This window comes from Musa acuminata, chromosome BXJ2-1 (genome assembly GCF_036884655.1).
Source record: "Musa acuminata AAA Group cultivar baxijiao chromosome BXJ2-1, Cavendish_Baxijiao_AAA, whole genome shotgun sequence".
NCBI lineage: Eukaryota > Viridiplantae > Streptophyta > Magnoliopsida > Zingiberales > Musaceae > Musa > Musa acuminata.
The window spans coordinates 9919644-9991732 of NC_088338.1; the positions used below are offsets into that span (position 1 = coordinate 9919644).

Below are 72089 nucleotides of genomic sequence, written 5' to 3' on the forward strand. Positions count from 1 at the left end.
ACTTTTCTCATTGCTTTGATACCATGATAGAAAGAATAGAAGATAAGAACAATTATTGAAGAAGCTTTAGCTTTATTGAAGAAATGAAAATGAAAGGATTTCCCTCAACAGAATAGAGGATTTTCCTCAACAGAATAGAGAGATTTCCTCATATAGTTGGGAAAATCTTATCTTCTATCATGCCCCCACAAGATGGTGCTCCTGATAAGGATACCAATCTTGGATCGATGCAAAGAATGATTTACAAGCGAGAGACTTCGTGAGTAGGGCAAGAGCAGATCGCTGCTACTGTTGCGATTGCTGTTGCTGTGAGGGCACAGGCGTTCCCTTCATTTTCCTTAAATCCACCCTTCATTCTCCTTAAGTCCACCGACTGTTGGCAGATCAGCGAAGACAGCGAAGGCTACCGCAATGAGGAAGATGAGGATTGGTCGTGGAGCCTCTTAGGAATGTGCCTGCAGCGGCGTTAGTCTTTTCTCAATGACGTTGGTCGTTGGCCAAAGGCAAGAGCGAAACTTGAAGAAGCTTTATTGAAGAAGTGAAGAAGCTTTATTTAAGAAATGAAAAATGCTTCAATACATTAACATGTTCCCTCTAAATTCAACCGCCAACCCCATGGCAGCCAAGGGGTGTTACTGCCGTCTTGGGTAAGGCCAACCTCTGCGGTCAATCCTTCGAGTCCTGTTCTCGACGCTTCTATTATCTATGCCATAGAGGACTGATGCAGATCTGTTGTCCTCTATGTCATGCCTTTGTTGCTTCATTTTGTTGAAGAGTGCCCCAATTAGTAGACTGTCATATGCTGCTTGGTGACGGATCCCTATGGGTTCAAAGTTCAATAACCTTGATAGTCCCACCAAACCAATCTCTCCCTGAGGAAGTCCTCCACAAAATCGAGATATATATTTGAGATCATAAATCTGGCCAAAGATGGTCCTCACCAAATCAGAGAAGTCGTTCAATGTGTTGGGCAGTGGGGCTCGGGTGATCATCTTTATCACAAATGCCACGTCGTAGAGTCCATGAAACATAACATACTTGGAGCTGTAGGGTTGGCAGAAGAGTTTCATGCATACCAGATATGTGCACCGCTGCGCGTCGATACCGTGTCATCGATTTGTAGGGCATCTATGACCCCGATAGGTGCGGGTGCTAGTGGTGGTTGAGATATCGGTCGTGGTTGCGATGACAAGATAGTCTGTTGACTTAGTTAGGATAAGAGCGGAGCGATTGCCTGCATTATGCTTGTGAGCTCCTACACTTGGTTCATGATGTTCAATAATGCCATTGCAGGGACAACCAAGTGCCTCATATTCATCCTCGAAGGTGAGAGTTCTAAGTCATTGAATAGAGGCCAGTAATACCCTAGTGTCTAAGTGGAGGTGGTTGCATCCAATTGGGGAAAGGAGGGTAGCTGCCCATTTGTGTAAAGGTGCTATAGATTGGGGGTAGAGTTTCTTCACTGGAGCACTCAATCTTTGCACTATTAAAGTAGCTTCCCATTTGTGTAAAGGGTTCATGGGCAGATATTCCTACTATATTCAAGGTCCTCCTTCTAGTGCCAAATTGTTAAGGATTCAAGGATTCAAAGATATATGAACTCCCTAGGTAATACAATCTTTCATATACACAGTTTTAAGTTTCTCGATTTTTGTTCATCAATCTTCGCACGACAATGAACACATCTTTTGAGAAATTAGGGATTTTGTTTTTAATATTCTTTCACTACGCATGTGATATTGCCCCTAGATTTTCCAAAACATAGGCAGGAATTCCTACGATATTCAATGCCCTCCTTCTAGTGCCAAATTATTGAGGGGATGCATCATCGACGGTCGAGTCAGCCCAGCTTGGTCTTGTCCTAAAGGCGTAGAGACATCCGAGGAACCCTTGTGGTAGTCCTAGCGCGACTAAGGTGGTCTTCGCATAACCTTGACCTATCCGAGGTGGTCTTGAGGTCAGGCCGAGGTGGGCTTTCTGGTGGGTTATTGCGCAAAGGTTAGCGTCAGGAGGAATTTTCTAACCTGACTCCTCCAACGCATAAGTTAGTTCCGAAAATTACATAGGGTGTGAGAGGTTTTTGGAAAAAGGTCCGACTCCTGGGCCGACACTAGGGGTCGGCTTTTATACCTGACCAACTAAGGAGATCCTCCATAATAGCCCCAACGTCTCCCTTGTTTTGTTTGTAGGGGTGATATGTTCAAACGACCTCCTATGAACTATTGTCCATGGGGGCCGATAGAGAGATAAACAGGCCCGAACAACCTCCATGAATTGTTGGCCACGGAAGTCGACAGGGCCAGTCCAAATGACCTCTCGTGGATTATTATGTATAGAAATCGACAAACCATAACCACCCACCACGTTATTTCCTAGTGGGTGATTCGACTTTTTTCTTCAATGTTAGCGCTTTTAGAATGATTAGTTGGTGGATGGTGATTGGTTACCAAAATATTTTCTATCAAACTTTATTAACTTAGAAGATGGGAATGCTCATGAATTTCATCTTAATTATTGCATTAGTATTGGAAGGAAAAAATTATTTCTTATACTGTGGTTTATTCATGATAAAAGCAATATTACATAGATATCAATGTAGCAAAGGTTATATTATGAGGTTGTCTAATATTAGAACTTAATTGTGAATGAAATATGTCTGATAGCAGCGATCAAATGGTCAAATGATTAACCCATGTGATAAATCATAAGAGGTGTGCAATCATTTTGATACAAAATTAGAAGAAAACATCCTATTCCATAGCACAATATTCATCTCTAATACCATAATTATTGTTGTCCATTTTAGAAAACAATTAAATGAGACATTTTTTTTTTAATTTCAATTGGATGCATTTTATGGAATGAGGAGACAACGCTTTGGTTGCCCATATAAGAGTGTCAAACTCATGAGATGTGTGAGGGAATTGAGGCTTGTTGACATTAACTACCTGCATTAGGTTTGTTGGATGCATGAGATGCTTCAAAGTTGAGGCATTACAACTTGAACCACTCGTATAGGATTGTCAAACATATGAGAGGGTGTTAGATGCACAAGGATGTGAGAGCGAGCTAACTTCAACCACCCATGTAGCATGTGTGGACGCATTGGACATGAAAGTGTTAATCGGTGTCGAATGCATAAGAGGCATGTTAGTGTTGAGGCATATTGACTTTAAGAATCTGCTAGTAGCTATCGGACATGTGAAATATTTGAGGGTGTCATGATGTGTGGACTTGGACCACTTGTAAAGGAAGTGTTAAACATATAAGACATACAAGAGTATCTTGGAATGCCAAGGTGAACCACCTCTACAAAGGTTTCAAACACATAAGACTTATGAGGGTATCATTGCATGTGGACTTGAACTGCTTGCGTATGGGGTTGTTTGATGCATAAGACAAGTAAGGGTGTCGTGATAGGTGACATAAGCTAACTATGTAGTGGGTGTCAAATGCAAGAGATATATGAGGGCATTATGGTGTGTAGAGTTAATAGCTTACATGAGAGATCTCAGACAAATGAGATGCACAAGGGCATTTAGGTGTGTTAACTCTAACTGCTCATGTATAGCCATCAAATGTTCAAGGAAGTTAGATGCACTAGATCTAGTAGCGCATTAGAGTGTGTTGACTTACATAGTCTATATAGGGTGTATCAATTACATGAGATACATGAGAGATTGGGGTGTGTAACTTGAACCACACATATAGGTGGTGTTGGACACAAGGGGCCTAGGTGTTAGTCATGGGTGCCCTGCAAGTCATTCACGTGAGTGATGACATATGGATCTATACAATAGGAATCAGATCATGATAGGATTACAATAATGAGACTAATTCACCTTTAAACATAGACCCTAAATAATCTCGGTCATAGGTTACTCGAGAAGGACATTGAGATAACCGGACAAACTGGTGCGTTGTATACTTGTCCATATGATGGAGTCAGCTGGTCTCATAGCTACTTGTGCGGGGACATTAAAGATACAATACAAGTGCTCATTGGAGAATGAGTTCACTAATTGATCTGCTCACGGAATACTGGATGGTTGATGATACCTTCTTAACAAACAGTAATTCCGTAGTCCCAATAGTTTATATTGTCCTTAGACTTGAGACATCAAGGATGTCCTGTATGAGTATTCCATTCTTTGATACCAGACTTATAGATTTGAAATTTTCAAATCTAGTACAATTTGTTATTGAGAGTGGCAGCCAACCTTATGAGGGTTATTGAGTATCGATAGAGGATCATCCACTCTCGGTATCATGAGAGAAATATTCTATTTTCTTGCTCAAACAAATACTTGGCCAAGGTGATTCGGATTGAGAGAGAAAGAGTTTTCCGGGAAAATCCGATTAGAGCAAGACTCGATAAGAAACCGTATGGGCATGATAGTACCATGCTCGATATATGGTCTTTGGAATAGTAGATGGTTGAGAGACTATATGTACATGGTAACTAAGGATAGATAGATCCATAGGATTGGATTCTCCTATATCATATAGGGACTACGACGTAGTGGCATAGTACGTCCGCAATCGATGAGTCGAGTGAATTATTATGGAGATAATAATTCAATGAGCCAGAATGAGTTCTGACAATTATGACTCACGACCAGCTCGATATTGGGCCTATATGGTCACACGCATATGGTAGGTGTTGCGATATGTAATGGTTCGGATATAAGATATCGGCTTGAGCTCCTATCTTATTGGATATCCAATAAGCTCATGAATTATTAGATCCTATGGATGAAATCCAATAAGAGTCAATAAGAGATTATTAGATAGAGATCTACTAATCTACGAGGCTTAGATAGTTAGATGGAGATCTAATACTCAATAGAGTTGGATCCATTAGAGTTAAGTAGACAAGGAACTAATGGTTCATAGGCTAGGGCTTTTTTGATTGCCTCTCCTATTGTCCTCCCCTTCTCCTCCTCAGATAACAGGTTTGGAGTTTTAAGGAGCATCGTCGCAACCATGTTGTGTGGATCACTACTAGAGAGAATGACACTTGACCTCCTTCACCCTCTTCTAGAGATTTGCAAGGATTCAAGGATATACGATCTCCCTAGGTAATATAATCTTTCATATACACAATTTTAAGTTTCTTAATTTTTGTGCACCAATCTTCGCACGATGATGAACACATATTTTGAGAAATTAGGGATTTTATTTTTAATATTCTTCTACTGCGCATGTGATATCGCCCCTAGATTTTCCAACACATAGGCGGGCATTCCTACGATATTCAATGCCCTCCTTCTAGTGCCAAATTATTGAGGGGACGCATCATGGACGGTCGAGTCAGCCCAGCTTGGTCTTGTCCCAAAGGTGTATAGACGTCCGAGGAACCCTTGTGGTAGTCCTAGTGCGACTAAGGTGGTCTTCGCATAACCTTGACCTATCTGAGGTGGTCTTGAGGTCAAGCCGAGGTGGGCTTTTTGGTGGGTTATTACGCAAAGGTTAGCGTCGGGAGGAATTTTCTAACCCAACTCCTCCAATTCACAAGTTAATTCTGAAAATTACATAGGGTGTGAGAGGTTTTTGGAAAGAGGTCTGAGTCTTAGGCCGACACCAGGGTTCGGCTTTTATACTTGACCAACTAAGGAGATCCTCCATAATAGCCCGAACGTCTCCCTTGTTTTGTCTGTAGAGGTGATATGTTTGAACGACCTCCTATGAACTATTGTCCATGGGGGCCGATAGAGGGATAAACAGGCCCGAACAACCTTCATGAACTATTGGCCACAGAAGTCGATAGGGCCAGTCCAAATGACCTCCCGTGGATTATTATCCATAGAAAACAAACCATAACCACCCATCACGTTATTTCCTAGTGGGTGATTCGACTTTTTTCTTCAATGTTAGCGCTTTTAGAATGATTAGCTGGTGGACGGGGATTGGTTACCAAAATATTTTCTATCAGACTTTATTAACTTAGAGGATGGGAATACTCATGAATTTCAACTTAATTATTGCATTAGTATTAGAAGGAAAAAAAAATTTATATTATACTATGGTTTATTCATGATAAAAGCAGTATTACGTAGATATCATTGTAGCAAAGGCTATATTATGAGGTTGTCTAATTAGAACTTAATTGTGAATGAAATATGTCTGATAGCAGCGATCAAATGGTCAAATGATTAACTCACGTGATAAATCATAAGAGGTGTGCAATCATTTTGATACAAAATTAGAAGTAAACGTCCTATTCCATAGCACAATATTAATCTCTAATACCTTAATTATTTTTGTCTATTTTAGAAAACAATTAAATGAGACATATATATATTTTTAAATCTCTAATGGATGCATTTTATGGAATGAGGAGACAACGCTTTGGTTGCCCATATAAGAGTGTCAAACTCATGAGATGTGTGAGAGAATTGAGGCTTGTTGACATTAACTGCCTACGTTCCAACATGTTGGATGCATGAGATGCTTCAAAGTTGAGGCATTCCAACTTGAACCACTCGTATAGGATTGTCAAACATATGAGGGTGTTAGATGCACAGGAGTGTGAGAGCGAGCTAACTTCAATCACCCATGTAGCATGTGTATAGACGCATTAGACATATGAAGGTGTTAATGGGTGTCAAATGCATAAGAGGCATGTTGTTGTTGAGGCATACTGACTTTAAGTATCTACTAGTAGCTATCGAATATATGAAATATTTGAGGGTGTATTGATGTGTGACTTGGACCACTTGCAAAGAAGGTGTTAAACATATAAGACATACACAAGTATCTTAGAATGCCAAGGTTAATTGTTTCAACATAGGTTTCAAACGCATAAGATGTATGAGGGTATCATTGCATGTAGACTTGAACTGCTTGTGTACGGGGTTGTTAGATACATAAGACAAGTAAGGGTATCGTGACAAGTGACACAAGCCACCTATGTAGTAGGTGTCAAATGCAAGAGATACACGAGGGCATTATGGTGTGTGGAGTTGATTAATTACATTAGGGGTGTCAGACAAATGAGATGCACAAGAACATTTAGGTGTGTTGAATCTAACTGTTCATGTAGGGCCATCAAATGTTCAAAGGAGTTAGATGCACTAGATCTAGTAGTGCATTAGGGTGTGTCGACTTAAATATTGTATATAGAGTGTCTCAATCACATGAGATGCATGAGAGATTGGGGTGTGCAACTTGAACCACACATGTAGGTGGTGTTGGACACGAGAGGCGTAAGGCATCAAGCATGTGGACCTAAATTGGCTACAAAGATGGTGTTAGACGCATGAGATACACGAGGTCATCAGAGTATGCTGAATTGTTAGTATAGGGGCTAGAGACACATAAGACATGAGAGGCTATCATGATGTCTGAACTCAAATCATCAACATAGGGGGTGTTGAATGCATAAGACACAAGAGGGCATTGTGTAGCATAGACTTGAATATCCTGCATAGTGGGTTTTAAACACATAAGAGACATAAGGGCCTTAGGAGCATGGCTTCTTGAATAACCTAAGGGGGTGTCAAATGCGTTAGATGTGTGAGGGAGTCATGAATGCCAACTTAAAGTGCCCATATGGGGGTCTTGGATACATAAGATACATAAGGCCATCGGGGCTTGCTAATATTTGATCACTCACATAAGGGTGTCGTAAACATGAGATGCACAAGAGTATCAAGGCATGCCATTTGAATTGCCCATATAAAGGGGTGTTAGTCACATAAGATGCACAAGGGTACTAAGGCATGCATTGAACTATTTATGTAGGAAGTGTTAGATATATTAGAAGCATGAGGGCATTAGAATGTGTTGACTTGAACTACCCACGTAGGGTGCAAATGCAAGAGATGTATGAGCATGCGAGAGCATGCCAACATTGCTAACATAGGGATTGTTGAATACATGAGACATACAAAGGCATTAGGGCTTATTGTCATAAACTACTTATTTAGGGGGTGTGAGACAAATGAGATGTAGAGGGGTGTTGTAGCATGTTGACTTGAACATCCTCTTTAGGGGGTGTCGAATACATAAGACATATGAAGGCATTTGGATGCACCGACTTGAATCACTTGTATAGAAGCATTAGACATATGAGAAATGCAAGAGCTTTGGGCATGCTGACTTCGACCACCTGCATAAAGGTGGTGTTAGATGCATGAGACACTCGGGGCTTTTGAGGTATTCCCAATTGAACTAAATGCATAGGGGTATTGGATGTATAAAACATGTGAGTGTGTGATGGCAGAGTGACTTGAACTACCTACATAGAGGTGTCAATCACATAAGACATGTGAGGGTATCGATGCATGCTTATTTGAATCACTCACATATGAGGTTGAGAGTATCACGGCTACCGACTTAAACTGTTCATATAGGAGATGCCAGACGAATTAAATGCACAAGGACATCTACATTTACCAACTTTGAGCACCCAAATAAGAGTATTAGATGTAAGATACTTGTGAGGGCATTTGAGTATACTCACTTGAATTTCTCATATAGAAGTGTCGATCATATCAAACATGCGAGGGCACCGATGTGCCTACTTGAATCACTCGTATGGGGTTTATTAAATAAATTAGACATATGAGGGTATTATGGCCATTGAATTGAACCACTCATATATGGTGTATCAGATGGATTAGTTATGTGAGGGTATCTAGGCTTGCCAACTTGAACCACCAAAGTAGGATTGTAAGATATAAGACACACACAAGGGCATCTAGGCATACCCACTTGAATATCTCTCATATGAGGTGTCAAACATATGAGATGTGTGAGGATATAAGACACACACATAGTGGTACTGGGATGCACAAGACGTATGAAGGCATTGGAGTGTGTCTACTTAACCACGTGCATAGTAGGTGTCAAAAGCAGAAGACATGCAAAAGTGTTGGATGTATAGACTTGAACAACCCACATAAAGGGTGTTGATGTATTTGAGTGTGCCAACTTGAATGACCCATGTAAAGGTGTTGAATGCATGAGGCACATGAGGGCAACGAGGCTTGTTGACTTAAACCGCTCTCATTGACGGCGTTGAATACATGAGACACATGAATGTCAAGGTGTGATGATTTGAATTGCTCGCATAGAGGTTGTCAAATATCTAAGGGTGTTAACTATATAACACATGAGGAAATCAAGGCGTGTTGACTTAAATTGCCTATATAAATAGTGTTTAGATATATGATTTGGGACTTGACCTGAACCACTTGTGTTGGTGGTGTCAAACACATGAATCATGCATCGACATTGTAATATGTCGACATAGACCCGCCACAAAAACAATGTTGGATGCATAAGGGTATCACAGCTTGATGACGTAAATCACCTATATAGAGGGTGTCAAATGCATAAATCATGCACGGGCATCAAGGCTTCCTAACTTAAACTGCTCTCGCAAAAGGTATTAGATGCATGAGACACATAGACATGTGATCGCATCACAACTTGTCAGCCATTGTAGAGCTTGTGAGATGCATGAGACACGTATGGGCATTACAACATGCTAATCAAACTACCTACATAGGGGATACTAGATGCATGAGACATTAGGCGTTAGAGCATGCTGACTTGAATCGCTCACATAGGAATGTCAGATACATGAAACATATAATGGCATCTGGGTATGTTATCTTGAGTCACTGCCATAGTGGGTGTCACATGCATGTGATGCTTATAGGATCAGAGCGTGTTGACTCGAATAACATGCATAGGGAGTGTTGAATGTATGAGAGGTATGAGAGCATCATAAGTATACTAATTTGAATAACCCATTTTGGTTTTGTTGATCATATGAGACACACGAGGATAGTGAAATTTGACGAATTGAATGACTCGCATCGGGTATATTGGATGTGATACATAAGGCGCATGAGGGTATTTAAGCTTGTTGACTTGAACTATCCATCTAAAAGTTATCGAAAACATAAAACACATAAGGTTCTAACGTCATGAAATTGCCTAACTAGATAGTTTTGGAATTATAAAATACATAAGGTATTATGGCTTACCTACTTAAACCACTTACGGTGTTGAACGAATGAGAAAATTGGAGCTAATTGATTTGAATTGCCAATAAATAGGGTTTCTGACTCATGAGACATGAATCAATTCAATGGATGTCAAATAAAAATAAAGAAGGGCACTCCTACACCCAGTTAAAATATGAAAATAGGGGCTCTTAAGTAAAAAAACAAAGAGACAATCAATGGCTTTTTATAAATAATTAAATTGGTAGGTGTAAAAACAGAAACAACTGACTACATGCAATTTGGGTAAAAACAACATTTCACTATCGAAGCAAAATCTAAAAGGAATCAACCAACCATGCAAATTCAAATTTATGTAACATGTTAAAGAAATTGGTCAATGCAATTTTAGATTCAAGTGAATTTTTGATATCAATTATGATATCTTTCTTATTCCAAGTGATGATACTTAGGCATGAATTGGAAGTATGATTAGAATGGGGTTGCATCTACCAAGTCAGCCAATAGATTTATATATAAGCTTGAAAGGTTTGACATCTTCCTACTATGCTAAGGGTGAAGGTCTTTTGTCGAAAGTTAATCGCAGCGTTGCTCCTAATCTTAGATAGATCGACCAATATGGGTATTGAAAATACTAGCAACTGCTTTTTGTGTTTGAAGAAAAAAAAAGGAATTATTAATCATATTTTCCCACATGGCATGTTTTTCAAAATTATATGGAATATATGTGAACAAAGAATTAGAAGTATTTCCCTAATTGGTTAAAGGGGCAGGCAATTGCACGAGGAAGGGAAGGATTTGAAGCAATGGGTTAATATGATGTGGTCTAGTGAGAGACAAAGTTGCGGCCTTTGTCCTCGATCATCAAGGAAACCAAAACACGGAACGAATGGAAGGGAAATGGATGTCAAATACATGTGGAATAGGAAAGCCCTAATTAAACCATTGTGGGAGGCACAACTTAATATTGATCGGTCTAGAATTAATGACGATGATGAGGGAGGGGCTGGATGAGCAGTAAAATTAATCCATTGTGGTAGGTGAGGAATAAAATGAGGGATAAGCTGAGAAAGTTGGTGAATCACACATATTTTTGGTAGAGAAGGGAAGGGAATTAATGAAGTAGCAAGGTTAATATGGAACGTAGAACCAATTGCTAGGCAAACAATCTTTGGTGATGAAAGGGAGCTACCAATGTAGGCAATACAAAATGAATAGAAAAAGTAATAATTATAACATCGTCTTAATACAATGAATAATGTTAGAAATCTGTGTTATGCGTCGGGAAATCGTCTATATAAACACCAATGAGGGTGACCCCAAAGTACATACACTACTGCTAGTGAAGAGAGAGCGCGAAAGCGAAAGAGAAAGCGAAGGAGAAAGAGAAAGAGAGAGTGGTGCAGCTTGCCATGGCCATCAACGTGGGGAAGGCAAACCTTGTGGAGCACTTGGAGCTCATCCTCAGTCTCCGTGGCTCCTACCCGATAGTGGCAATCGATACGGAGTTCCCGGGGTTCATTCGCGACACCCCTCGCAATGCCACCGAAGAAGAAAGATACAATGACGTGAAGCACAACGTGGATAACATGCACCTGATCCAGCTGGGCGTCGCCTTGTTCGACGAAGGCGGCAACACCCCATGGCCGGGGTGCTGTTGGCAGTTCAATTTTTCGGATTTCGATCCCGATGTGGATGCTTCCTCTCCCGACTCCATCGAGTTGTTGACACAGAGCGGGCACGACTTCCAGCAATACCGACGACACGGCATCGACGCGCGGCGGTGCGCCTATCTGGTATGCGTGAAGCTCTTCTGCCAACCCTACAGCTCCAAGTATGTTACGTTTCACGGACTCTACGACGTGGCTTTTGTGATAAAGATGATCACCCGAGCCCCACTGCCCAACACCTTGAACGAGTTCTCTGATTTGGTGAGGACCATCTTCGGCCAGATTTATGATCTCAAATATATATCTCGATTTTGTGGAGGACTGCGTCGGGGAGAGATTGGTTTGGTGGGACTATCAAGGTTATTGAACTTTGAACCCGTAGGGATCCGTCACCAAGCAGCATATGACAGTCTACTAATTGGGGCACTCTTCAACGAAATGAAGCAACGAAGGAATAACGTAGAGGACGACAGATCTGCATCGGTCCTCTATGGTATAGAGAATAGATGCGTCGAGAACAGGAGGACTCGAAGGATTGACCGCAGAGGTTGGCCTTACGCAAGACGGCAGCAAAACCGCTTGCTTGCCATGGGGTTGGCGGTTTAATTTAGTACATGTACGATCTGCATGTCCTAAAAGAATGTGCTCCGCAGCACGTACTACTGCTGCGGCCACCAGAAGTCGATGAGACGACAACGATGCATGCGCACCGGTGCTCGTACGTATCCGATGTATGCAAGCATGGGAAACAAACAGTACTCGACGACGCACCAACGAGCCCTACAGGTCTACTGCTCAGGGCAATCTTCATCGAGGTGAAGCATGCAACAAAGTTGCCTACAAGAACGATCAAGGATACATGACGTATTTTTTTGTACGTATTTGCAACAGGTACACGAACAGCCTATGGAATTAAAATGCAATTGTAGTACCTAATTCTGTCAAATATGTTCAAAAAAACACATTTGTTTGACCTATTACAGTTGAGAAATATGTTTCTGTATCATACAACTCTTAATACTTGTTGCGTCTATAAAGATTCATGTCTATTTAATTCGGGCAAGTTACTTGCATTTACTCTTTCCGATGATAGAAGCTCCTCATGATTTTTCAAAATGATTCAAACTTGGGTAAGATCCTCATGATTCAAACTTCCTGATAAACCTTGATCATATGGTAGCAGAAAAACCATTGGTGTTAATCTATGCTAATTCGATAAAGTAAAATCCCAACATCATCTAGCACGCTGCAGTTTGAAATTTTAGAAAAAAAAATAGAACATCCAATTTAAACTGAAATTAATAGTAGAAAATCATATATCATATGAAAAAAAAGAAGTAACGATATTATTCAGCCATAATGTATATAAAAAATACAAATTGAATAAATTTTATCCTTACGGATGTAATACATTTTAGGTGCATAATATCTTCAAAATATAATACTTTCACGACTTACCAAACTAATTTCTTCTCGGTATCAATTTTTTTTTATAATAGTTCTCTTCAATTTCAAATTTTGTAGAAAGTTTTAATCGGTATGAAAGTTTTGTTACATAAATCATGAACCATAGGATTCACTAGCTTGTATCCGTGGGGAAATAGCTCAAGTGTCAAGCAGATGGGCAGTCAAAACAGAGAGGAACTTTTTCTTATTTTTCTCAGTAAATAATGAACACAAAAAAAGATCATCAACTGCACACGTTTAGTATCTAAAGAAAGAATATCAATTTCATTTTAATTTTCTGAATACTGTAAAAGAATGAGTCTTGTCGTGGATTAAGTCTTCGATTTGGCACGGATGCAAATGAAAATTGCTGCAGATCTCTATCAGAAAATGTCGAGTGGACTCCATCGTCCATTCCGAGGGACATTTTCTTGACACTCATGATGACATATTCAATGAAAAGAATAGAAGATAAGAACAATTACTGAAGAAGCTTTTTTGAAGAAGTTTTATTGAAGAAATAAAAAATGCTTCAATACATTAACATGTTCCCTCTTCTATTTATACAGATTAGGAGAAAGGATTTCCATTGACAGAATAGAGAGATTTTCTCATATAGTTGGGAAAATCTTATCTTCTATCATGCCCCCGCAAGATGGTGCTATTATTGCGATTGCTGTTGCTATGAGGGCACAGGCATTCCCTTCGTTCTCCTTAAGTCCACTGACTATTGGCAGATCAGCGAAGGCAGCGAAGGCTACCACGGTGAGGAAGATGAGGATTGGCCGTGGAGCCTCTTAGGAATGTGACTGCAGTGGCGTTGGTCGCTGGCCGAAGACAAGGGCGAAGCTTCGCTTTTCTCAGCAACGTTGGTCGCTGACTAAAGGCAAGAGCGAAACTTCACTTTTCTCACTGCTCTGATACCATGATGGAAAGAATAGAAGATAAGAACAATTATTGAAGAAGCTTTATTGAAAAAGAGAAAAAGCTTTAGCTTTATTGAAGAAATGAAAATGCTTCAATACATTAACATGTTATCTCTCATATAAATTAGGAGAAAGGATTTCTCTCAATAGAATAGAGGATTTTCCTCAATAGAATAGAGATATTTCCTCATATAGTTAGGGAAATCTTATCTTCTATCATGCCCTGGATCGATGCAAAGAATGATTTACAAGCGAGAGACTTCGTGAGTAGGGCAAGAGCAGATCACTGCTACTGTTGCGATTGCTGTTGCTATGAGGGCACAGGCGTTCCCTTCATTCTCCTTAAATCCGCCCTTCGTTCTCCTTAAGTCCACCGACTGTTGGTAGATCAGCGAAGACAGCAAAGGCTACCATGGTGAGGAAGATGAGGATTGGTCGTGGAGCCTCTTAGGAATGTGACTGCAGCGGCGTTAGTCACTGGCCGAAAACAAGGGCAAAGCTTCGCTTTTCTCAGCAACGTTGGTCGCTGGCCAAAGGCAAGAGCGAAACTTCACTTTTCTCATTGCTTTGATACCATGATAGAAAGAATAGAAGATAAGAACAATTATTGAAGAAGCTTTAGCTTTATTGAAGAAATGAAAATGAAAGGATTTCCCTCAACAGAATAGAGGATTTTCCTCAACAGAATAGAGAGATTTCCTCATATAGTTGGGAAAATCTTATCTTCTATCATGCCCCCACAAGATGGTGCTCCTGATAAGGATACCAATTTTGGATCGATGCAAAGAATGATTTACAAGCGAGAGACTTCGTGAGTAGGGCAAGAGCAGATCGCTGCTACTGTTGCGATTGCTGTTGCTGTGAGGGCACAGGCGTTCCCTTCATTTTCCTTAAATCCGCCCTTCATTCTCCTTAAGTCCACCGACTGTTGGCAGATCAGCGAAGACAGCGAAGGCTACCGCAATGAGGAAGATGAGGATTGGCCGTGGAGCCTCTTAGGAATGTGCCTGCAGCGGCGTTAGTCTTTTCTCAATGACGTTGGTCGTTGGCCAAAGGCAAGAGCGAAACTTGAAGAAGCTTTATTGAAGAAGTGAAGAAGCTTTATTTAAGAAATGAAAAATGCTTCAATACATTAACATGTTCCCTCTAAATTCAACCGCCAACCCCATGGCAGCCAAGGGGTGTTGCTGCCGTCTTGGGTAAGGCCAACCTCTGCGTTCAATCCTTCGAGTCCTGTTCTCGACGCTTCTATTATCTATACCATAGAGGACTGATGCAGATCTGTTGTCCTCTATGTCATGCCTTCGTTGCTTCATTTTGTTGAAGAGTGCCCCAATTAGTAGACTGTCATATGTTGCTTGGTGACGGATCCCTACGAGTTCAAAGTTCAATAACCTTGATAGTCCCACCAAACCAATCTCTCCCTGAGGAAGTCCTCCACAAAATCGAGATATATATTTGAGATCATAAATCTAGCCAAAGATGGTCCTCACCAAATCAGAGAAGTCATTCAATGTGTTGGGCAGTGGGGCTCAGGTGATCATCTTTATCACAAATGCCACGTCGTAGAGTCCATGAAACGTAACATACTTGGAGCTGTACGGTTGGCAGAAGAGCTTCATGCATACCAGATATGTGCACCGTTGTGCGTCGATACCGTGTCATCGATTTGTAAGGCATCTATGACCCCGATAGGTGCGGGTGCTAGTGGTGGTTGAGATATCGGTCGTGGTTGCGATGACAAGATAGTCTGTTGACTTAGTTGGGACAAGAGCGGAGCGATTGCCTGCATTATGCTTGTGAGCGCCTACACTTGGTTGATGATGTTCAATAATGCCTTTGCAGGGACAACCAACTGCCTCATATTCATCCTCGGAGGTGAGAGTTCTAAGTCATTGAATAGAGGCTAGTAATACCCTAGTGTCTGAGTGGAGGTGGTTGCATCCAATTGGGGAAAGGAGGGTAGCTACCCATTTATGTAAAGGTGCTATAGATTGGGGGTAGAGTTTCTTCACTGGAGCACTCAATCTTTGCACTATTAAAGTAGCTTCCCATTTGTGTAAAGGGTTCATGGGCAGATATTCCTACTATATTCAAGGTCCTCCTTCTAGTGCCAAATTGTTAAGGATTCAAGGATTCAAAGATATATGATCTCCCTAGGTAATACAATCTTTCATATACACAGTTTTAAGTTTCTTGATTTTTGTGCATCAATCTTCGCACGACAATGAACACATTTTTTGAGAAATTAGGATTTTATTTTTAATATTCTTTCGCTGCGCATGTGATATCGCCCCTAGATTTTTCAACACATAGGCGAGCATTCCTACGATATTCAATGCCCTCCTTCTAGTGCCAAATTATTGAGGGGATGCATCATCGACGGTCGAGTCAGCACAGCTTGGTCTTGTCCCAAAGGCGTAGAGACATCCGAGGAACCCTTGTGGCAGTCCTAGCGCGACTAAGGTGGTCTTCGCATAACCTTAACCTATCCGAGGTGGGCTTTTTGGTGGGTTATTGCGCAAAGGTTAGCGTCAGGAGGAATTTTCTAACCCGACTCCTCCAGCGCATAAGTTAGTTCCGAAAATTACATAGGGTGTGAGAGGTTTTTGGAAAAAGGTCCGACTCTTGGGCCGACACTAGGGGTCGGCTTTTATACCTGACCAACTAAGGAGATCCTCCATAATAGCCCCAACGTCTCCCTTGTTTTGTCTGTAGGGGTGATATGTTCAAACGACCTCCTATGAACTATTGTCCATGGGGGCCGATAGAGAGATAAACAGGCCCGAACAACCTCCATGAATTGTTGGCCATGGAAGTCAATAGGGCAAGTCCAAATGACCTCTCGTGGATTATTATGCATAGAAATCGACAAACCATAACCACCCACCACTTTATTTCCTAGTGGGTGATTCGACTTTTTTCTTCAATGTTAGCGCTTTTAGAATGATTAGTTGGTGGATGGTGATTGGTTACCAAAATATTTTCTATCAAACTTTATTAACTTAGAAGATGGGAATGTTCATGAATTTCATCTTAATTATTGCATTAGTATTGGAAGGAAAAAATTATTTATTATACTATGGTTTATTCATGATAAAAGCAATATTACATAGATATCAATGTAGCAAAGGTTATATTATGAGGTTGTCTAATATTAGAACTTAATTGTGAATGAAATATGTCTGATAGCAGCGATCAAATGGTCAAATGATTAACCCATGTGATAAATCATAAGAGGTGTGCAATAATTTTGATACCAAATTAGAAGAAAACATCCTATTCCATAGCACAATATTCATCTCTAATACCATAATTATTGTTGTCTATTTTAGAAAACAATTAAATGAGACATTTTTTTTTTTATCTCAATTGGATGCATTTTATGGAATGAGGAGACAACGCTTTGGTTGCCCATATAAGAGTGTCAAACTCATGAGATGTGTGAGGGAATTGAGGATTGTTGACATTAACTACCTGCATTAGGTTTGTTGGATGCATTAGATGCTTCAAAGTTGAGGCATTCCAACTTGAACCACTCGTGTAGGATTGTCAAACATATGAGAGGGTGTTAGATGCACAAGGATGTGAGAGCGAGCTAACTTCAACCACCCATGTAGCATGTATAGACGCATTGGACATGAAAGTGTTAATCGGTGTCGAATGCATGAGAGGCATGTTAGTGTTGAGGCATATTGACTTTAAGAATCTACTAGTAGCTATCGGACATGTGAAATATTTGAGGGTGTCATGATGTGTGGACTTGGACCACTTGTAAAGGAAGTGTTAAACATATAAGACATACAAGAGTATCTTGGAATGCCACGGTAAACCACCTCTACAAAGGTTTCAAACACATAAGACTTATGAGGGTATCATTGCATGTGGACTTGAAAAGCTTGTGCATGGGGTTGTTTGATGCATAAGACAAGTAAAGGTGTCGTGATAGGTGACATAAGCTAACTATGTAGTGGGTGTCAAATGCAAGAGATATATGAGGGCATTATGGCATGTAGAGTTAATTGCTTACATGAGGGATCTCAGACAAATGAGATGCACAAGGGCATTTAGGTGTGTTAACTCTAACTGCTCATGTATAGCCATCAAATGTTCAAGGAAGTTAGATGCACTAGATCTAGTAGCGCATTAGAGTGTGTTGACTTACATAGTCTATGTCGGGTGTATCAATTACATGAGATACATGAGAGATTGGGGTGTGCAACTTGAACCACACATATAGGTGGTGTTGGACACAAGTGGCCTAGGTGTTAGTCGTGGGTGCCCTGCAAGTCATTCACGTGAGTGATGACATGTGTGATATAACACGCAATTTTTTTTACTATTATTATTATAGTAATTTCTTACTTTATATTGCTTATTGCATATATACATTATGATCTCTATGGATCTGTACAATGGGAATATGATCATGATAGGATTACAATAATGAGACTAATTCACCTTTAAACATAGACCCTAAATAATCCCGGTCATAGGTTACTCGAGAAGGACATTGAGATAACCGGACAAACTGGTGCGTTGTATACTTGTCCATATGATGGAGTCAGCTGGTCTCATAGCTACTTGTGCGGGGACATTAAGGATACAATACATGTGCTCATTGGAGAATGAGTTCACTAATTGATCTGCTCACGGAATACTGGATGGTTGATGATGCCTTCTTAACAAACAGTAATTCCGTAGTCCCAATAGTGTATATGGTCCTTAGACTTGAGACATCAAAGATGTCCTGTATGAGTATTCCATTCTTTGATACCAGACTTATAGATTTGAAATTTTCAAATCTAGTACAATTGGTTATTGAGAGTGGCAGCCAACCTTATGAGGGTTATTGAGTATCGATAGAGGATCATCCACTCTCGGTATCATGAGTTTATTTTCTTGCTCAACCAAATACTTGGCCAAGGTGATTCGGATTGAGAGATAAAGAGTTCTCCGGGAGAATCTGATTAGAGCAAAACTCGATAAGAAACCGTATGGGCATGATAGTACCATGCTCGATATATGGTCTTTGGAATAGTAGATGGTTGAGAGACTATAGGTACATGGTAACTAAGGATAGATAGATCCAAAGGATTGGATTCTCCTATATCATATAGGGACTGCGATGTTGTGGCCTAGTACGTCCGTAGTCGATGAGTCGAGTGAATTATTATGGAGATAATAATTCAATGAGCCAGAATGAGTTCTGACAATTATGACTCATGACCAGCTCGATATTGGGCCTAAAGGGTCACACACATATGGTAGGTGTTGCGATATGTAATGGTTCGGATATGAGATATCGGCTTGAGCTCCTATCTTATTGGATATCCAATAAGCTCATGAATTATTGGATCCTATGGATGAAATCCAATAAGAGTCAATAAGAGATTATTGGATAGAGATCTACTAATCTACGAGGCTTAGATAGTTAGATGGAGATCCAATACTTAATAGAGCTGGATCCATTAGAGTTAAGTAGACAAGGAACTAATGGTTCATAGGCTAGGGCTTTTTTGATTGCCTCTTCTATTGTCCTCCCCTTCTCCTCCTCAGATAACAGGTTTGGAGTTTTAAGGAGCATCGTCGCAACCATGTTGGGTGGATCACTACTAGAGAGAAGGACACTTGACCTCCTTCACCCTCTTCTAGAGATTTGCAAGGATTCAAGGATATATGATCTCCCAAGGTAATACAATCTTTCATATACACAATTTTAAGTTTCTCAATTTTTGTGCACCAATCTTCGCACGATGATGAACACATATTTTGAGAAATTAGGGATTTTATTTTTAATATTCTTCTACTGCGCATGTGATATCGCCCCTAGATTTTCTAACACATAGGCGGGCATTCCTACGATATTCAATGCCCTCCTTCTAGTGCCAAATTATTGAGGGGACACATCATGGACGATCGAGTCAACCCAGCTTGGTCTTGTCCCAAAGGTGTAGAGACATCCGAGGAACCCTTGTGGCGATCCTAGTGCGACTAAGGTGGTCTTCGCATAACCTTGACCTATCTGAGGTGGTCTTGAGGTCAAGCCGAGGTGAGCTTTTTGGTGGGTTATTGAGCAAAGATTAGCGTCGGGAGGAATTTTCTGACCCGACTCCTCCAACACACAAGTTAGTTCTAAAAATTACATAGGGTATGAGAGGTTTTTGGAAATAGGTCTGACTCTTAGGCCGACACCAGGGGTCGGCTTTTATACTTGACCAACTAAGGAGATCCTCCATAATAGCCCCAACGTCTCCCTTGGTGTTTTGTCTGTAGAGGTGATGTGTTCGAACAACCTCTTATGAACTATTGTCCATGGGGGCCAATAGAGGGATAAACAGGCTCGAACAACCTTCATGAACTATTGGCCACAGAAGTCGATAGGGCCAGTCCAAATGACCTCCCGTGGATTATTATCCATAGAAAACAAACCATAACCACCCACCACGTTATTTCCTAGTGGGTGATTCGACTTTTTTCTTCAATGTTAGCGCTTTTAGAATGATTAGTTGGTGGACGGGGATTGGTTACCAAAATATTTTCTATCAGACTTTATTAACTTAGAGGATGGGAATGCTCATGAATTTCATCTTAATTATTGCATTAGTATTAGAAGGAAAAAAATTTTATATTATACTATGGTTTATTCATGATAAAAGCAGTATTACGTAGATATCATTGTAGCAAAGGCTATATTATGAGGTTGTCTAATTACAACTTAATTGTGAATGAAATATGTCTAATAGCAGCGATCAAATGGTCAAATGATTAACTCACGTGATAAATCATAAGAGGTGTGCAATCATTTTGATACAAAATTAGAAGAAAACGTCCTATTCCATAGCACAATATTCATCTCTAATAACTTAATTATTGTTGTCTATTTTAGAAAACAATTAAATGAGACATATATATATTTTTAAATCTCTAATGGATGCATTTTATGGAATGAGGAGACAACGCTTTGGTTGCCCATAGAAGAGTGTCAAACTCATGAGATGTGTGAGGGAATTGAGGCTTGTTGACATTAACTGCCTACGTTAGGTTTGTTGGATGCATGAGATGCTTCAAAGTTGAGGCATTCCAACTTAAACCACTCATATAGGATTGTCAAACATACGAGGGTGTTAGATGCACAAGAGTGTGAGAGCGAGCTAACTTCAATCACCCATGTAGCATGTGTAGACGCATTAGACATGAAGATGTTAGTGGGTGTCAAATGCATAAGAGGCATGTTGTTGTTGAGGCATACTGACTTTAACTATCTACTAGTAGCTATCAGACATATGAAATATTTGAGGGTGTTATGATGTGTGACTTGGACCACTTGCAAAGGTGTTAAACATATAAGACATATAAGAGTATCTTAGAATGCTAAGGTGAACTATCTCTACATAGGTTTTAAACGCATAAGACGTATGAGGGTATCATTGCATGCAGACTTGAACTGCTTGTGTACGAGGTTGTTAGATACATAAGACAAGTAAGGGTATCGTGACAAGTGACACAAGCCACCTATGTAGTAGGTGTCAAATGCAAGAGATACACGAGGGCATTATGGTGTGTGGAGTTGATTAATTACATTAGGGGTGTCAGACAAATGAGATGCACAAGAGCATTTAGGTGTGTTGACTCTAACTGTTCATGTAGGGCCATCAAATGTTCAAAGGAGTTAGATGCACTAGATCTAGTAGCTCATTACGGTGTGTCGACTTAAATATTGTATATAGAGTGTCTCAATCACATGAGATGCACGAGAGATTGGGGTGTGCAACTTGAACCACACATGTAGGTGGTGTTGGACACGAGAGGCGTAAGGGCATCAAGCATGTGGACCTAAATTGGCTACAAAGATGGTGTTAGACGCATGAGATACACGAGGTCATCAGAGTATGTTGAATTGTTAGTATAGGGGATAGAGACACATAGACATGAGAGGCTATCATGATGTCTGAACTCAAATCATCAACATAGGGGGTGTTGAATGCATGAGACACATGAGGGCATTGTGTAGCATAGACTTGAATATCCTGCATAGTGGGTTTTAAACACATAAGAGACATAAGGCCCTTAGGAGCATGGCTACTTGAATAACCTAAGGGGGTGTCAAATGCGTTAGATGTGTGAGGGAGTCATGAATACCAACTTAAAGTGCCCATATGGGGGTCTTAGATACATAAGATACATAAGGCCATCGGGGCTTGCCAATCTTTGATCACTCACATAAGGGTGTCATAAACATGAGATGCACAAGAGTATCAAGGCATGCCATTTGAATTGCCCATATAAAGGGGTGTTAGTCACATAAGATGCACAAGGGCACTAAGGCATGCATTGAACTATTTATGTAGGAAGTGTTAGATATATTAGAAGCATGAGGGCATTAGAATGTGTTGACTTAAACTACACACATAGGGTGCAAATGCAAGAGATGTATGAGCATGCGAGGGCATGCCAACATTGCTAACATAGGGATTGTCGAATACATAAGACATACAAAGGCATTAGGGCTTATTGTCATAAACTACTTATTTAGGGGGTGTGAGACAAATGAGATGTAGAGGGGTGTTGTAGCATGTTGACTTGAACATCCTCTTTATGGGGTGTCGAATACATAAGACATATGAAGGCATCTGGATGCATCGACTTGAATCGCTTGCATAGAAGCATTAGACATATGAGAAATGCAAGAGCTTTGGGCATGCTGACTTCGACCACCTGCATAGAGGTGGTGTTAGATGCATGAGACACTCAAGGGTTTTGAGGTATTCCCAATTGAACTAAATGCATAGGGGTATTGGATGTATAAAACATGTGAGTGTGTGATGGCAGATTGACTTGAACTACCTACATAGAGGTGTCAATCACATAAGACATGTGAGGGTATCGATGCATGCTTATTTGAATCACTCACATATGAGGCATCAGATGGATTAGACATGTGAGAGTATCATAGCTACCGACTTAAACTGTCCATATAGGAGATGCCAATCGAATTAAATGCACGAGGACATCTACATTTACTAACTTTAAGCACCCAAATAAGAGTATTAGATGTAAGATACTTGTGAGGGCATTTGAGTATACTCACTTGAATTTCTCAAATAGAAGTGTCGATCATATCAAACATGTGAGGGCACCGATGTGCCTGCTTGAATCACTCATATGAGGGTTATTAAATGAATTAGACATATGAGGGTATTGTGGCTATTGAATTGAACCGCTCATACATGGTGTGTCAGATGGATTAGATGTGTGAGGGTATCTAGGCTTGCTAACTTGAACCACCAAAATAGGGTTGTAAGATATAAGATACACACAAGGGCATCTAGGCATACCCACTTGAATATCTCTCATATGAGGTTTCAAACATATGAGATGTACGAGGACACAAGGGGTTAGATACACAAGAGTGCGGCAACACTAGGGCATGACTTAAAACACTCACATAAGAGTAATAGGATGCACAAGACGCTTGACGACATTGGAGTGTGTCTACTTAACCACTTGCATAGTAGGTGTCAAAAGCACAAGACATGCAAGAGTGTTGGATGTATAGACTTGAATAACCCACATAAAGGGTGTTGGATGTATTTGAGTGTGCCAACTTGAATGACCCATGTAAAGGTGTTGAATGCATGAGACACATTGGCGGTGTTGACTTAAACCGCTCTCATTGGCGGTGTTGAACACACGAGACACAGGAATGTCAAGGTGTGATGATTTGAACTGCTCGCATAGGGGTTGTCAAATATCTAAGGGTGTTAACTATATAACAAATGAGGACATCAAGGCGTGTTGACTTAAATTGCTTATATAAATAGTGTTTAGATATATGATTTGGGACTTGACCTGAACCACTTGTGTTGGTGGTGTCAAACACATGAATCATGCATCGACATTGTAATATGTCGACGTAGACCCGCCACATAAACAATGTTGGATGCATGAGGGTATCACAGCTTGATGACTTAAATCACCTATATAGAGGGTGTCAAATGCATAAATCATGCATGGGCATCAAGGCTTCCTAACTTGAACTGCTCTCGCAAAAGGTATTAGATGCATGAGACACATAGACATGTGATAGCATCACAACTTGTCAGCCATTGTAGAGCTTGTGAGATGCATGAGACACGTATGGGCATTACAACATGCTAATCAAACTACCTACATAGGGGATACTAGACGCATGAGACATTAGGCATTAGAGCATGCTGACTTGAATCGCTCACATAGGAATGTCAGATACATGAAACACATAATGGCATTTGGGTATGTTATCTTGAGTCACTGCCATAGTGGGTGTCACATGCATGTGATGCTTATAGGATCATAGCGTGTTGACTTGAATAACATGTATAGGGAGTGTTGAATGTATAAGAGGCATCAGAGCATCAAAAGTATACTAATTTGATTCACCCATTTTGGTTTTGTTGATCATACGAGACACACGAGGATAGTGAAATTTGACGAGTTGAATGACTCATATCGGGTGTATTGGAACATGAGACATATCAAGGTCAAGACATGTCAATTTGAGCTAGTCACATAAGGGGTATAAGATGTCCGAGGGCAACTAATACATAAGGCGCATGAGGGTATTTAAGCTTGTTGACTTGAACTATCCGTCTAAAAATTATCGAAAACATAAGACACATGAGGTCATAACGTCATGAAATCGACTAACTAGATAGTTTTGGAATTATGAAATACATAAAGTATTATGGTTTACCGACTTAAACCACTAACGGTGATGAACGAATGAGAAAATTGAAGCTAATTGATTTGAATTGCCAATAAATAGGGTTACTGACTCATGAGACATGAATCAATTCAATGGATGTCAAATAAAAATAAAGAAGGGAACTCCTACACCCAGTTAAAATATGAAAATAGGGACTCTTAAGTAAAAAAAAAAAGAGACAATCAATGGCCTTTTATAAATAATTAAATTGGTAGGTGTAAAAACAGAAACAACTGACTACATGCAATTTTGGTAAAAACAACATGTCACTATCAAAGCAAAATCTAAAAGGAATCTAAAACAAAATCATGCATCAACATTGTAATATGTGGACGTAGAACCGCCACATAGACGATGTTGGATGCATGAGGGTATCATAGCTTGATGACTTAAATCACCTATATAGAGGGTGTCAAATGCATAAATCATGCATGGGCATCAATGCTTCCTAACTTGAACCGCTATCGCAAAAGGTATTAGATGCATGAGATACATAGACATATGATAGCATCACAACTTGTCAGCTCAAGTTCTATTGTAGAGCAAGTGAAATGCATGAGACACATGAGGGCATTATAACATGCTAATCAAACTACCTTCACAGGGGATACCAGACGTACGAGACATTAGGCATTAGAGCATGCTGACTTGAATCGCCCACATAGTAATATTGGATACATGAAACACATAATGACATTTGGGTATATTATCTTGAGCCACTGCCATAGTGGGTGTCATTTGCATGTCATGCTTATAGGATTAGAGCATGTTGACTTGAATAACCTACATAGAAGGTGTTGAATGCATGAGAGGCATAAGAGCATCAAAAGCATACTCATTTGAATCACGCACTTTGATTTTGTTGATCATATGAGACATGAGGATAGTGAAACTTGACGAGTTAAATGACTCACATCAAGTATATTGGACGCATGAGACATATGAGGGTCAAGATATGTCAACTCGAGCCAATCACATAAGGGGTATAAGATGTCCAAGGGCATCGAATACATAAGATGCATGAGGGTATCCGAGCTTACCTTGAAATATTTATCTAAAAATTATCGAAAAGATAAGACACATAAGGTCCTCATGAAATCGCCTAACTAGATAGTTTTGAAATTATGAGATACATAAGGTATTAGAGCATACCGACTTAAACCGCCGGCCCATGTTATTGCGGTTGAATTCTCTGTTCCCTCGATGATTTCAGTTGAAGAATTGGAGATGCCATTCTTGGATTATACCTTTCTGTTGATTCAAGACGGTGTTGATTGCTTGGTTTGTGGTGGTGGGGACTCCAACCCCTGCACTTCTTGGGACTTGTAGCAGACAGAGCATTGAGGGATAAGATTATATCCTCCCTATTATACTGTAGTATGTTTATACCTTTCATTGTCCTGTTAGTGGATTGTTGCACATTATTTTCTTGACAATTACAACTTGATCATATCGTTATTGATTACAGAGTATATCAAACTGTTCTGTTCTGAAGTTAGGCTTAAGGGAATAGAGCCCATAGTAATTCCCAATATCAAATGGGACCGTGAGTTATTGTGTTTTAAATTTATGATTAGTGCATACACATATATCCGAGTTTTTATGTAACATGTTAAAGAAGTTGGTCACTATCGACCCAACATTGTCACTTTCGACGCAAAATCTAAAAGGAATCAACCAACCATGCAAATTCAAATTTATGTAACATGTTAAAGAAATTGGTCAATGCAATTTTAGATTCAAGTGAATTTTTGATATCAATTATGATATCTTTCTTATTCCAAGTGATGATACTTAGGCATGAATTGGAAGTATGATTAGAATGGGGTTGCATCTACCAAGTCAGCCAATAGATTTATATATAAGCTTGAAAGGTTTGACATCTTCCTACTATGCTAAGGGTGAAGGTCTTTTGTCGAAAGTTAATCGCAGCGTTGCTCCTAATCTTAGATAGATCGACCAATATGGGTATTGAAAATACTAGCAACTGCTTTTTGTGTTTGAAGAAAAAAAAAGGAATTATTAATCATATTTTCCCACATGGCATGTTTTTCAAAATTATATGGAATATATGTGAACAAAGAATTAGAAGTATTTCCCTAATTGGTTAAAGGGGCAGGCAATTGCACGAGGAAGGGAAGCATTTGAAGCAATGGGTTAATATGATGTGGTCTAGCGAGAGACAAAGTTGCGGCCTTTGTCCAAGATCATCAAGGAAACCAAAACACGGAACGAATGGAAGGGAAATGGATGTCAAATACATGTGGAATAGGAAAGCCCTAATTAAACCATTGTGGGAGGCACAACTTAATATTGATCGGTCTAGAATTAATGACGATGATGAGGGAGGGGCTGGATGAGCAGTAAAATTAATCCATTGTGGTAGGTGAGGAATAAAATGAGGGATAAGCTGAGAAAGTTGGTGAATCACACATATTTTTGGTAGAGAAGGGAAGGGAATTAATGAAGTAGCAAGGTTAATATGGAACGTAGAACCAATTGCTAGGCAAACAATCTTTGGTGATGAAAGGGAGCTACCAATGTAGGCAATACAAAATGAATAGAAAAAGTAATAATTATAACATCGTCTTAATACAATGAATAATGTTAGAAATCTGTGTTATGCGTCGGGAAATCGTCTATATAAACACCAAAGAGGGTGACCCCAAAGTACATACACTACTGCTAGTGAAGAGAGAGCGCGAAAGCGAAAGAGAAAGCGAAGGAGAAAGAGAAAGAGAGAGTGGTGCAGCTTGCCATGGCCATCAACGTGGGGAAGGCAAACCTTGTGGAGCACTTGGAGCTCATCCTCAGTCTCCGTGGCTCCTACCCGATAGTGGCAATCGATACGGAGTTCCCGGGGTTCATTCGGGACACCCCTCGCAATGCCACCGAAGAAGAAAGATACAATGACGTGAAGCACAACGTGGATAACATGCACCTGATCCAGCTGGGCGTCGCCTTGTTCGACGAAGGCGGCAACACCCCATGGCCGGGGTGCTGTTGGCAGTTCAATTTTTCGGATTTCGATCCCGATGTGGATGCTTCCTCTCCCGACTCCATCGAGTTGTTGACACAGAGCGGGCACGACTTCCAGCAATACCGACGACACGGCATCGACGCGCGGCGGTGCGCCTATCTGGTATGCGTGAAGCTCTTCTGCCAACCCTACAGCTCCAAGTATGTTACGTTTCACGGACTCTACGACGTGGCTTTTGTGATAAAGATGATCACCCGAGCCCCACTGCCCAACAACTTGAACGAGTTCTCTGATTTGGTGAGGACCATCTTCGGCCAGATTTATGATCTCAAATATATATCTCGATTTTGTGGAGGACTGCGTCGGGGAGAGATTGGTTTGGTGGGACTATCAAGGTTATTGAACTATGAACCCGTTGGGATCCGTCACCAAGCAGCATATGACAGTCTACTAATTGGGGCACTCTTCAACGAAATGAAGCAACGAAGGCATAACGTAGAGGACGACAGATCTGCATCGGTCCTCTATGGTATAGAGAATAGATGCGTCGAGAACAGGAGGACTCGAAGGATTGACCGCAGAGGTTGGCCTTACGCAAGACGGCAGCAAAACCGCTTGCTTGCCATGGGGTTGGCGGTTTAATTTAGTACATGTACGATCTGCATGTCCTAAAAGAATGTGCTCCGCAGCACGTACTACTGCTGCGGCCACCAGAAGTCGATGAGACGACAACGATGCATGCGCACCGGTGCTCGTGCGTATCCGATGTATGCAAGCATGGGAAACAAACAGTACTCGACGACGCACCAACGAGCCCTACAGGTCTACTGCTCAGGGCAATCTTCATCGAGGTGAAGCATGCAACAAAGTTGCCTACAAGAACGATCAAGGATACATGACGTATTTTTTTGTACGTATTTGCAACAGGTACACGAACAGCCTATGGAATTAAAATGCAATTGTAGTACCTAATTCTGTCAAATATGTTCAAAAAAACACATTTGTTTGACCTATTACAGTTGAGAAATATGTTTCTGTATCATACAACTCTTAATACTTGTTGCGTCTATAAAGATTCATGTCTATTTAATTCGGGCAAGTTACTTGCATTTACTCTTTCCGATGATAGAAGCTCCTCATGATTTTTCAAAATGATTCAAACTTGGGTAAGATCCTCATGATTCAAACTTCCTGATAAACCTTGATCATATGGTAGCAGAAAAACCATTGGTGTTAATCTATGCGAATTCGATAAAGTAAAATCCCAACATCATCTAGCACGCTGCAGTTTGAAATTTTAGAAAAATAAAATAGAACATCCAATTTAAACTGGAATTAATAGTAGAAAATCATATATTATATGAAAAAAAAAGAAGAAGTAACAATATTATTCAGCCATAATGTATATAAAAAATACAAATTGAATAAATTTTATCCTTATGGATGTAATACAATTTAGGTGTATAATATCTTCAAAATATAATACTTTCACGACTTACCAAACTAATTTCTTCTCGGTATCAGTTATTTTTTATAATAGTTCTCTTCAATTTCAAATTTTGTAGAAAGTTTTAATCGGTATGAAAGCTTTGTTACATAAATCATGAACCATAGGATTCGCTAGCTTGTATCTGTGGGGAAATAGCTCAAGTGTCAAGCAGATAGGCAGTCAAAACAGAGAGGAACTTTTTCTTATTTTTCTCAGTAAATAATGAACACAAAAAAAGATCATCAACTGCACACGTTTAGTATCTAAAGAAAGAATATCAATTTCATTTTAATTTTCTGAATACCGTAAAAGAACGAGTCTTAAGTCTTCGATTTGGCACGGATGCAAATGAAAATTGCTGCAAATCTCTATCGTCAATTCCGAGGGACAGTTTCTTAGCACTCAGGATGACATATTTGATAGATATAAAATAGAAAGAAGAAGATTGCACAATACACAATTCTTTATATTTATATATATTTGGAAGGGATAATTTTCTTCAACAGAGGAGGAGGTTGTTGTTGAGGTTGTTATTGCGGGAGATCTTTGATTGTTATTATGTCCCCGTAAGATGGTGCTTCTATGAATGACGTCGATCTTGGACCGATGTGATGAAAGTAATAGTTGATCAGCTGTATGTACGTGAGAAAATAGATGTGTTTCATGCATGAGTGGAATACCGAATTGGCGCATAGATAAGTGACTCCGACATTGTCACAATATATTGTAGGAGTAGAGTTGATGTTGATGCCAAGTTCCTTGAGGAGATTCATTACCCAATTGAGTTCTGCAGCAGCGGTGGCAATGGCACGGTATTCAGCTTCAGTTGTAAAACGTGCAACTGTCTTTTGCTTCTTGGAACTCCAACTTATTGGATTAGATCCAAGGAAGAGAATATATCCCGATGTGGATGTTCTGTCATCAAAATTCCCTGCCCAATCAACATCAGCAAAGGCATGGAGATGAAGGGGGGAGTGTTTATGAAAACAGAGGCCATGATTGATAGTCCCGTGAAGATATCGCAATATTCGTTTGACTGTAGACCAATGTATAGTAGATGGTCGATGCATGAATTGGGATAATTTATTGACTGCAAATGAGATATCTGGATGAGTGAGAGATAAGTACTGTAAGGAGCTAAGGACTTGACGGTATTGAGTTGGGTCTATAGTAGGGCTTCCATCACATAGTTTGAGCGACTCGCCAGTAGACAAAGGTGTTGTAACTACCTTTGCATCTTGCATATTCGTTTTAGATAATAGATCTTGAATATACTTTCGTTGTGATAGGAAGAGCCCGGAAGATAAGTATGTTGCTTCCACTCCCAAAAATTAGCTCAAGGTTCCTAGATCTTTAAGGGAGAATCGATCTGCTAAATGCTTGAGGAATGCCTTGATCTCCATAGGATTGTTGCCTGTGACAATAATATCATCCACATATACTAGAAGATATAATATATTGCCACTTTGGTGATGAAGAAATAAGGAGGTATTAGACTTAGAGTTGATGAAGCCAATTGATGCCAAAAACGAGCCAAGTTTGATGTACCAAGCTCTTGGAGCCTGACGAAGTCCATAAATAGCTTTTTGTAGTTTACAAACATGCTTTGGATATTGAGGGTGGATGAAGCCAAGAGGTTGCTGCATGAAGACATCGTCAGTTAGGGTCCCATGTAGAAAGGCATTGTTAACGTCGAGTTGACATAAATGCCAACCTTTTGAGATGGCCAAACTCAGAATAAGTCGGATTGTTGTGGGTTTAACAATAGGGCTGAATATCTCTGTGAAGTCAACACTAGGCTATTGATGAAACCCTTTAGCCACTAGACGTGCTTTATATCTGGCTATGGATCCATTTGGGTTCCACTTAATTCGAAAGACCTACTTACACCCGATGATGTTTTGTGTGGGATGAGAGGGTACAAGGGTCCATGTAGAATTATGGAGGAGTGCATCATATTCTTCACACATGGCTTTACGCCAGTATGGAGATTTTTGGGCTTGAGTAATTGTGGTAGGTTCAATGGTCTTTGACGAGGATGTTGTGATGGTATGTAGGTCAAGGATTTGTCGTGGTTTAAAGACACCACTTTTGGAGCATATTGTCATTGGATGTCCAGGGGCAATAGAGTATGTTGTAGGTATGGGCGGTGGAGGGGCACATATTAGGGTAGGCTGAGAGACTTCAGTGTCATTGGTCCCAAAAAAGGATAAAGGTAGTGATTGTGATTCCGAAGGATTGCCTTCAATCGTAGGAGAACCTTGTGAAGAAGGGAGAGGCATAATAGAGGGGGTGAGGAGCTGTTGCACTAGGAGAAGGAGAGAGTGTGGATCCTGAGGAGAAGGATTGGATGATATTATGGGAGACTCGGTTGACGAGATTGATGGCGTACTCCAATGATGTATATGTGATGGAGTAGGTTACACAGTAGGAGACTTAGGGTTGTGAAACGGAAATGTAGTCTCTACAAAAATAACATGACGGGACGTAAAGACTTTTCGAGATTGGGGTTTATAGCATCGAAAGGTATTATGGTCAAGGGAATATCCAATGAAAATGCAAGGTTTAGATTTTGATGTTAACTTATGTGAGGCATACGGACGAAGCCATAGATAACATAAACATCCAAACACTTTGAGTTTTTGAAAGTTTGGGGATTTGTGAAATAATTTTTCAAATGATGACTTGTACTCAAGGACAGGAGTGAGCATACGATTAATGAGGTAGACGGCAGCTTGAAATGCTATTGTCCAAAAAGTTGGTGGCATAGAGGCTTGGTGTAGGAGTGTGAGACCAGTTTCAACTATATATCAATGTTTGCGTTTAACAGAGCCAACGAGTTGAGGAGTGTGTGGAGGTGACTTGAGGTATTGTATACCATAAGCAGATAGGCAGGATGTGAGGGCTTGATATTCACCGCCGCCATTAGAGTAAGCAGTTTTAATTTTAGACTGAAAAAAGTTTTCGACCAATCTTCGAAAGTTGGTAAAGACTGTTGAAACTTCATATTTATGATGAAGAGGGTATAACCATATGTATTTGGTAAAATAGTCTACGAAAATAATATAAAACCTGAATTTGTCAAAGAAAGTGATTGGAGCGGGGCCCCAAACATCAGTGTAAATAACCTCAAGGGGTTTAGAGCAAGATATGAAGGAATTTCCAAAGGGAAGTCTATGACTTTTATTATTTAAACGAGCATCACAATGAGTTATGATGTTATTGGTTGTAAGCATAGGAAGAAAATAATGGGAAAGTAATTTTTACTGAATAAAAGTTGAGGGATGACCAAGACGACGATGCCACACATTAGTTGGAGCTGCAACCGAAGAGGAGGCAGTGGGTTGGGTGATTTGTGAATTTGACGGTCACTCATAAATGTTGTCTTTACTCTGGCCTCGGACCAAGGATGCCCCTGTACTCAAATCCTTAACAAGAAAGGAGTTAGGAAAGAATTCAATTGATGTATGATTCTATTTGCAGAATTGAGAAACAGAGATGAGGTTTCGGTTGATGTGGGGTGCACACAAAACATCATCTAGCATAAACGAAGTGCTTGTAGAACCAGTATAAGTAATGGGGAGTCTGTTACCGTCACTGATAATGATGTCTTTGTTTCCACTATAGTTGTGGATGGACAAGTTTTGTAAATCAGAGGTGATGTGATGAGATACGCCAGAGTCCACAATCCAATTTTGTTGATCAGTAGTCAGAGTAGCTGTAAGATTTGCTTGAGGCCAATGCGACTGAGGAGGAAGTCTGGGTCGAGTTCTACAGACTTTTGTAGAGTGGCCAACTTTGTCACATAGCTGGCAGACAACTCTTTGTTGATTTGTTTTGTTGTACTGGTTGCTCTTCTTCTTAGATTTTTGACTAACTTGAGTTGTGATGGATAGTCCTGGCAACTTATCCTCACGCTTGAGATATATCTCATAGTCAATCAACTTGTCATATAGTTTTTCAAATGACACTAGTGAATCACGTGTGTGTATTGCTGCTGCCAATTTCTTGTACTCGTCTCCTAAGCCATTGAAGATATGGACAATAACTTCTTCATCACTAAAGGAATGACCTATCAAGGCCAAGTTCTTGATGATAATCTTTATATTATGTAGATAATCAGCAACAGTACTTCCCTCTTGTTTTATCGTCATGAGACTGGACAGGAGACTAAGCAAGCGAGTGTGAGAACGATTGGGACGAGGGATCCAACGACCGAGGCTTGAATAGCTTGAAGGATGAGACGATCCTGGCATAACCATAATTTGTAGTCCGGATTTGGTACTGAACTGGGTGCGCCTGGAATGTTGAGCATCATCGGTGGACAACAAAGAGAGCCATCGACATAATCTAAAAGATTATAACCAAATAGTAGATTAGAAAATTGAGCACGCCATGATGCGTAGTTGTCACCTTTGGATAATTTGAAGGGGATGAGGGTTACTGCATTTATGGAGATAAGACCTATATGTGGGAAAGTACTGTGGTTCCTTGCAAGAGCAGTAATGGGAGCATCAAAGATAGATGATGAGGACATACAGAGTATATATATCAATATATGGGAGGAAGAGATGTTGGTGGTAAATGGGTTGTGGGTTATGGTGGCAAATGGATTGTGGGTTGTTGATCAATATTGATAATGATCAATATTGTGTAAAGCTGCAGATCTCTGTGCAACAGTTCTGTAGTCTCTGTGCAACAGTTCTGCATTTGGGAACTTGAAAATGGTTCTGGATGTTACTTGTCGAGGTGAAGAAGGTAGAGTAGGGGACAACAACTTGGTAGAAGAGCATATCACTGCTGTTGTAGTTGCTGCGGCTACTGCGGCAAAGAGGGCTCCTGCGGTTGCAGCAGAGAGGGCGTCGGTTCTGCTTCTGCAGGAAGAGGCAGAGGAAGGGCGACAGTAAAGAATGCCGCTGGCGCAGGGAGGAGAAGAGGGAGAAGAAGAGGCGCGGCGTGGTGGCCCTTGTTCAGCTTCGAAGGAGGCCGATGCAACGATCCTGGAGGACGTCTGTGGAAAACATCGCAATGATAAGAGCTCCACGAGGCAGTAGGAGAAGGAGCCAAGATTCGATGGAGTCCAGTAAGAAGACCGGCCTACTTCGAGATTGCATTGATAGTAATGAAATAGAAAGAAGAAGATTGCATTGATTGAAACAATATACAATACTTCATATTTATACATGTTTGGAAGGGAGAATTTTCCTCAACAGAGGAGGATTTTCCTCAACTGCTTTATGAACGTCAGGTAATCGCATATAAAATAATCTATGCGACAAACACTCAACATGCTCGGTCAAATCTAAACTTTCTTTCAAGCTCTCCAAATTTGGGAAGAAGTTAAATTTGCTCAAAATGGTCTACGTCCGGCATGGGCTAAAACTTTGCCGGCCGGTGGCATGGTACATGGCATGGGAAGGGAATCCTTGGCACACCTGTCTTGGTACGTTCATGCTCCCTCGGAGCATAAGAAAGGCAAACGGTAAGGAAAAAGAAACCCATTTGCTCGGTGTCTTGACACAGACGAAAGAAGATAAGAAATAAGAGAACGAATGAACGAGGGGTAGAGTATCATAGGCGACCACAAGTTCTTTTTGTTCCTTTACAGCTCGCTCGCTTGAGACAAAGGCAACATCTTTTGCTCCTTTACAGCTCGCTCGAGACAAAGATTGTGAAGACCCACGCAAAGGTAACTAACCACATAGAAGAATGCATTACTTGAGCTTGCTTGGATGATTGATTCGTTATTTGCACAGATTGTGAAGGTAGATTCCAAAAGCGTCATTGTATTAGTGGCACCACTCGATGATGTTCTACTTACACCTCATATTAAACGAAATCTTATTTCTGTTTCTTAATTTTATAAAAATAATAATACTTCAATTAAATTCTTTCATGACTCTTTTCTTGTCAAAGATTTGAGCACGAGGATATGCTTGATCCAAGGCTAGAATAAAGGCAATATTTTTGAATAACCGTCGGTTCCACAAATAACTCAGCCCATTGTTCACTTTTCGATTGTAGCTCCAATCGATGTGTGACATCGTTGTCTTGATCATCAATCTTTCTTTATCCAGTAGAAATTATTTTCTCATTATTTTTTTTATTTTTAAATCAAGTAGCTTGATAATTCATTTTGATGCATGTCTTAATACCCGGATTAACTTTCATCAATCATTAATGGTTGCCTGGGATGAAAACGAAGTGTTGTACCAAAAGGAACAACTATGAGGCACAAATACTTTTGTAGATTCCAAGTGGGTTTGAGTAATACCAGTCCACGGCTCAATTGATAATCTAGAGTTCCATGGCCGCAACCCTGACATCAAAGCCATGGCGTTGGCATTAGATCTGGATCGCTTACTATTGCATATTCTGCCAATGCCTGCGATGATGGTGCAGGGACGACTACTGGGCTTTTTCCAGAAGGGGGGGGGGGGGGGGGGGGGGGTGGGAGATTTGTTTCATAATTCTGAAAATGAGGGGTGCTTCTTGGGAAAAATCTAAAAATATTGGGCTTTTTCCAGAATTTGCCCATTTCAATATTATTATAAGTACCAATATGTAAAAGGACAGCCATGCTTACTAATACAGATTTATTGATTTGTGAAGGATTTGGCCATTCCGATATTTTCCATTCAAGTGAACTTTTTATATCCATTCTAATTTGACTTTGAAACAACTATATCATGCATATTTTCATATATGTTTATGTTGCAATCGTGATAGGACTCCGATACAGATATGAATTCAGTGATATTTCATCAAAATTTTCATGTATTTCTAGTCTATCGAGATCCTATAAAACTACAAGAGGGCGCATATCTGAAAATGCCTCTCTTTTATAGTGTTGAGTCTATAGAAATACAATATTATAAAAGTTAATATGTGTGGATTCTTTTATAGTATTATGACATACAAGCAATGAGTCGAAGACTGTAATTAATGACAAGAACTGTTGTGTGTTCTATCTGACCATAGGTGCGATCGTACAAACCCGAAAGGCATGAGGCTGTGGTCTGTCAAAGTCACCATCTCATTTGTAACACGTGATCAACTTCATAGTGCCAATTCGGTGATGTTGTCATCCTAGCACCATACTTCATTGTCGATTCGATCATGATGTCATCATAGCATAGCATTGCATGGTTAATTCGGTCGTGGTGTCACTGTAGCATAATTATTCATGATCGATTCAACCGTGCTATCATCGTAGCATAGCGTTTCATGGCTGATTTATCCGTGTTGATGTCGGGAATCATTACCCTCGAAAGCTTGGATAACTTAGCGTCGCTCTTGTGCACCACACACATTTTGTTTTTCTTCTGTTTATGTTGTGTGGTTGCATGACAAATCTGTCAGCATATCTAGTTTGTTCTTGTCGGCCATCTTTATTGCCTCGATTTCCTACCGATGTGCTGCTTTGGTTGTCGTGCCTGATAGATTTGATCTGATCTTTGGCATTCGGCAATTATTGCCTGATGTCCGGTGTACATGGTCCGATCGAAGGGTTTAGCAACCAATCAAATACTCGAGAAATTAGAAAGATTGCGATGATATCATGAGTATCGTCGACTGATGAATCGATCCAATTGGTTCACTATCGAAGGTATAATATGTTCATCTAGGTGCTTCTTCCTGTATGATATAAGGGATGATGAGATATAAAGAGAAATAACTTTTGTATATGTCATAACACATAGTGGAAATTAAATGAAATTACAATCAAATAGAACACAAAGATATACATAGAAAACCTCTTCAATATGAAGGGTAAAACTCACGGGGCAAACTAAAGATAATCTACTATAATAATAATGAATATACAAATCTCAATCTCTTGCCCAAAACCTAGCAACAATCACAAGAGAATAACTAGGATATAAGGATCACGTCATTGTGCACAATATCAAAATCCTCTCTAATTCTCCCCAAGTAATCACAGTAAAAATCTATTGTAGATCTTATTTAACCTGAGATGAAAGCACTGCTAGATGATTGAGAACAGTCTTTCTGTGTTATCCTTATCCTCTTCCCTTTCTTTCTCTTCCTTTTTTACCTTGTTCTTCTCCTTTTCTTTGGAATCCCGTGGCTGCCAAAAAACTCTCTCGTTGCTACCTTTTTCTACCACTTTGCTGCTCTTTTTATGCCTCTAAAACGCAGCCACCCACACCCCCCAATATGAATTAAGGTTAGGTTAAGTGAGGAGGTGGGTTGTGAGCTGTTCAAGCCCACTATGGGCTGAATTTATGGGCTGCCAGCCCAACAACCTCCCCCTTCAGCCCATAAGGGAGGCTGTCCCATAACTCATCAATGTGAAGCCATGCCGACCAATTGTCGGCATATCTCTTGTCTTTTTTTTTGGGGGGGGGCGGTAAGGTCTTCATTCCATTTGGTAGTAGTACCAAATCATAAGTATGGTTCTTCTGAAGAGCATCTATCTCTTCCTGCATAGCAACTAACCACTTCTTTTTCTGCTCACTTTCAACTACTTCCTGGTAACACTCTAGTTTACCTACATCAGTAAGCATCAAATACTCATTTGTAAAGTATCTTATGGAAGATTGACGTTGTCTAGAAGATCTTCTCAACTGAGGTTCTGTGGGAAGTTGCTCTCCAACTTCTTCTTGCTCAACATGTCCTACAGGCATATCAATATCAGATTCTACACCATCTTCCTACACATTTCCCCCATCACCCTGATATACTGGAGGAGTAATTGGGTCATAATCTGCTAATCCTTCTGCAAAAGTCTTGGCCGGTGTCTTCTTCTTCAAATCTTCAAAGGTTTGATCCTCAAAGAAGACTACATCTCTACTTCTAAATGTCTTCTGCTTTTCTGAATCCCAAAGCCTATAACTAAACTGATCATGTGAGTAACCAAGAAAAATATATTCTTTAGTCTTACCATCCAGCTTGGACCTTTTATTGTCTGGAACATATGCAAATGCACGAAAACCAAACACTTACAAATGCCTGTAGAAAACATCTTTTCCTAACCATGCATACTCTACGACATGACCATCTAGAGCTGTACATGGTGACAAGTTGATCATATCAACTGTAGTCCTCAAAGCCTCATTCCAAAACTTTTTGGGTATCTTGGCCTGTGAAAGCATACATCTGATCTTTTCCATTATGGTGCGGTTCATCCTCTCTATAATTGCATTATGCTGAGGTGTACCAGGAACTGTTATCTCATGTTGGATCCTATGTGACCTGCAATAATCATTAAATAATCTTGTGTACTCATCACCACTATCTAATTTTATACATTTCAATTGCCTTTTTGTCTCCCTTTCAACCCTGGCATGAAAAATCTTTGAAGACATTAATCACTTGATCTTTAGTCTTTAAAGCATAGGCCCAAACTTTACTGTAAAAATCATCTATAAAAGTAACAAAATAAAGTGCACCACTTATACCAAGAACATCAATAGATCCGCTAGGAGTTTTTGTCCTCAAAGGATCACATATATCTGTATAAACATGGTCTAAGGCATGTATTTTTCTAGACATAGCAGGACTAGTAAATGAAACTCTATGTTGTTTACCAGCCAAACAATCAATACAAGTGTTTAAATGTATACCTCTGAGATCTGGTAATACCTCTCTCTTAGAAAGAGCTTGCAGTCTCTTCTCGCTCATGTGTCCTAGTCGCCTATGCCACAACTCCATTTCTCTGTAGCATTTAACTGCTCACCATAAGCTTTAGCCTACAACTTGTATAAAGTATGATATTTCTTTCCACTAGCTATAACAAGAGAACCCTTACTGAGCTTTCATTGCCCTTTGTAAAATCTGCTATCATAGTCTTCATCATCTAGTCTTCCAATTGAAATTAAATTTAGCCTCAAGTCAACCACATGCCTCACATCCTTAAGCATAAACTTGTAGCCAAGGTTAGTCTTAAATAGATATCACCCATGCCAATGATGTCTGTTGTGCCATAGTTGCCCATCTTGACAACACCAAAATTTTCAGACTTGTATGTAGCAAAAAAACTCCCTCTGTGGTGTAGCATGATAAGAAGCACTTGTGTCAATCACCCACTCAAGATCCTGACACATACAAGAAAAAATATCATCAAAAGGAGACAAAATCAAATAATCATCACATTGCACTATAACTATGATATTATCTTTTGACTTTGTAGACTCCACTTCTTTTCCTTTTTTTTTGTTCTTCTTAGATTGCTTACATTGGTTCTTGTAATGTCTTTTCTCACTACAGTTATAGCAAACAATATCTTTTCTTGATCTTAACTTGCTCTTACCCATGCTTGAATTGCTTCTAGACTTTGACCTTCCTTTGTTCTCTGAGATAAGTGCCTATGAATCATTCTGAGATATTGCTGAATTCTTTCTTCTCAACTCCTCATTCAACAAACTGCTTGTTACTTGACTCATAGTGACAACACCATCTGGCGCAGAATTACTGAGGGAAACCACTAGTGTCTCCCAACTTTCTTGTAATGAACTAAAAAGTAACAATATTTGTAACTCATCATCAAGAGACATTTTCATATAGGATAACTAGTTAGTGATACTCTGCATTTCATTCAAATGCTTAGCAATAGAAGCACCCTCTCTATATTTTAGGTTCACAAGTTTTTTGTTCAAAAAGGCTTTGTTGCCAACTATTTTCTTTCATAGAGACCTTCCAATTTTTTCCAAAGAGAATATATATAACTTTCAATAGAAACATGGTGAAAGACACTATCATCAAGCCACTATTGAATAAACCCAACTGTTTTTCAATCTAACCTCTTCTACTCATCATCTGTCATAGTTGTGGGTTTTGCACATCCCCCTGCAAAGGTCCATACAAATCTTTGCAATACAAGAGATTTTTCATTCTTGGTTTCTATATCATCCAATTATTTCCATTTAAATTAATCATACGAGAGATATTACTGACTCCATATTCAAATATAATAATTAAATTACAATAACCCTGCTCTGATACAAGTTGATGGGATATAAAAAGAAATAATCTTTGTATACAAACAAATACTAGCAAGCCGCAGCGAAAATTAAATGAAATCACAATCAAATAGAACACCAAGATATATGTGGAAAACCCCTTCAATGTGAAGGAGAAAAACCACAGGTCAAACTAGAGATAATCCACTATAATAATAATGAATATACAAATCTCAATCTCTTGCCCAAAACCCTAGCAACAATCACAAGAGAATAACTGGGATACAATGATCACATCATTATGCACAATATCTAAATCCCCCCTAATTCTCCCCAAGTAATCACAGTAAGAATTTACTGTAGATCTGATCTGAGATGAAACCACTACTAAATGATTGAGAACAGTCTCTCTGTGTTGTTATTGTCTTCTTCCATTTCTTTCTCTTCCTTTTCTGCCTTATTCTCTTCCTTTTCTTTGGAATCCCGTGGCTGCCAAAAAACTACCTTGTTGCTACCTTTTTTATGCCTCTAAAACACAGCCACCCACACCCCCCTAATATGAATTAGGGTTAGGTTAAGTGAGGAGGTGGCTATGGGCTGTTTAAGCCCACTATGGGCTGAATCTGTGGGCTGCCAGCCCAACAAGAGACTTTGTGAGGTAAAATCGTATAGGTTGTCCGACTAAAAACCATTCTATTAGTAAGGACACAATTCGAAATTATCGTGTAGGCAGACTGAGATCTTCCTAGTTCAAGGTTTCTCTCTGGGGGTTGAGTCGTCCGAGTGTCTTCGGGCGACCGATGATCCTACATGACAAGCCGACATTTGGGGTTGCTTGGCCCGGCCCCTCCAATGCTTAAGTTAGCAAAGGAAAGAAGACAACAATGTAAGATGTATGACTGAGTTAGTATGTAGAGAGCCCCCCTTCGGCGTGAGCTGATAGGTTCCTTTTTATGCCTGATCCCTAGGCCTTCTTACTAGTTGGCGTAGGATAAGATCATTCTAGTCTATGATCTTGATAAGATATGATGATTATTGCTAATCATTGATGCAGGGCACATTGGAACTCACTGCGATGCTATTTTGGGGCTAGTGACTTGGAGTCCTGCTTAAGTGTCGGCCTTTGTGGCAGATAAGCTGATATGGGGTAAAATCATCCTATCAAATTGCAATCTTTGGAAATGATCATCTCTGATCAATAGGATGTTATCAGGTCCTCCATCTAGATGGATTGTTAAGCAAATAAATGGTTTGAACTCAGATGAATTACTGATCTTGTCACCACCCTCAAAAGCAACGGATCGTGTAGACTTGAACTATCTACTTATAAAATGTTAAACATAAGAATATGTAATAGCATTCAGGTGTGCTTACTTGAATTGCTAAAGCGGGGAGTGTGAATGCAAGAGAGAAGCAAGAGCATCAACATGTACCAGCATGAACTTTCACATAGGAAGATTCAAATATAGGAGACATAAGAGGTAGTATTGGAGCATGACTGTTTGTGTTGGTTGTGTATAGAGTGCCAAATGTATGGGACATATTAGGGCATTAAGAATGTTGACTTGCACTACTAATGTGGAATATATGTCTGTCTTAAAATGGTGTCGTGTCAAGCGAGAAGAAAGTTTGAGTCGAGACCCTATGAAACTACTTCGAGAGAATTCTTGATTTTGCCACTTTGATACTTAAGGTAGTTTTTTATTCATAGGATTTGATCAATCTATAGAAATGCAATAGTATAAGAGTAAATTAGTGAGTTCATGATGTACTTTGGATCCAACTTCAATTTGGTGTAGGCGAGCAAAGAGTTTTGAGTCAAAACCCTATAAACCTATATTAGAGCATACTCTAAAATGATCATCTGATTCTTAAGTTAGTTTTTTATTTGGATGATTCATAAAATATAGGAGTTGATCAAAGAGTTTATGGTGGACTTGGGGATTCTTTTATGCTACGATATACGACCATTGGGTTCAAGACTATAATTAATGATAAGAAAAATTACGTGCTCCATCTAGCCATAAGTGCGATCGTACAACATCGAACCCAGAAGACATATGCCAGCAGTATGTTAAGTCACCTCTTATTTTTATCATGTGATCAACTTCATAGTGCTGAGTCAGCCTCCTTATTAGTGCAACAATGATTGTCATGTCAACTGAAAGGGGTTGAGGTGTTGGCCAAGCAAAGATGACATATCAAAGAAACGATGAGTCAGCATAACATTCATTAGATGAGGATAAGGTAAGAACAACCTTTCACATGTCATAATCCTCATATTATGTGCTCTTTTATACTAAGTCTCTATATCATCAACCTTTTGATTAATAGTCTCCTACAATATCAGTCATCATTTGAAAAACTATTTCAAAAAACTCAAACCTTCAAAAACTTAAAATATTTGATTATTTATGTTATCTCTGACTATGCTCTTATACTTCATATAAGTTAACACTAAGATTGTATCATAGGATATTTTTTGAATATAATATTTTTCGATGCTATGATTCTCAAGCTCAAAAAGTCTTTTATCATATCACGTTATTTTTATCGAGTCTACTTTTTCTTTTCAAAATCTTATGCCTTCAGTAATACGAATCACTCCTATAATATACTGTAATAATATTGGTGTCACCTACCTATATGTCAATCCACTGTTCTACTTATGCATGAAACATATTACCATCAACTTTCATTTTGTCAAAGATCAAGTTCTCCGACATCAACTACGTATTTCTGACATACATACTTTTGATCAAGTAGCAGAGTCCCTCACAAAGCCTCTCGTCCATGAGACATTTCAATTACATTGGTTCAAGATTGACATCCTTGATAGAAGCTCAATCCTACAGGGGTATGATAAAAGATCATGATATCCTTAATCAATTTAACTTTTAAGGAATTGAGAAATAAATTACGAAAAGGATGAGTTTTATTTATTGATGTGATAAGTATTTATATAAGTTTTTAGGAAGAGATTTCACTTACTTAATCAAATCACATAATAAGATCAACTCTTCAAATATATGATTGATACTCAAATCATAGATTGATTGAGAATATCATATGATCTTCTATCACCCTACAGGTCAATTGCACAGTTTAATCTTAAACGACGTGAAGCATGCATCAAAGTTTCCTTCAAGAACGATTGACGATATATGACAGATTTATTTGTACGTATGTCTCTACTACGGTATAGAGAACAACTCGATGGAGAGCAGCAAGAAGAGGAATCCAAGGAGTGTCACGTACACCAACAGTGCGCATCATATGTAACCATCCACCTCATCCTTCTACACACACGCTATTCCTACTTCATGCATGGAGGCTTCCCAATTAATACAGCCATTTCAACGTATGTGGCGGTCTTCTAAGCTCATGGATCTCCAACCCGCTGCTTGCGGTAATAACCTTAATTATCACATAGTCCTAGTCAGATCGAGATATTGTGGATCATGTCGGTGCTCGATGCATCAGGTTTAACCATTTGTATTTTACATGGGCGAGTTCTTGGAAAAAATCCTCTTTGGGCCGGTCAACAAAAAAAAAATCGGAAATATAAATTGAAAAGTGATACGTGGTTAGAGGTATTTCAGGTAAGATAAAAAAGAAACGTTGAGAACCCTGAAAGTGAGGGGTGCTGCTCGGGAAAAACCCAAAGAGGATTTTTTTTCCAAGAACTCGCCAAGTAAAATATGAATGGTTAAACCTCTCGATCCATAAGAATATGTGATAATTAAGGTTGTCACTGCAAGCAGCGGGTTGGAGATCCATAAGCTTAGAAGCCCGCCACGTGGGTTGAAAGGGCTGCATTAATTGGGAGGAAGCCTCCATGGATGTAGTAGGAATAGTGTGTGTGTGTAGGTAGCAGTAGCAGGATGAGGTGGAGGGTCGCATATAATGCGGTGTGATAAGGGTAAAAATGGTAAACAGTCTCATGACAACGTCAGCTGCTCCAGATGACGTCACGCACCTCGGAATTGATCAGAACGCTGACCGAGGCACATTAATATCCTGCAAAAGTCAAGTCCAACACGCTACGGCATCGCTGTCAGGAGTACCCGCCTGCCCCTTGCAAGCGGGCAGCTCAGGAAGCAGAATGCTTCTCTATAAATACCCTCTCGTTCATTAGAAGTGGGGGGGGGGGATACGCACAACCCCTACAGGGACACAACTCACACAGAAGCACTCCCTCTTCCACCACCCTCTCCACGTCGCTAACTTGATCGTCGGAGGGGTCGGGTCGAGCCTCCGACCCGACCAGTGTGCAGGTGCGAGACGAGGTTGCCTCTTCCACGACGCTGCGGCAGAGCTCTCCCCCTGATGGGACATCCAGATCACCGCGGTCAGCCACCAGAAGGACCCGAGGCACGCTACGCAAGATCCCCGCCATTCGGACCCCTGAACCAGCCGCGTCGACCCCGAGGTCACGGCTAAAAAAGTTATTTACCATAACAGATTGGCGCTAGAAGGAGGGCCCGGAATGATGGTACATTAGCCTTCTCCTTGGTTGCTCCACTGCAGCCGACCTGCACCAGCAGCAGCGACTTCTGGGGCTGGTCTCGGCTCCTTGGCCCCACGCGCGCGGCCAGCCCGCGCGCCTCGACCCCTCAGTCCCACGCGCGCGGCCAACCCGCCCGCGTCGGCCCCACGCGCGCGGCCAACCCGCCCGAGTCGGCCCCACGCGCGCGACCAGCCCGCGCGCCTCGGCTCCTCGGCCCCACGCGCGCGGCCAGCCCGCGCGTCTCGACCCCTCGGCCCCACGAGCACGGCTCGGCCCCACACGCCTCGACCCCTCGGTCCCACGCGCGCGGCCAACCCGCCCACGTCGGCCCCACGCACGCGACCAGCCCGCGCGCCTCGGCTCCTCGGCCCCACCCGCGTGGCTCAGCCCCATGCGCCTCGACCCCTCGGTCCCACGCGCGCGGCCAACCCGCCCGCGTCGGCCCCACGCGCGCGACCAGCCCGCGCGCCTCGGCTCCTCGGCCCCACGCGCGCGGCCAACCCGCTCGTGTTGGCCCCACGCGCGCGACCAGCCCGCGCGCCTCGGCTCCTCGGCCGCACTCGCGCGGCCGCCCGCCTCAGTTGCTCGGCTGACAGCGCAGCTTGCTGCCTCGGCCCCATGCGCGGCGAGCCCGCGTCAGCTCCTCAGCTGACGGCGCAACCTGCTGCCTCGGTCCCATGCGCGGCCAGCCCGCCCTAACAGCCCGGCTGACGGTGCAGCCCGTTGCTTCGACTCCTCGGCCCCGTGCGCAGCCAACATGCTGCCTCGACCCCTCGACACCATGAGCAGCCAACACGCTGCCTCGGCCCCTCGGGCCCATGCACAGCCAACATGCTGCCTCGACCCCATGCGCGGCCAGCCCACGTCAGCTCCTAGGCTGACGGCGCAGCCTACTGCCTCGGCCCCATGCACGGCCGCCCGCCTCAGTTGCTCGACTGACAGCGTAGCTTGCTGCCTCGGCCCCATGCGCGGCCAGCCCGCGTCAGCTCCTCGGTTGACGGCGCAACTTGCTGCCTCGGTCCCATGCGCGGCCAGCCCACGCTAGCAGCCCGCTGCCTCGACTCCTCGGCCCCATGCGCGGCCGCCCGCCTCAGCTGCTCGGCTGACGGCGCAGCCTACTGCCTCGGCCCCATGCACGGTCTGCCCGCCTGCGCCGAGCACCTCGGCCACACACTGCCGAGATCCACCTCGGTGCAGCCTGTCCGCCTGTGTCGTGCTGCTCAGCCGTATGGTGCCCGAGACCACGTCCGCGCGTCCTGGCCGCCTGCGTCGTGCTACTTGGTCGCGTGGCCCTCGCTACCACGCCTGCGCGGTCTGCTCGCCTGCGTCGTGCTCCTCGGTGGAATGATGCCCGAGACCACACCTGCGCGTCCTGCCCGCCTGCGTCGTGCTCCTCGCTCCCATCATCCTCGAGACACACCTGCGCGACCAGCCCGCCTGCGTCGTGCTCCTTGGCTCCGTGTTCCCGAGACACACCAGCGCAGCCAGCCCGCCTGCTACGTGCCCCTTGGCTCCATACTCCCCGAGACACGTCTGCGCGTCCAGCCTGCCTGCACCGAGCTCCTCGGCCATATTCACTACCAAGTCCATCTCAGGGCGGCTTGCCCACCTGGGTCACATCCCTCGGCCGCAGCCTGCCTACGTCGAGCTTCTCGGCCATACGATCCCGAGTTCACCTCAGCGTGGTCTGCCCGCCTGAGCGGTGTCCTTTGGCTGCACCACCGAGATGCACCTCAGCGCGGTTTGCCCGCCTGAATCGAGTCCCCCGGCTTTTTGCCATATCCCTCGGCCATAGACGGCCGAGCCCACCTCAGCACGGCCAGCCCGCCTGAGCGGCGCCCGCACGGCCAGCCCGCCTGCGTCGTGCTCCTCAGCTCTTCGGCTTTACGCCACCCGGGACACACCTGCGCGGTAAGCCCGCCTGCGTCGTGCTCCTCGGCTCTTCGGCTTTACGCCACCCGGGACACACCTGCGCGGCCAGCTCGCCTGCGTCGTGCTCCTCGGCTCTTCGACTTTACGCCACCCGAGACCACGCCTGCGCGGCCAGCCCACCTACGTCGTGCTCCTCGGCTCTTCGGCTTTACGCCACCCAGGACACACCTGCGCGGCTAGCCCGCCTGCATCGTGCTCCTCGGCCCCTCGGCTCCATTCTCCCCGAAACCTCATCCGCGCGGCCAGCCCGCCTGAAGACAGAAGCCATGCATCGGACTCCTCTTACAACAACCAATGCATAGCTCCTTTCGGGGGGGGAATATGATAAGGGTAAAAATGGCAAACAGTCTCAGGACAACGTTAGCTGCTCCAAATGACGTCATGCACCTCGGAATTGATCAGAACGTTGACGGAGGCACATTAATATCCTGCAAAAGCCAAGTCCAACACGTTACGCCATCGCAACTGTCAGGAGTACCAGCCTGCCCCCTGCAAGCGGGCAGCTCAGGAAGCAGAATGCTTCCCTATAAATACCCTCTCGTTCATTAGAAGTGGGGGGGGGGGATACGCACAACCCCTACAGGGACACAACTCACACAGAAGCACTCCCTCTTCCACCACCCTCTCCACGTCGCTAACTTGATCGTCGGAGGGGTTGGGTCGAGCCTCCGACCTGATCAGTGTGCAGGTGCGAGACGAGGTTGCCTCTTCCCCGACGCTGCAGCAGAGCTCTCCCCCTGACGGGACATCCAGATCACCGCGGTTGGCCACCAGAAGGACCCGAGGCACGCCACGCAAGATCCCCGCCATTCGGACCCCTGAACCAGCCACATCGACCCCGAGGTCACGGCTAAAAAAGTTATTTACCATAACACGGTGGACATGGCATCCGTTGGATTCCCCCTCTTACTGATCTCCATCGAGTTGGTCCCTATACCGTAGTAGAGACTCATACGAGCAAATAAATATGCCGTATATCCTGGATCGTTGTCTTAGGTAACTTTGTTGCGTGCTTTACCTCGATGAAGATTGCGCTGAGCGGTAGACCTGTTGGGCTCGTTGGTGCGTCGTCGAGTACTGTTTCCCATGCTTGCATACATCGGATACGTACGAGCACCGGTGCGCATGCATCGTTGTCGTCTCATCGACTTCTGGTGGCCGCAGCAGTAGTACGTGCTGCTGAGCACATTCTTTTAGTACATGCAGATCGTACATGTACTAAACTAAACTGCCAACCCCATCGCAGCCAAGGGGTGTTGTTGCCGTCTTGGGTAAGGCCGACCTCTTTGGTCAATCCTTCGAGTCCTCCTGTTCTTGACGCATCTATTCTCTATACCATAGAGGACCGATGCAGATCTGTCGTCCTCTACGTTATGCCTTCGTTGCTTCATTTTGTTGAAGAGTGCCCCAATTAGTAGACTGTCATATGCTGCTTGGTGACGGATCCCTACGGGTTCAAAGTTCAATAACCTTGATAGTCCCACCAAACCAATCTCTCCCCGACGCAGTCCTCCACAAAATCGAGATATATATTTGAGATCATAAATCTGGCCGAAGATGGAACTCACCAAATCAGAGAACTCGTTCAAGGTGTTGGGCAGTGGGGCTCGGGTGATCATCTTTATCACAAATGCCACGTCGTAGAGTCCATGAAACGTAACATACTTGGAGCTGTAGGGTTGGCAGAAGAGCTTCACGCATACCAGATAGGCGCACCGCCGCGCGTCGATGCCGTGTCGTCTGTTTTGCTGAAAGTCGTGCCCGCTCTGTACCAACAACTCGATGGAGTCGGGAGAGGAAGCATCCACATCGGGATCGAAATCCGAAAAATTGAACTGCCAACAGCACCCCGGCCATGGGGTGTTGCCGCCTTCGTCGAACAAGGCGACGCCCAGCTGGATCAGGTGCATGTTATCCACGTTGTGCTTCACGTCATTGTATCTTTCTTCTTCGGTGGCACTGCGAGGGGTGTCGCGAATGAACCCAGGGAACTCCGTATCGATTGCCACTATCGGGTAGGAGCCACGGAGACTGAGGATGAGCTCCAATTGCTCCACAAGGTTTGCCTTCCCCACGTTGATGGCCATGGATAGCTGCACCACTCTCTCTGTCGCTTTCTCTGACACTCTCTTTCTCGTTCTCCTTCGCTTTCTCTTTCGCTTTCGCGCTCTCTCTTCACTAGCAGCAGTGTATGTACTTTGCGGTCACCCTCTTTGGTATTTATATAGACGATTTCCCGACGCATAACACAGATTTCTAACATTATTCATTGTATTCAGACGATGTTATAATTATTATTTTTTCTATTCATTTTGTATTGCCTACATTGCTAGCTCCCTTTCATCACCAAAAATTGTTTGCCTAGCAATTGTTTCTACGTTCCATATTAACCTTGCTACTACATTAATTCCCTTCCCTTCTCTACCAAAAAAATATGTGTGATTCACCAACTTTCTCAGCTTATCCCTCATTTTATTCCTCGCCTACCACAATGGATTAATTTTACAACTCATCCAGCCCCTCCCTCATCATCGTCATTAATTCTAGATCGGGCTTCCCTATTTTAACGTATATTTGACATCTATTTCCCTTACATTCCTTCAAGACAAGTCTTGGATACCTTGATTATCGAGGACAAAGGCCGTGACATCCCCATTCTCAAAATCCTATTATATCTTGTGTGTTTGACACTTTTTATACAACCGGTTCAACTAAGCCTAGCTTGATGCCTTCGTACGTCTTCTAAATTCACACTCCCTATATGATAAGTTCATGTTGCCTTGATCGATATGGTCGCACCTCTCTTACATTGCAAACTCTCTATGTGCACCATTCAGATTAGGACACCTTAATGTAGCTGCACATCTCGTGTATAACACTCAATACACTTACTCTAGTAGTTTATGTTCCAATGCTCTTGAGTGTCTCCAAGTCCCATGCACCCTACACGAACAGAGCATGTGGGTGTTATTGAGAAGCATTTATTGCATGTAATATTTGTTGAGTTCCCGAATCCGACATATTCCAATACAACCAACCCTTTTCCTTATGGCAAATGATATGACTATGCTTGACAACCAAATAAAACTCGATACATAGTATCTATTCGACTATAGACAAATGATCAAGGCTCAATGTGTCTCACTATGCCTGACCCTAGGGGCCCAGTCAACATGTGATGATTGGACACCACCTAAGCATGTATAGTTAGTATTATAATGATGTGCCCCTGCCTACACATACCTAGTCATCATGACATGTAAAAGGTCTGTTTTATTTAGATGCCGTAGCTTCAGGCCTATAAAAGGATTGCTTCTCTAGTCACACGAAAGCCCTCTAATGGTTATATCTTAGTGTGCCATGTCTTCAAGTACACAATGCATTTAAATGGTCGTTATGTCAATTACTATTGCATCACCAAATCACTCATGCCAGTTTTTATTACTACCTCTTCATTTTGGGTGTGACGTCCCAATTTCGACACATCTTCGAGACAATCAAAACACCTTTCGAGCAGCACTGATGTCCTTTTATATCTCCTGCTTTCGACGTTTTGTATACAAGCAATTTAAGTTGGTATACCTCGATGCTCTCATGTTTCTTATTGGGTCCAACACTCTCTCTGTAGGCCATTCAAGACTACATATTCTAATGCCCATATGTGTTTTTTAAGTAACCCCTAAGATGGATAATTTAAGTTGGTATGCACTAACCTCTTACTTGCCTCCTCCATCCAACAATTCTACATAAGCAATTGAAGTAGACACACAGTAATGCCCTTATGCATCTCCTTCATTTGATACTCTCTACCCTAGCAATTCAAGTCGGCATGCCCAAAAGACCTCATGTGACCCCTGCATCTAAATGTATCTATATTCAATTCAAGTTGACATTCTTAGTATCCTATCATATCTCTTGCATCCGACACTCCCTATAAAACTAGTTCAACTAGGCACAACTCGAAGCTGTAGCACATCTCTTGCATTTGACACTCCCTATGTGGTAAGTCCATGTTGGCACATGTTATGCTCTTGCTCCTCTCTTTCATCCAACACTATATACATGGATAGTTCACATTAGTACACCCCAATTTCATCGTGCATCATATTCATCCAGCACTCCTTGTTTATGTCAGCATGCTCTGATGATCTCGAGTGTTGCCACATCCCATCCACATTACACTAACAGAGCATGTGGGCATTACTTCACTACTTTTGGTGCAGGTAATAGTTGTCGAGTACTATAATCCGACATGCTCTAGTACAACCAACCTTTTTCCCTAGACACAATGTAAGGCAATTGATATGGCTATATATGACAACCAAATAGAATTCAACACGTGGCACATAGTCAAACTATAGACAAGCAACCAAGGTTCGATGTATGTCGCTTATTAGGCCCTAAGGGCCTATCCAGCATGTATAGTTAGTATGACAATGATGTGCCACTACTTACACATACGTAATGATCATGACATCTAAAATTATATTCCATTCGGATACCCTAGCATGGGGCCAATAAAACGATTGCTTTTCTAAAAAAACACAAAGCCTCTAATAGTTATATCTCGGTCTATCATGTTTTCCAATTGGCTATGACATTTCAAGTACACCATACATTTAGATGGTCATTAATATTCATCGAGTTCCCAAATCTAACATATTCCAATACAACCGATCCTTTCCACAAACACAATGTAAGACAAATGATATGACTATATTTGACAACCAAATATAACTCAACATATGGTATCTAGTCAAATTATAAAAAAGTAACCTAGGCTCCATGTGTGCCACTTATTGGGTCGTAAGGGTCTATCCAGTATGTGATGACGTAGCACCACCTAAGCATGTATAGTATGAAAATGATGTGTCACTACCTACACATAGGTAGTCATCATGACATCTAATTATATTCCATTTAGATACTCTAACTTAGGGTATTTACAAGGATTGCTTTTCTAAGTGCAAACCCTCTAATAGTTATATCTATATCTACCACATTTTCTAGTTGGCTATGACATTACCATGCATTTAGATGGTTATTATGTCTCGCCTATTGCATTACTAAATCACTTTCAACATCTTCAATTGCTACCTCTTCATGTTGGGTGCGACATCCCAATTTCAGCACATATGTAGGGCAACCAAAACACCTTTTGTGTAGCACTTACATCCATATATATCTCTTGCATTTGACGCTCTATATATAAGCATATAAGTAGATAAAGTCGGCATGCCCCGATGCTCTAATGCATCTCATAGGTCCAATGTTCCCTAGGTAGGCCATTCAAGGTAGCCCATGCCAATGTCATCGTGTCTTCTACGTGCTATACTCCTAACATGGATAATTTAAGTTGGCACGCCCTAGCACTCTTATGCATCTCCTCTGTCCAACAATTCTACCTAAGTAGTTGAAGTGAAAATGCCATGATGCCCGCATCTCTTGTGTCCTATATTCCCTATCCTACCAATTCAAGTTGGTGTGCCCAGATGACCCCATGTGGCTTTTGCATTCGTAATTTTCTATATTAGCACTTCAAGTTGGCATTCTTAATGTCCTACTAAGTCTCTTGTATCTAACACTCCGTACACATTTGGTTCAACTAGGCATGACCCAATGCCCTTGCACGACCCTTACATTTAACACTCTCTATATGACAAGTTCATGTTGGCACATGCCTGACACCCTTGCTCCTCTCTTACATCCAACACTCTATATGTGGATAGTTCAAGTTAGCACACCCCAATGTCATCCTCTAGCTTCTGCATCTAACACTCCATATTCCATATACTAGTTGTTCATTTCAGCATTCTTGGATTCTCCCGAGTCTCTCCACATCCAATGCACTCTATTGAAATAGAGGTTGTGGACATTACTTAACTATTTTTAGTGCAGATAATGGTCCAATGCTCTTTAGTACAACCAACCCATTTTCCCAAACTCGATGTGAGGCAAACTATAGTCACGCAATCAAGGCTTGATATTTGTCACCTATTGGGACTAAGGGCCCAATCAGCATAGTGATTAATAGCATCACCTAAGCATGTACATGTATTATGAGATGATGTGCTACCACTTACACATACCTAGTCATCATGATATCTAAAAGGAATATTCTTTTCAGATACTCTAGCAAGTGGTATATAAAAGAATCGCTTCTCTAGGCAAACATAAACCCTTTAACAGTGTGATATCTCATTTTTTCATGTCTTCAAATTGGCTATGACATCCCCACTATCATAAACATTCAAGATGGTTGCTATGTTTTCGCTTGTTGCATCACCAAGTCACCCATGACATCTTCCATCAGTACCTCTTCAAGTTGGGTGAGATGTCCCAATCCTAGCACATCTCTCAAAAACCAGAATACTTCTTTCCAAATTGCACTAGTGCCCTCTCATATCTCCTGCATCCATGAAACTATATACATGTAATTCAAGTTAGTATGCCTCGAGACCCGTCATTTGGACTGGCCCTATCGACTTCCGTGGCCAACAATTCATGGAGGTTGTTCGGGCCTGTTTATCTCTCTATCGGCCCCCATGGACAATAGTTCATAGGAGGTCGTTTGAACATATCACCCCTACAGACAAAACAAGGGAGACGTTGGGGCTATTATGGAGGATCTCCTTAGTTGGTCAGGTATAAAAGCCGACCCCTAGTGTCGGCCCAGGAGTCGGACCTTTTTCCAAAAACCTCTCACACCCTATGTAATTTTCGGAACTAACTTATGCATTGGAGGAGTCGGATTAGAAAATTCCTCCTGACGCTAACCTTTACACAATAACCCACCAAAAAGCCCACCTCGGCTTGACCTCAAGACCACCTCGGATAGGTCAAGGTTATGCGAAGACCACCTTAGTCGCGCTAGGACTGCCACAAAGGTTCCTCGGATGTCTCTACGCCTTTGGGACAAGACCAAGCTGGGCTGACTCGACCATCGATGATGCATCCCCTCAATAATTTGGCACTAGATGGAGGGCATTGAATATCGTAGGAATGCCCGCCTATGTGTTGGAAAATCTAGGGGCGATATCACATGCGCAGCGAAAGAATATTAAAAACAAAATCCCTAATTTCTCAAAAGATGTGTTCATTATCGTGCGAAGATTGATGCACAAAAATCGAGAAACTTAAAACAGTGTATATGAAAGATTGTATTACCTAGGGAGATCATATATCTTTAAATCCTTGAATCATTGAATCCTTAACAATTTGGCACTAGAAGGAGGACCTTGAATATAGTAGGAATATCCGCCCATGAACCCTTTACACAAATGGGAAGCTACTTTAATAGTGCAAAGATTGAGTGCTCTAGTGAAGAAACTCTACCCCCAATCTATAGCACCTTTACACAAATGGGCAGCTACCCTCCTTTCCCCAATTGGATGCAACCACCTCCACTCAGACACTAGGGTATTACTGGCCTCTATTCAATGACTTAGAACTCTCACCTCCAAGGATGAATATGAGGCACTTGGTTGTCCTTGCAAAGGCATTATTGAACATCATGAACCAAGTGTAGGCACTCACAAGCATAATGCAGGCAATCGCTCCGCTCTTGTCCCAACTAGGTCAACGGACTATCTTGTCATCGCAACCACGACTGATATCTCAACCACCACTAGCACCCGCACCTATCGGGGTCATAGATGCCCTACAAATCGATGACACGGTATCGACGCGCAGCGGTGCACATATCTGGTATACATGAAGCTCTTCTGCCAACCCTACAGCTCCAAGTATGTTACGTTTCATGGACTCTACGACATGGCATTTGTGATAAAGATGATCACCCGAGCCCCTCTGCCCAACACATTGAACGACTTCTCTGATTTGGTGAGGACCATCTTTGGCCAGATTTATGATCTCAAATATATATCTCGATTTTGTGGAGGACTTCCTCAGGGAGAGATTGGTTTGGTGGGACTATCAAGGTTATTGAACTTTGAACCCGTAGGGATCCGTCACCAAGCAGCATATGATAGTCTACTAATTGGGGCACTCTTCAACAAAATGAAGCAACGAAGGCATGACATAGAGGACAACAGATCTGCATCAGTCCTCTATGGTATAGATAATAGAAGCATCGAGAACAGGACTCGAAGGATTGACCACAGAGGTTGGCCTTACCCAAGACGGCAGCAACACCCCTTGGCTGCCATGGGGTTGGCGGTTTAATTTAGAGGGAATATGTTAATGTATTGAAGCATTTTTCATTTCTTCAATAAAGCTTCTTCACTTCTTCAATAAAGCTTCTTCAAGTTTCGCTCTTGCCTTTGGCCAACGACCAACGTTGTTGAGAAAAGACTAACGCCGCTGCAGCCACATTCCTAAGAGGCTCCACGGCCAATCCTCATCTTCCTCACCGCGGTAGCCTTCGCTGTCTTCGCTGATCTGCCAACAGTCGGTGGACTTAAGGAGAATGAAGGGCGGATTTATGGAGAATGAAGGGAACGCCTGTGCCCTCACAGCAACAGCAATCGCAACAATAGAAGCGATCTACTCTTGCCCTACTCACGAAGTCTCTCGCTTGTAAATCATTCTTTGCATCGATCCAAGATTGGTATCCTTATCAGGAGCAGGGGCATGATAGAAGGTCATGATAGAAGATAAGATTTCCCCATCTATATGAGGAAATCTCTCTATTCTGTTGAGGAAAATCCTCTATTCTGTTGAGGGAAATCCTTTCTCCTAATTTGTATGAGAGAGAACATGTTAATGTATTGAAGCATTTTCATTTCTTCAATAAAGCTAAAGCTTCTTCTCTTCTTCAATAATTGTTCTTATCTTCTATTCTTTCAGTATCAGAGTAGTGAGAAAAGTGAAGTTTCGCTCTTGCCTTTGGCCAGCGACCAACGTTGCTGAGAAAAGTGAAGCTTCGCCCTTGTTTTCGGCCAATGACCAACGCCGCTGTAGTCACATTCCTAAGAGGCTCCACGGCCAATCCTCATCTTCCTCACCGGGGCATGATAGAAGATAAGATTTCCCCAACTATATGAGGAAATCTCTCTATTCTGTCGAGGAAAATTCTTTCTCATAATCTTTATAAATAGAAGAGGGAACATGTTAATGTATTGAAGCATTTTTTATTTCTTCAATAAAGTTTCTTCACTTCTTCAAAAAAAGCTTCTTCAGTAATTGTTCTTATCTTCTATTCTTTTCATCAAATATGTCATCCTGAGTGTCAAGAAAATGTCCCTCGGAATGGACGATGGAGTCCACTTGACATTTTCTGATAGAGATCTGCAGCAATTTTCATTTGCATCCGTGCCAAATCGAAGACTTAATCCACGAGAAGACTCGTTCTTTTACAGTATTCAGAAAATTAAAATGAAATTGATATTCTTTCTTTAGATACTAAACGTGTGCAGTTGATGATCTTTTTTTGTGTTCATTATTTACTGAGAAAAATAAGAAAAAGTTCCTCTCTGTTTTGACTGCCCATCTGCTTGACACTTGAGCTATTTCCCCACGGATACAAGCTAGTGAATCCTATGGTTCATGATTTATGTAACAAAACTTTCATACCGATTAAAACTTTCTACAAAATTTGAAATTGAAGAGAACTATTATTAAAAAAAAATTTGATACCGAGAAGAAATTAGTTTGGTAAGTCGTGAAAGTATTATATTTTGAAGATATTATACACCTAAAATGTATTACATCCGTAAGGATAAAATTTATTCAATTTGTATTTTTTATATACATTATGGCTGAATAATATCGTTACTTCTTTTTTTTCATATGATATATGATTTTCTACTATTAATTTCAGTTTAAATTGGATGTTCTATTTTTTTTTCTAAAATTTCAAACTGCAGCGTGCTAGATGATGTTGGGATTTTACTTTATCGAATTAGCATAGATTAACACCAATGGTTTTAAGACGCAACAAGTATTAAGAGTTGTATGATACAGAAACATATTTCTCAACTGTAATAGGTCAAACAAATGTGTTTTTTTGAACATATTTGACAGAATTAGGTACTACAATTGCATTTTAATTCCATAGGCTGTTCGTGTACCTGTTGCAAATACGTACAAAAAAATATGTCATGTATCCTTGATCGTTCTTGTAGGCAACTTTGTTGCATGCTTCACCTCGATGATGATTGCCCTGAGCAGTAGACCTGTAGGGCTCGTTGGTGCGTCGTCGAGTACTGTTTGTTTCCCATGCTTGCATACATCGGATACGTACGAGCACCGGTGCGCATGCATCGTTGTCGTCTCATCGACTTCTGGTGGCCGCAGCAGTAGTACGTGCTGTTGAGCACATTCATTTAGGACATGCAGATCGTACATGTACTAAATTAAACCGCCAACCCCATGGCAAGCAAGCGGTTTTGCTGCCGTCTTGCGTAAGGCCAACCTCTGCGGTCAATCCTTCGAGTCCTCCTGTTCTCGACGCATCTATTCTCTATACCATAGAGGACCGATGCAGATCTGTCGTCCTCTACGTTATGCCTTCGTTGCTTCATTTCGTTGAAGAGTGCCCCAATTAGTAGACTGTCATATGCTGCTTGGTGACGGATCCCTATGGGTTCAAAGTTCAATAACCTTGATAGTCCCACCAAACCAATCTCTCCCCGACGCAGTCCTCCACAAAATCGAGATATATATTTGAGATCATAAATCTGGCCGAAGATGGTCCTCACCAAATCAGAGAACTCGTTCAAGGTGTTGGGCAGTGGGGCTCGGGTGATCATCTTTATCACAAAAGCCACGTCGTAGAGTCCGTGAAACGTAACATACCTGGAGCTGTAGGGTTGGCAGAAGAGCTTCACGCATACCAGATAGGCGCACCGCCGCGCGTCGATGCCGTGTCGTCGGTATTGCTGGAAGTCGTGCCCGCTCTGTGCCAACAACTCGATGGAGTCGGGAGAGGAAGCATCCACATCGGGATCGAAATCCGAAAAATTGAACTGCCAACAGCACCCCGGCCATGGGGTGTTGCCGCCTTCGTCGAACAAGGCGACGCCCAGCTGGATCAGGTGCATGTTATCCACGTTGTGCTTCACGTCATTGTATCTTTCTTCTTCGGTGGCATTGCGAGGGGTGTCGCGAATGAACCCCGGGAACTCCGTATCGATTGCCACTATCGGGTAGGAGCCACGGAGACTGAGGATGAGCTCCAAGTGCTCCACAAGGTTTGCCTTCCCCACGTTGATGGCCATGGCAAGCTGCACCACTCTCTCTTTCTCTTTCTCCTTCGCTTTCTCTTTCGCTTTCGCGCTCTCTCTTCACTAGCAGTAGTGTATGTACTTTGGGGTCACCCTCTTTGGTGTTTATATAGACGATTTCCCGACGCATAACACAGATTTCTAACATTATTCATTGTATTAAGACGATGTTATAATTATTACTTTTTCTATTCATTTTGTATTGCCTACATTGGTAGCTCCCTTTCATCACCAAAGATTGTTTGCCTAGCAATTGGTTCTACGTTCCATATTAACCTTGCTACTTCATTAATTCCCTTCCCTTCTCTACCAAAAATATGTGTGATTCACCAACTTTCTCAGCTTATCCCTCATTTTATTCCTCACCTACCACAATGGATTAATTTTACTGCTCATCCAGCCCCTCCCTCATCATCGTCATTAATTCTAGACCGATCAATATTAAGTTGTGCCTCCCACAATGGTTTAATTAGGGCTTTCCTATTCCACATGTATTTGACATCCATTTCCCTTCCATTCGTTCCGTGTTTTGGTTTCCTTGATGATCGAGGACAATGGCCGCAACTTTGTCTCTCACTAGACCACATCATATTAACCCATTGCTTCAAATCCTTCCCTTCCTCGTGCAATTGCCTGCCCCTTTAACCAATTAGGGAAATACTTCTAATTCTTTGTTCACATATATTCCATATAATTTTGAAAAACATGCCATGTGGGAAAATATGATTAATAATTCCTTTTTTTTTCTTCAAACACAAAAAGCAGTTGCTAGTATTTTCAATACCCATATTGGTCGATCTATCTAAGATTAGGAGCAACGCTGCGATTAACTTTCAACAAAAGACCTTCACCCTTAGCATAGTAGGAAGATGTCAAACCTTTCAAGCTTATATATAAATCTATTGGCTGACTTGGTAGATGCAACCCCATTCTAATCATACTTCCATTTCATGCCTAAGTATCATCACTTGGAATAAGAAAGATATCAATTGTGTTGGAAAAAATCTGTTAATGTGAAATAATTCTTTTCCCTCTTTATGTATCAAAAAGAGGGAACGTAGGCGCGGGGGCCGGAGAAGGGCGAGCCTCCGAGACGGAAGGCCACGATGGGGGCACGGGCGCTGGATCGGGGTAGGCGGAGATGGGAACATAGGCGGGCGGCGATGTATTGTGCATCTCGGCAGCTCAGCTCCTCCAACCACGGATTCCTTCTTCTGCCACCACGGTGGCGGGAGAGAGAGGGGAGATGCAGGAAGAACCCAGAGAGAGTGGCAGATGACAAATAAGCGGCCAAATAGGCAACGTGTGGTAAACGCATTCTCGCCGATTTGGTCGAGTCACCCCGAAAAGTTGGCCAGCTGATATGGTGTCTCTCATGCGTTAGTCGAGAAAATGCTGCTGGCATTCGGTCCCGAGGATTTTACTTTCTCAGTTGTTTTTACCAAAATTGCATGTAGTCAGTTGTTTTTGTTTTTACACCTACCAATTTAATTATTTATTAAAAGCCATTGATTGTCTCTTTTTTTTTTACTTAATAGCCCCTATTTTCATATTTTAACTGGGTCTAGGAGTGCCCTTCTTTATTTTTATTTGACATCCATTGAATTGATTCATGTCTCATGAGTTAGTAACCCAATTTATTAGCAATTCAAATCAATAAGCTCCGATTTCTTAATAGGAATCATTCGTTCAACACTGTAAGTAGTTTAAGTCGGTAAACCCTAATACCTTATGTATTTCATAATTTCAAAACTATCTAGTTAGGCAATTTCGTGACGTTAAGACCTCATGTGTCTTATGTTTTCGATAATTTTTAGATGATTAGTTCAAGTCAACAAACTTAAATACCCTCATGTGCCTTGTGTATCATATGCCCTCGGACATCTTATACCCCTTATGTGACGGGCTCAAGTTGATATGTCTTAACCCTCATATGTCTCATGCGTCCAATATACCCTATGCGAGTCATTAAACTCTTCAAATTTCACTATCCTCGTGTGTCTCATATGATCAACAAAACCAAAATGGGTGATTCAAATTAGTATACTTCTGATGCTCTCATGCCTCTCATACATTCAACACTCCCTATACATGTTATTCAAGTCAGCACGCTATGATCCTATAAGCATCACATGCATGTGACACCCACTATGGCAGTGACTCAAGATAACATACCCAAATGCCATTATGTGTTTAATGTATCTGACATTCCTATGTGGGCGATTCAAGTCAGCATGCTCTAATGCCTAATGTCTCATGCATCTAGTATCCCCTATGTAGGTAGTTTGATTAGCATGTTGTTATGCCCTCACATGTCTCATGCATCTCACATGCTCTACAATGGAACTTGAGCTGACAAGTTGTGATGCTATCACATGTCTATGTATCTCATGCATCTAATACCTTTTGTGATAGCAGTTCAAGTTAGGAAGCATTGATGCCCATGCATGATTTATGCATTTGACACCCTCTATATAGGTGATTTAAGTCATCAAGCTATGATACCCTCATGCATCCAACATCGTCTATGTGGCGGGTCTACGTCGACATATTACAATGTTGATGCATGATTCATGTGTTTGACACCACCAACACAAGTGGTTCAGGTCAAGTCCCAACTCATATATCTAAACACTACTTAAGTAGAAAATTTAAGTCAACACGTCTTGACGTCCTCATTTGTTATATAGTTAACACCCTTAGATATTTGACAACCCCTATGTGAGCAGTTCAAATCATCACACCTTGACATTCATGTGTCTCATGTATTCAACGCCGTCAATGAGAGCGGTTTAAGTCAACAAGCCTCATTGCCCTCATGTGTTTCATGCATTCAACAAGCCTTGGGCAGTTGAATGGAGATCCAATACCCAATAGGGTAGGATCTATTATGGTGAAGTTGACAGGGGACCTCTATAAATAGGAAGGAACCAATGGTTCATAGGCTAGAGTATTTTTGGTTGCCACCTCCTATTCTCCTCTCCTCTTCTCCTCTTCGGATAGTAAGCCTAGAGACTTGACGAGTATCATCGTAGCCCTACTGTGTGGATCACCGCTAGAGAGGACGCGTGACCTCCTTCACCCTCTCCTAAATATCTGTAGGGATATACGATCTTACAAGGTAACATAATCTTTCAAATATGCAGTTTTAAGTTTCGTAGATTTTGCGCACCAATCTTCGCATAATGATGAATACATATTTGGGAAATTAGGGATTTTATTTTTAATGTTCTTCCGTTGTGCATGTGATGTTGCCCCTAATATTTCCTAATAGTAGTATCAGAGCAATTGCTACTGCCCTCGCAACTGGCAGCTTGCTGTCATCTGTGTGCATGTAGCCACCTGCAACGGTGGTCAAGTTACCATCTACGTGCGTGCAGCCACTTGCAGTGGTAGTCATAGGCAGGCAGCATAGCGCCAGCGCTGCGCTTACAACAAGCGGCTGATGACCTGCTTGCAGTAGGCTTGCGGCCGATGAGGGTTGGCAGCTCACGGGCACTGCCTGTGGCTACAGAGCAACCCGTGGGCGACTCACTTGCAGCAACGGCACTCGCCCGCGGGTGAGCTGCCTACACGGGCGACACTTGCGAATGGCGGCGGTCGCCCTCTAGGGGCTGTGCCACCCGCGGGTGAGCCGCCCGCAGCGGTGCCCACAAAGGCGCTCTCCCACATGGGGCGGCGCCGCCCGCAAGCGAACAGTCAGGGAAAAGGCGACGCCACTGCCCCCCCCCCTCTTGTAGCGATTGCTATCGACAGGGTGGTGGCAGCTGTAGCATAGCAATGGAGATGGTGAGGGTTAGGTTTTTAGCAAAATATAGTTTTGCCCCTTGGAATTATAGAAATTTCAAATTCTGTCCTTCTACATAAATTATTAAAATACCCCTCAAAATTTAGAAAATCTCCTACATGTCCCAAATTTTAAAAAATATTAATTAATTAAAATATTTAATTAATAATAATAATAATATTATTATTATTATTATCTAGTAGTCCTACATGATGATGTGTATATGTGATGTATGATTTGTGGACGGATGATCATGGACCGTGCGATGTGTGTACTTATGATTATTATTATTGGAGTCTACGAACCTCCATTTTATTTCTTGTTTATTGTTGGGCCTGCGTGCCTATGATTAAGTTATAATCACATGAGGAGGCGCAACGGGAGTATGGAAGCGATAGCGGTACCCACGAGGCCGAGACGGACGATCGCGATGCATGAAAATGCGTCGAGATGCCGACGAAACTGATGAGAACGAGATGGATGATCACATGGTATAGAGATGCACCATTACATACATAGATCTTGATGTGAGTGATTAGGCCCACTGGCTCAGGCCTGATCACATTAGGTTATGGTCCATGATCATCTAGTGTGATTGCTCATGTGATGTGTGATTGCTTGTACACCTACTATATATATATATATATATATATATATATATATTGCATGCGATGTAAATATATATTAAATATGTATATGTGTGACATGTCATATTAGTCATATTAGGAGACCAAATCAAAATACCTCTCTCGATAATATTAAGTCGGTAAATGTGAGACAATTAGATTGACCTAAGTGGCATTCTATTGTTATAGGTATGGATCGATTCTCAATGTATGTTGAGTTGGTCGAGTCCCTCGAGGCTCACTTATATCACAACTCACTATCTTGCCTATAACATAGAGATGTCACCGGTGACTTGAGGATATTGTATGCTTGGTCGAGTCCTTCTAGGATATATCAACGAATCAAACTCATCTTGTAACGATGGTGTTGACTTAACCAAACATCATGGTTGGTCGAGTCTCTCGAGACCATGGTAGTTCGGAGGTCGAACATTATGAGAATTGTAAGGAGTTATGATCGACAGGAGTTGCCTACTTTTTGGGCTTAGTGTGATTGGTCGAGTCCCTCGAGGTTACACTAAGATGTAGATTGGATCCTGATCCCCACTAGAAGTCTATCAGAGACTTCTATTGGTGTCATATGACTCGCTAGTAAAATAGTGGGAGTAGATTAAGATAAAAGTCCATATCTTATTTGTTTATTTTTTATAAAATATGCATGTTATTTATTTTTACTGCATCTTTATTTTCAGAAAATATCGCTTTCAAATCCCTTACGTGGCATACTTGATGTCAACCACCTCACTGGTTCAAATTATACGAATTGGCTCAGCAACTTGAGAATTATTCTCACGATAGAGAAAATCATGTATGTCCTTGATACAGTGATGCCTATGCCCGAGCAAGGGGTAAGCAACGATGAGATTGCTCATTACGTGAAGTAAATAAATAAGTCCACTCTTGCTCAATGTTACATGTTGGGTTCTATGACTCCTGAGTTATAGAAACAGCATGAAAAGATGGATTCCAGATTCATTCTCCTACATATTCACAAACTGTTTGAGGAACAATGAAGGATTTAACGATATGAGATGTCCAAAAGCCTCTTCTGCACTAAGATGACTAAGGGGACACTGGTTCAGAACTATATTCTAAAGATGATTGAGTGGATAGAGAAACTCACAGGTCTAGGAATGGTCCTAGAGGATAACCTATGTATGGATTTTATGCTTCAGTCCCTACCAGATTCTTTTTCATAGTTCATAATGAATTTTAATATTAACAAGTTTGAGGTAACTCTCCATGAGCTCCTCAATATATTGAGGGAGGCAAAGAGCACTGTTAAGAAAGATAAGCTAGTTCTCTATACTAGTGAGACCAGAAAGAAAATAAAAGTAAAAAAGTCCCTTAAGAAGGGCAAGGGCAAGGGTAAGCCGGGTAAAGCAAAGGTTGCTAAGAAAGACCCGGCAATGGACAAAAGACAATGCTTCCACTACAACAAAGATGGGCACTGGAAGAGGAACTATAACGAGTACCTTACAGAGAGGGCTAAACAGAAGCTTGGAGAAGCTTTAAGTACATCCACGATCAGTCTCCAATTATCATATTTTTGTAATAGTGCATGGGTATTGGATATTGGTAGTGCTTATCACATTTGTAATTTGTTATAGATTTTGAAAAAAAAACTAGGATATTGGCATGAGGAATATTGCATAATGGCTTATTTATACTAGATATTGCTCCACAAATCATGAATGTAAGTGTGTCCAAGAAGAAACGAGATGAGGTGAACAGTGCATACTTGTGATATTGCAAGCTAGGTCATATCCATGAGAGAATGATCAAAAAGTTGCTAAAGGATGGATATCTAGATCCATTTAATTTTGAGTCATATGCAACTTGCGAGCCTTGGCTTCATGGAAAACTAACCAGCTCTCCTTTTAATGGAACTGGAGAGAGAGCCACTAAAATGTTGGAACTCATACACAATGATGTATGTGGACCCATGTCAACTCATTGTCACGGACTTAGCTGGTTTTGCCTAAGTCGTGTGGCACCCTTACGTGTCCGTCTACAAAGATCAGCCTCCCCGAAGCCTCCCATTGTCCCTTAGGACCAACAAAAGAGAGAATGGGTTAGAGAGAACGCCTCACTCGGGATCCACAAGCAAACATTTCCGAAAACACTTCATAAACAATGTAAATTACAAACAAACTTTACAAGCCCTAAACAGTTGCACAACAAAGGGTAAAATGATTCATTATAGATCGAAAATCTCTCACATGTGTTCACATGACACAACCTTTATTTACAAGCCTAAAGCGGCGGCTACCAACCTAACTAAAATGGGACTATTAAGCCTTCGGCCGTCCCTCTACATGCTGTACAAAGCATGAAATGTCAAAAGATACGGACATATATAAGCATTACATCAAACATCCTGTTTAAAAGTTTGTCTGACATTCTCCCCCAGTTATTCCTTCGACGTCCTTGTCGAAGCCTTTGTGAACACTGCAACTCCTCGCCTTTGCTGAGTCTTCAATCTTCCGCTCTAGCTACAATGCACCTCTTGGCTCCCAGCTGCTCTCTATGGCTGTTTTTGAGTAGTCGAACCTTTGATCCGCCATGCTGCTTCAACTCGCCAATGACTCTGATTCTAGTGTGGGGTTGGCTGAGTTGTGTTGATCCTTGTTGATTCCTATGGATCCTCCAGATGAAGGAAAAGACCATCCTTACTGCGCTAGTCTCTTAAATGCCTCATGCTGCTTGAACTGGGTGGATGCTTGTTGGAGCTTTAACGAGCATCATCTTGCAAACTTCTGAAGTTTTGGGTCCTTCATCCACAAAATTTGTCCATTGACTCTTATTTAACTTAGTTGTCACTTCCAAGTAGGTTCGCATCACTTCCGCTTTCGATTGGCATTTTGTTGGGAAATGAAGCGGACAATCTACTCTCAGTAGCACTGATCACCGTTGATGAGGATTTGACAACTATTATCTTCCATTATCTTCGAAGGGTCTTTGAACATGTGCACAGCTCCTCTACTGGATAGATAAGAGAATTGGGGTACTCGGTTTCGCCCATTCTCTTAAGAGTTGAGAAGGCAAAGGTTACTTGACTTCGCCCGCCTCCTTAAGGTTGTACTCCATGCATCGAGCTGGTTATTAGCCTTCGCCTACTCTTTGCTCATACTTCTTAAGCACTTGAAGTGTTTGCACTCCTTGCGTTGAGTTAGCTACTGTGATTCACCTTCTCAATGCCATTGAACTTCTGGAATGCAGGAAGTTTTCACTCCAACTTGGAGTAATTCTCTAATAGATGTGGTTGCTTCTGGGATTGTACCGTCTTCTCCATCAACCCTGCCGCCTACTCCCCTGAGAAGCGAAGGTACAACACTGCGTACTACCTGCTTCGTTCCTTGGTTGTGCACTCTTGCATGACCCAAAGTCCTTCACTTTTGGCTATCTTGATGAGAAACTCATTAACACCGGTCTTACAAAGTTCCTTGGCCTCTGCCCTTCAGCCTTGTCTCGGTACTTGGAGTTTGCCTCTACATGCTCCACCTCCTGGGCCCCTTTCACGACCAAGCGCTCTCCCTCCATGAGAGCAAGGGATCAATGACTTTCACGGAAGTCCCGCCTCTGCGGTACCATGGCACTGCCATGCCCATGGCCCTACTATCCGTCGCCGCGCATCTGCATCTCTTTTCTTCACGATCAGTAGATAGGTCTTCGTGGCACTCCTCTGAGTCCACCTTCATTCTAACTGATGCTTAATTTTGGGTAGCTAAGTCGCTCTGGACTTATCGTCGCTTCCTCGCCCCTTTCGACCCCCTGCTTCAACACCTCTGTGTTCTCCAAGCAGCTCCCTTTGGTCGATGGAAAGATAGACTGCAACTCTTATGCATGGCCTCTGCCATCGCATTATAGGGTTTGCACTGATTCTGTTCTCCTTAGCTTCCTTGGTAGCAACGTTCGCTTACTCGACCTTGTCCTCTGACATGTCAGGCTCCCATAAGCGAATATGAGCTCTGGAGCAGTCCAACTCTCTAGTTGCTTCGATCATACCTCTCTATGATCAAGTCCCTCCCATGGGACTCACTGGTACTTGCATTCGAACTTTTCCCTTGGTGGAACCCAGCCCCCATATGCTGATGACCAAGGTTTTCATCCGATGCAAAAATTTGATGCACGCACGGAAGACCCGCCTCTGCGGTACCATGGCCTTCACTCCTTGAATCCACAGCCCTTCTTGCTGTCGTGTTGTTCACCGAAGTGGAGCTTTCAGTACCTCCCGATCATACCTCCATATGATCTAGTCCCTCACGGGACTATGTCGTGTGTATCGCATTACCACGAACTGTTCCACCACGATCCGCTGCACCATGTCGCCTCCTAGTGACATCTCTATTACATTTTGATCCTTGTGGGATGAACTTGAATTGTGAACCCTTCATGTGTAGCCTCTGCCAATACATCGCAGGGTCTCTTCCACCTTCGATTTTATTCGCTCCTTTGGCAATCGACCTTCATCCACCCACTCTTGGGTCACACCTAGATGAAGCACTGCTCTAGGACAGTCCGTCGCCTAGTAGCTCCTGAAGTCCCCCGACTTTGCTGCAATTAGTTCCCTATTGTCTGGATCCTGGGCCTCTGCCCCTACCAGCACAATCTCCGCTGCGCATCGCTTCCTGCCCAACAACTTGATTTGCAACACTGTGGCATATTCTTCAAGAGTACCCGCCTCTGCGTCCTCTTGCCCCGTGCTAAGGCCTTCTGAACCCAACTTCACCTCCGCAAATTGAGTCGCCTTAGTTCCTCCATCAAATGCTTTTCCGAGATAAGGTGCATGTGCCCAGAAGCTCCCTTCGTCTTTGGCACCATGTAAGATGAGTCCACTCCGTTAGAATGAAGGACCCATGGAACAACATGATCCTACTCTTGCCTTTGCAAGAGTTCATGTCTTGACCTCTGTCTAAGGAAAGCACTGTGCCTCTGCTCCATGTTCCAACTTCTATGCTGGCTCCCTTCATGCGGCTTGGGTACTTCGCCAAGTTACACCCAAGTTGCTCCGCTCCTCGTTTTTGCATTGAGTCGATGGTGGCCCTCGCACCCACCATTCCACGGGTCAGCCCTCCCTTGAGTCCGATCTCCATATCGACTCCAAATGTGCCTTCATTTAAGTTGCTTTGGGTCGCTCCCCCACTTGATCTCGTAATGCATCCACCAATGCATTCTCTCAAGTGAAATCATGCGACGACTCCTCGCCGCTTGCTCAATCCATTGAGCTTCGTGGAGTTATTGTTTGTTGAGGTACTCCTTCTCAACATGTGAGGTCCGTCCCACATGATTCTCCCTCTGGAGAGTCGGGACTTATCCCTCCTGGATAACTGTCCCATTGGAGCAACATCTCTCTTCGTTTCGGAGACCACCATCCCCTTGGACTACTCCGATCTGCTGAATAAACTGTGCATTGTTCTACCTCCTGCAAACGCACTTGCTAGATTGTGACTCCACGTCAATACAGCCCCCGCTGCACCACTCAAGGCCTAACAACATGCTGAACTCGTTGCACACTTCAGCCTCCTACGGACGTATCCTTCACATGTCGAAAAGAAAGTTTCAATACTCCATGGCGCCGAGTTTCGATCGCCTTGGGATGGCCGCGAACATTCCATCGTCCGCATACAAGCCCATACATGAGTACCGAATTCTTTAAGTTAGCAATTCCTCTCACCTCTGTGAGCTTTGCACAACTCTTTCGATCGCTGAGCAACTCATTCCACCTTGGATGGTCTCATTCTTTACCAAGCGCCTCGCTTGCCTTAAGCACCATCAAGTATAGTTGTCAACGTTGAGCCATAGCTCAAACTCAGCCATTCCAACCTTTGTGCGCTCCGCATTCTTCCAAGCTTGCCTATTTTCGTGGTGCCTCATGCGTAAAGGGTTGGCCATTCCTCTGAATGCCAATGTCAGATGCCCGCTCCTCCGAGCAACTCCTTTTTCTATACATCTCCATGCTCGTTTTCCCTCAAACGGTCAAGCGTGTGCTGACTGCCCTTAATGCAGCCCCACTAGGTCCCCCACGTTTGCATGCTAAGTGTTTCTATGAGTGCTTGTCCCGCTCTGATACCATTTGTCACGGACTTAGCTAGTTTTGCCTAAGTCATGCGACACCCTTGCGTGTCCGTCCGCAAAGGTCAGCCTCCCCGAAGGCTCCCATTGTCCCTTAGGACCAACAAAAGAGAGAACGGGTTAGAGAGAACGCCTCACTTGGGATCCACAAGCAAACATCTCCAAAAATACTTCATAGATAATGCAAATTACAAACAGATTTTACAAGCTCTGAACAGTTGCACAACAAAGGGTAAAATGGTCCATTATAGACCAAAAATCTCTCACACGTGTCCATATGACACAACCTTTATTTACAAGCCTAAAGTGACTACCAACCTAACTAAAATGGGACTATTAAGCCTTCGGCCATCCCTCTACATGTTGTACAAAGCATGAACATATCAAAAGATACGGACATACATAAGCATTACATCAAACATCCTGTTTAGAAGTTTATCTGTGACATTCTCCCCGAGTTTTTCCTTCGACATCCTCGTCGAAGCCTTTGTGAACACTGTAACTCCTCGCCTTTGCTGAGTCTTCAATCTTCTGCTCCAGCTGCAATGCGCCTCTTGGCTCCCAACTGCTCTCCACTGCTATTTTTGAGTAGTCGAACCTTTGATCTGCCATGCTGCTTCAACTCGCCAATGACTCTGACTCTAGTGTGGGGTTGGTTGAGTTGTGTTGATCCTTGTTGGTCCTAAGAGACAATGGGAGGCTTCGGGAAGGCTGACCTTTGTGGACGGACACGCAAGGGTGCCGCACGACTTAGGCAAAACCAGCTAAGTCCGTGATATCATGCCATAGGTGGTTACTCCTACTTTATTACTTTTATTGATGATTTCTCACGGTATGAACATATGAACTTGATGAAATACAAGTCTGAGGCCTTTGAGAAATTTAAAGAGTATAAGAATAAAGTAGAGAACTAGATTGGAAAGAGTATCAAGACTCTTCGATTAGATCGAGGAGGTGAGTACTTGAGTACATAGTTCACTCAATTTCTCAAGAACCATGGGATTCTATCCCAATGGACACCTTCTTATACATCTTAACTCAATGATGTATCTGAAAGGAGGAATCGTACACTGTTAGACATGGTGTGATCCATGATGGGTTTCGCTAACCTACCAATCTTATTCTCGGGATACGCCCTAAAAATCGTAGCTTACCATCTGAACAGAGTTTCAACTAAGCCAGTAGTATCTACACCATATAAGATATGGAAAGGAAAGAAGTCCAATTTTAAGGTTGTTAAGATTTGGGGCTACCCTGCCCACGTTAAAAGATATAACCCTAATAAGTTAAAATCAAGGACGGAGTGGTACAAGTTTGTGGGATACCCCAAGGAAACTTGTGGGTATTATTTCTATCATCCCAATGACCAAAAAGTCTTTGTAGCCAAGAGAGCGGTGTTCCTCGAGAAAGAACACATTCTTGGCGGAGATAGTGAGAGTATGATAGAGTTGAGCGAGGTTGGAGAATCTAGCTCAAGCACCACTCCATAGCCCGAGTCTGCTCAAGTACCTAGCACACAAGTTCTGACTTCACGTAGGTCCGATAGAGTATCCAATTTTCTTGAGAGATATGTGAGATGCATTAAAGGACAGGATGTTGAGGATATTGATCCTCAGATCCACTAGGAGGCTATTATGAGTATAGACTCCGGGAAGTGGCAAGAAGCCATGAATTTTGATATGGATTTCATGTACTCCAACAAGGTTTGGAATCTAGTTGAAGCACTCGAGGGTATTGTACCCATTGGTTGCAAGTGGATCTTCAAGAAAAAGATCGAAGTAGATGGAAAGATAGAGACCTATAAAGCAAGGCTAGTGGCTAAAGGGTATCGCCAAAGGCAAGGTGTTGACTATGATGAAACCTTTTCACCCATAGCCATACTAAAATTCATCCAAATTCTATTTGCTATTACAGTACACTATGATTACGAGATCTGGCAGATGGACGTGAAAACTACGTTCCTCAATAGCAACCTCGAGGAGTTGTATATGATATAGCCTAAAAGATTCATGTCTAAAGACTACCCAAATAAGGTGTGTATGTTTCTTAGGTCCATTTTTGGACTAAAGCAAGCTTCCTGAAGTTGGAACATAAGATTTGATGAAGCAATCAGATCTTATGACTTCGTTACGAACGAAGATGAGCTTTGTGTGTACAGGAAGGTAAGTGGGAGTGTTATCACCTTCTTGGTATTATATGTGGATGATATCCTGATCATTGGGAATGATATAGGAATGCTATCCAAGTAAAGACTTGGTTATCTAGATACTTCTTCATGAATGACTTAGGGGAAGCATCATATATTTTGGGGATTTAGATATATAGATATAGATCCAAGAGGATGCTTGGCTTGTCCTAGTCCAGGTACATAGGCACCATTATCAAAAGGTTTGGCATAAAAAATTCTAATTGAGTTCTCGTACTGATGAGACATGAGATATCGCTTTCTAGGAGTATATCCCTAAAGACTTCTATAGAAATGGCAAACATGGATAGGACACCCTATGCCTCAATGATAGAGTTTATCATGTATGTTATGCTATGTACCAAGCATGATATAGTACATGCTCTGGGTGTCATGAGTAGGAATCAGGCTGATCTAGGCTTAGAGCACTAGAAAGCAATAAAGTGTATCCTTAAGTGCTTGAGAAGGACTAAGGATCTTTTATTGGTATATGGAGGTAGTAGCCTCAGGGTTTAAGGCTACACAGACTCAAGTTTCTAATCCAATGTCGATGATAGCAAGTCAAATTCGGGGTATGTGTACACCCTAAATAAAGGAGCAATATACTCAGAGTTCTAAGCAAGATATTAATACCAACTCGACCATAGAGGCGGAGTATATTGCTATAGTAGAGGCAGCAAAGGAGGGAGCCTAGATGAAGAAGTTCATCACAAATCTAGGAGTCGTGCCAGGTAGCGAGGAGTCGATTCCCTTATATTGCGATAACAATAGGGTGATTGCTCAAGCAAGGAAACCCGGGTCTCATCAGAAGTGTTTTGAGGAGGTTCCAACTTATTAGAGCGATTGTGACCTGAGGAGATGTAGCAGTAGAAAGAGCTACATCTGAAGATAACATTGTAGATCCACTAACAAAGTCGTTGTCTCAATTTTTCTTTGAACGTCACAGAGGTCTGATAGAGATCAGACATATAGGTGATTTATTTTAGGTCAAGTGAAAGATTGCTAGTCATAGGTGCCCTACAAGCTAATAACATGAGTGATGACACGTGTAACTTGACACACAGTCTTTTTGCTGCCTCCAAGCAAGAAACTGCAAAAATTATCTTAAAGTAAGATAATTTTTGCAGTTTCTTTTACATTGCTTATCTTTGTCGCAGTGGAAGTATTGGCCTTTATCCTTTACTGGGTCTATCTTAGCAACCTTCGTTGTACCAGATTTGCCCTTGCTCTTGCCCTTCTTAAGAGACTTTTTTTCATTCTTTTTCTTTTTGGTCTCACCAGTATAGAGAACTGGTTTCTCTTTCTTGATGGTACTTTTTGCCTCCTTCAACATATTGAGGAGCCTAGGGAGAGTCAACTCAAGCTTGTTCATATTAAAATTCATTATAAATTGTGAAAACGAATCTGGTAAGGATTGAAGTACAAGGTCTGCACACAGGCCATCCTCTGGGACCATTCTTAGACCTGTGAGTTTCTTTATCCACTCAATTATCTTTAGGACATGGTTCTGAACTAGTGTCCCCTTAGTCATCCTGGCATGGAAGAGACACTTGAATATCTTATATCACTAAGTCATTTCCTATTCCTCAAATAATTTATAGAGATGCAGGAGAATAGATCTGGTA

General features: G+C 42.1%; 4 protein-coding genes across 4 annotated transcripts; 2 read left to right on the forward strand and 2 right to left on the reverse strand.

The window, feature by feature from the left end:
* Positions 1-11392: 11392 nt before the first annotated feature.
* Positions 11393-12256, forward strand: LOC135597964 (probable CCR4-associated factor 1 homolog 11). The gene has a single exon (XM_065091477.1). The coding sequence runs from the start codon at positions 11393-11395 to the stop codon at positions 12254-12256; it is 864 nt and encodes a 287-aa protein (XP_064947549.1).
* Positions 12257-27527: 15271 nt separating this feature from the next.
* On the forward strand, positions 27528-28391 carry LOC135597965 (probable CCR4-associated factor 1 homolog 11). The gene has a single exon (XM_065091478.1). It carries the CDS (start codon positions 27528-27530, stop codon positions 28389-28391), a length of 864 nt encoding a protein of 287 aa, XP_064947550.1.
* Positions 28392-47828: 19437 nt separating this feature from the next.
* On the reverse strand, positions 47829-48692 carry LOC135597966 (probable CCR4-associated factor 1 homolog 11). The gene has a single exon (XM_065091479.1). The coding sequence runs from the start codon at positions 48690-48692 to the stop codon at positions 47829-47831; it is 864 nt and encodes a 287-aa protein (XP_064947551.1).
* An 8229-nt stretch (positions 48693-56921) lies between these two features.
* LOC135597968 (probable CCR4-associated factor 1 homolog 11) lies at positions 56922-57785 on the reverse strand. Its single transcript, XM_065091480.1, has one exon. The coding sequence runs from the start codon at positions 57783-57785 to the stop codon at positions 56922-56924; it is 864 nt and encodes a 287-aa protein (XP_064947552.1).
* Positions 57786-72089: the final 14304 nt, after the last annotated feature.

Excerpts from the sequence above, each read along its gene's own strand:
- LOC135597966 (XM_065091479.1), bottom strand. The coding sequence starts at position 48,692 with ATGGCCATCAACGTGGGGAAGGCAAACCTTGTGGAGCAATTGGAGCTC.
- LOC135597964 (XM_065091477.1), top strand. The coding sequence starts at position 11,393 with ATGGCCATCAACGTGGGGAAGGCAAACCTTGTGGAGCACTTGGAGCTC.
- LOC135597968 (XM_065091480.1), bottom strand. The coding sequence starts at position 57,785 with ATGGCCATCAACGTGGGGAAGGCAAACCTTGTGGAGCACTTGGAGCTC.
- LOC135597965 (XM_065091478.1), top strand. The coding sequence starts at position 27,528 with ATGGCCATCAACGTGGGGAAGGCAAACCTTGTGGAGCACTTGGAGCTC.